The sequence below is a fragment of the Myxine glutinosa genome, chromosome 4 (assembly GCF_964187855.1).
Source record: "Myxine glutinosa chromosome 4, kmMyxGlut1.1, whole genome shotgun sequence".
Taxonomy (NCBI): domain Eukaryota; kingdom Metazoa; phylum Chordata; class Myxini; order Myxiniformes; family Myxinidae; genus Myxine; species Myxine glutinosa.
In genome coordinates this window covers 35,701,136-35,773,224 of record NC_136264.1, presented here as the reverse complement: position 1 = coordinate 35,773,224, position 72,089 = coordinate 35,701,136, and positions in this window count along the sequence as shown.

Here is a 72,089-nt window from a genome sequence, read left to right as displayed (position 1 = left end):
ACACTGAAAGGCTATTGTTGAGGTCAATCAATACATAAAATGAAGGCTCTCTCCCAAAACAGGATTTATTTCAACTAAATGCACTCGGTAAACATAGAGTAAATTCGGAGAAGAATACGTGAAATACCTGAAACCAGAAATTTCACACAGTTACAGCAGAAAGTTAATGTGCAAGTTAAAGAGCAAATGAGAAAATTAGAGGATTTACTTTAGGACCACTGTGGTAGTCGAAAATACCAAAATTAGACAAAAAACATATTGGACAAAAGCTTTTTTTGAATTTTGTGCCGCATGGTTTTGCAAAAAATAAATACAGAAAAAAGATCAATGGTCAGGGACAAATATTCATTCTGTCTGGCAATATTCATTCTCTGCGGGAACTGTCTTTACGTATCAGCGAAGAAAATGTGAAATCATTCTGATAATTAACAGCAGTAACACAAACTCTTTTGTTGATATTTTTCGTAAATTTACAATCCTCTTAAGGAAGTTCAGTCATACAAACTCCTGGGTCTCACTGCCAGCCATGATCTTCCTTGGGCAAAGCACATTTCAATGTTGGCCTCCAAAGTTGGACGAGAGTTACCGCAGCACATTCGTTCCCACTTGACAAGTATCATGAAATTATTTGGACCCATTATTAGCTCACCTGGAACGAAGTTCAGGGAGCTTATGCGATGGTGCGTTGTCCACCCGTCAGTCCGTCCGTCTGTCCGTCTGTCCGTCCGTACACACTTGAAACTTCTTCTCTGAAACCGCTGATGGGATTGCGACCAAATTTGGCACAAATGATATCTGTTGTCTTGTGACTAAAGTTTGTTCATATAATTTTTAAAAAATCAGGGTCTCAGGGTGTTTACCGGGTTCAAAGTGGATCCAGGTTTGACCCCCCCAAAATAGGAATTTGCTTTTTCCTCTGAAACTACACACACTATTTCGATGAGACTTGACCACAACCTTCACCACCCGTGATGTACCAATGTTTATTCACCGCATTAAAAAAAATCTGCCCCTTTGGGGTTCTAAGGGGGGTTGCCCGCCAAAATAGGTATTTGCTTTCTTCTCAGAAACTACACACGCAACTTCGATGAAACTTCACCACAACCTTAATCACCCATGATGTACCAATGTTTGTCCAAGGCATTAGAAAAATTGGGGTCTTAGGAGATATATGGGGTTGAGGAGATACCAATAAAAAAACCTGGATAAGGCCGAAAAACATATATTGCTGGTCTCTGGTCAGACCAAAGTTCGAGAATTGATGCGGCGATGCGGTTTTTTTAATTCTTTTTTTGTTTTTTTTGAAAAGCATGGATTGCACATATAGAGGTGTTTTTTGTGTCCTCATGCCTTGCGGTCCTCCTCATCTGCCGTGGCGCCGTCCAGAGAGAAATTAAAGACAGCCAATGGGACTTGTAGGCCTTTTTTGTAAATAATGAACACAAGCTTAAGTTATTTTAAAATGTATTTATTCTGAAAATCATTAAGTTCTTCAGGCATTTTCTAGACTGCTATTTCGTTCTTGAGATCGCCTCGCCGTACCGTTAAACATTCCAATGCGTCGATCGCCTTCAACACTGCGCATGCGCAAGTGGTCTAACAGGCCGATGGTCTTCCACGATCTCTTCTCCCAGTCCACCAGATTATCACAGACACAACTTCATGACAAACGAGATAGGATCCAGGCCTAACTAACGAGACCACCCGCAGCTCTCTCGGCCTTCTGGTTGCTTCACACGAACCCGACAAAGAACGTCTTCGTTTCAATAAATGACAATATCCAGCCGATTGGATTCATGACGTCACGGCACACAACACTACTCATATCTTTGGAACGGCTGGTTGGATTTGGACAAACTAAACGGAGTTGTGTAGGGGAGAACCGTGCGCGAATGTCGATACCAATGGCGACCCTCACAAATGGTGTATTTCCCGAGATAGCACGCCGGCCCAGCAACAACAGGCGCGCGCTGTTGTCGGTACCGTTGGAAAATTAAAAAAAAAAAATTGTTGATGCGCCGGGTCAAAATCGATGCGCGCGCTGACCAGAGACCGGAAATATATTTTTCTCGGCCTAAAATCCAACTTCCTGTACTGGAAATCTAAAAACAAAACTATCAAGAAAATGACTTGGCTAAAACCCAACTTCCTGTACTGAAAATCTAAAAACAAAACTGCACCAAGAAAAAAAACCTCGCTAAAATCCAACTTCCTGTACTAAAAATCGAAAAACCACAGTACCAAGAAAAAACCTCGCTAAAATCCAACTTCCTGTACTAAAAATCTTTTAAAAACACTACCAAGAAAAAACCTTGCTAAAATACAACTTCCTGTACTAAAAATCTTTTAAAAACACTACCAAGAAAAAACCTCGCTAAAATCCAACTTCCTGTACTAAAAATCTTTTTAAAATACTACCAAGAAAAAACCTTGCTAAAATCCAACTTCCTGTACTAAAAATCTTTTAAAAACACTACCAAGAAAAAAACCTCACTAAAATCCAACTTCCTGTACTAAAAATCTTTTAAAAACACTACCAAGAAAAAACCTTGCTAAAATCCAACTTCCTGTACTGAAAATCTAAAAACAAAACTGCACCAAGAAAAAAAACCTCGCTAAAATCCAACTTCCTGTACTAAAAATCGAAAAACCACAGCACCAAGAAAAAACCTCGCTAAAATCCAACTTCCTGTTCTAAAAATCTAAAAAAACACTACCAAGAAAAAACCTTGCTAAAATCCAACTTCCTGTTCTAAAAATCTAAAAAAACACTATACCAAGAAAAAAAACCTTGCTAAAATCTAACTTCCTGTACTAAATATCTAAAAAAAAACACTGTACCAAGAAAAATCCTCGCTAAAATTAAACTTCGTGTTCTAAAAATCTAAAAAAAACTGTACCGAGAAAAAAAACCTTGCTAAAATCTAACTTCCTGTTCTAAAAATCTTTTTAAAAACACTGTACCAAGAAAAAAACCTTGCTAAAATCTAACTTCCTGTTCTAAAAATCTAAAAAAAAACTGTACCAAGAAAAATCCTCGCTAAAATTAAAATTCCTGTTTTAAAAATCTAAAAAAAACTGTCCCAAGAAAAAACCTCGCTAAAATCCAACTTCCTGTACTAACAATCTAAAAAAACACTATACCAAGAAAAAACCTTGCTAAAATCCAACTTCCTGTTCTAAAAATCTAAAAAAAAACACTGTACCAAGAAAAAAACCTTGCTAAAATCCAACTTCCTGTTCTAAAAATCTAAAAAAAAACACTGTACCAAGAAAAAAACCTTGCTAAAATCCAACTTCCTGTTCTAAAAATCTAAAAAAACACTGTACCAAGAAAAAAACTTTGCTAAAATCTAACTTCCTGTACTAAATATCTAAAAAAAAACACTGTACCAAGAAAAATCCTCGCTAAAATTAAACTTCCTGTTCTAAAAATCTAAAAAAAACACTGTACCTAGAAAAAAACCTTGCTAAAATCTAACTTCCTGTTCTAAAAATCTAAAAAAAAACACTGTACCTAGAAAAAAACCTTGCTAAAATCCAACTTCCTGTACTAAAAATCTAAAAAAACACTGTACCAAGAAAAAAACCTTGCTAAAATCCAACTTCCTGTATTAAAATCTGAAAAAACACTGTACCAAGAAAAAACCTTGCTAAAATCCAACTTCCTGTACTAAAAATCTAAAAAAACACTGTACCAAGAAAAAACCTTGCTAAAATCCAACTTCCTGTATTAAAATCTAAAAAAACACTGTACCAAGAAAAAACCTCACTAAAATACAACTTCCTGTACTAAAAATCTAAAAAACACTACCATGAAAAAACCTCGCTAAAATCCAACTTCCTGTACTAAAAATCTTTTAAAAACACTACCAAGAAAAAACCTTGCTAAAATCCAACTTCCTGTACTAAAAATCTTTTTAAAACACTACCAAGAAAAAACCTCGCTAAAATCCAACTTCCTGTACTAAAAATCGAAAGACCACTGTACCAAGAAAAAACCTCACTAAAATCCAACTTCCTGTACTAAAAATCTTTTTAAAACACTACCAAGAAAAAACCTTGCTAAAATCCAACTTCCTGTACTAAAAATCTTTTTAAAATACTACCAAGAAAAAACCTTGCTAAAATCCAACTTCCTGACCTAAAAATCTTTTAAAAACACTACCAAGAAAAAAACCTCACTAAAATCCAACTTCCTGTACTAAAAATCTTTTTAAAACACTACCAAGAAAAAACCCTGCTAAAATCCAACTTCCTGTACTGAAAATCTAAAAACAAAACTGCACCAAGAAAAAAAACCTCGCTAAAATCCAACTTCCTGTACTAAAAATCGAAAAACCACAGCACCAAGAAAAAACCTCGCTAAAATCCAACTTCCTGTTCTAAAAATCTAAAAAAACACTATACCAAGAAAAAAAACCTTGCTAAAATCTAACTTCCTGTACTAAATATCTAAAAAAAAACACTGTACCAAGAAAAATCCTCGCTAAAATTAAACTTCGTGTTCTAAATATCTAAAAAAAACTGTACCGAGAAAAAAAACCTTGCTAAAATCTAACTTCCTGTTCTAAAAATCTTTTAAAAAACACTGTACCAAGAAAAAAACCTTGCTAAAATCTAACTTCCTGTTCTAAAAATCTAAAAAAAAACTGTACCAAGAAAAATCCTCGCTAAAATTAAAATTCCTGTTTTAAAAATCTAAAAAAAACTGTCCCAAGAAAAAACCTCGCTAAAATCCAACTTCCTGTACTAACAATCTAAAAAAACACTATACCAAGAAAAAACCTTGCTAAAATCCAACTTCCTGTTCTAAAAATCTAAAAAAAAACACTGTACCAAGAAAAAAACCTTGCTAAAATCCAACTTCCTGTTCTAAAAATCTAAAAAAAAACACTGTACCAAGAAAAAAACCTTGCTAAAATCCAACTTCCTGTTCTAAAAATCTAAAAAAACACTGTACCAAGAAAAAAACTTTGCTAAAATCTAACTTCCTGTACTAAATATCTAAAAAAAAACACTGTACCAAGAAAAATCCTCGCTAAAATTAAACTTCCTGTTCTAAAAATCTAAAAAAAACATTGTACCTAGAAAAAAACCTTGCTAAAATCTAACTTCCTGTTCTAAAAATCTAAAAAAAAACACTGTACCTAGAAAAAAACCTTGCTAAAATCCAACTTCCTGTACTAAAAATCTAAAAAAACACTGTACCAAGAAAAAAACCTTGCTAAAATCCAACTTCCTGTATTAAAATCTGAAAAAACACTGTACCAAGAAAAAACCTCACTAAAATCCAACTTCCTGTACTAAAAATCTAAAAAAACACTGTACCAAGAAAAAACCTTGCTAAAATCCAACTTCCTGTATTAAAATCTGAAAAAACACTGTACCAAGAAAAAACCTCACTAAAATACAACTTCCTGTACTAAAAATCTAAAAAACACTACCATGAAAAGACCTTGCTAAAATCTAACTTCCTGTACTAAATATATAAAAAAACACTGTACCAAGAAAAATCCTTGCTAAAATTAAACTTCCTGTTCTAAAAACCTAAAAAAACACTGTACCTAGAAAAAAACATTGCTAAAATCTAACTTCCTGTACTAAATATCTAAAAAAACACTGTACCAAGAAAAATCCTCGCTAAAATTAAACTTCCTGTTCTAAAAATCTAAAAAAACACTGTACCTAGAAAAAACCTTGCTAAAATCCAACTTCCTGTTCTAAAAATCTAAAAAAACACTGTTCCAAGAAAATACCTCGCTAAAATCCAACTTCCTGTACTAAAAATCTAAAAAAAACACTGTACCAAGAAAATAACCTCCCTAATATCTAACTTCCTATATTAAATATCGAAAAAAAACACTAACAGGAAAAAACCTTGCTAAAACCTAACTTCCTGTACTAAATATCAAAAAAAAACACTGTACCAAGAAAAATCCTTGCTAAAATCCAACTTCCTGTACTAAAAATCTAAAAAAAACACTGTACCAAGAAAAAAAACCAACCTAAAATATCTAACTTCCTGTATTAAATATCTAAAAAAAACACTACCAGGAAAAAACCTTGCTAAAATCCAACTTCCTGTACTAAAAATCTTTTAAAAACACTACCAAGAAAAAACCTTGCTAAAATCCAACTTCCTGTACTGAAAATCTAAAAACAAAACTGCACCAAGAAAAAAAACCTCGCTAAAATCCAACTTCCTGTACTAAAAATCGAAAAACCACAGCACCAAGAAAAAACCTCGCTAAAATCCAACTTCCTGTTCTAAAAATCTAAAAAAACACTATACCAAGAAAAAAAACCTTGCTAAAATCTAACTTCCTGTACTAAATATCTAAAAAAAAACACTGTACCAAGAAAAATCCTCGCTAAAATTAAACTTCGTGTTCTAAATATCTAAAAAAAACTGTACCGAGAAAAAAAACCTTGCTAAAATCTAACTTCCTGTTCTAAAAATCTTTTAAAAAACACTGTACCAAGAAAAAAACCTTGCTAAAATCTAACTTCCTGTTCTAAAAATCTAAAAAAAAACTGTACCAAGAAAAATCCTCGCTAAAATTAAAATTCCTGTTTTAAAAATCTAAAAAAAACTGTCCCAAGAAAAAACCTCGCTAAAATCCAACTTCCTGTACTAACAATCTAAAAAAACACTATACCAAGAAAAAACCTTGCTAAAATCCAACTTCCTGTTCTAAAAATCTAAAAAAAAACACTGTACCAAGAAAAAAACCTTGCTAAAATCCAACTTCCTATTCTAAAAATCTAAAAAAAAACACTGTACCAAGAAAAAAACCTTGCTAAAATCCAACTTCCTGTTCTAAAAATCTAAAAAAACACTGTACCAAGAAAAAAACTTTGCTAAAATCTAACTTCCTGTACTAAATATCTAAAAAAAAACACTGTACCAAGAAAAATCCTCGCTAAAATTAAACTTCCTGTTCTAAAAATCTAAAAAAAACACTGTACCTAGAAAAAAACCTTGCTAAAATCTAACTTCCTGTTCTAAAAATCTAAAAAAAAACACTGTACCTAGAAAAAAACCTTGCTAAAATCCAACTTCCTGTACTAAAAATCTAAAAAAACACTGTACCAAGAAAAAAACCTTGCTAAAATCCAACTTCCTGTATTAAAATCTGAAAAAACACTGTACCAAGAAAAAACCTCACTAAAATCCAACTTCCTGTACTAAAAATCTAAAAAAACACTGTACCAAGAAAAAACCTTGCTAAAATCCAACTTCCTGTATTAAAATCTGAAAAAACACTGTACCAAGAAAAAACCTCACTAAAATACAACTTCCTGTACTAAAAATCTAAAAAACACTACCATGAAAAGACCTTGCTAAAATCTAACTTCCTGTACTAAATATCTAAAAAAACACTGTACCAAGAAAAATCCTTGCTAAAATTAAACTTCCTGTTCTAAAAACCTAAAAAAACACTGTACCTAGAAAAAAACATTGCTAAAATCTAACTTCCTGTACTAAATATCTAAAAAAACACTGTACCAAGAAAAATCCTCGCTAAAATTAAACTTCCTGTACTAAAAATCTAAAAAAACACTGTACCAAGAAAAATCCTCGCTAAAATCTAACTTCCTGTACTAAATATCTAAAAAAACACTGTACCAAGAAAAATCCTTGCTAAAATTAAACTTCCTGTACTAAAAATCTAAAAAAACACTGTACCAAGAAAAATCCTCGCTAAAATCTAACTTCCTGTACTAAATATCTAAAAAAACACTGTACCAAGAAAAATCCTCGCTAAAATTAAACTTCCTGTTCTAAAAATCTAAAAAAACACTGTACCTAGAAAAAACCTTGCTAAAATCCAACTTCCTGTTCTAAAAATCTAAAAAAACACTGTTCCAAGAAAATACCTCGCTAAAATCCAACTTCCTGTACTAAAAATCTAAAAAAAACACTGTACCAAGAAAATAACCTCCCTAATATCTAACTTCCTATATTAAATATCGAAAAAAAACACTAACAGGAAAAAACCTTGCTAAAACCTAACTTCCTGTACTAAAAATCTAAAAAAAACACTGTACCAAGAAAAAAAACCAACCTAAAATATCTAACTTCCTGTATTAAATATCTAAAAAAAACACTACCAGGAAAAAACCTTGCTAAAATCCAACTTCCTGTACTAAAAATCTTTTTAAAACACTACCAAGAAAAAACCTTGCTAAAATCCAACTTCCTGTACTGAAAATCTAAAAACAAAACTGCACCATGAAAAAAACCAACCTAAAATATCTAACTTCCTGTATTAAATATCTAAAAAAAACACTACCAGGAAAAAACCTTGCTAAAATCCAACTTCCTGCACTAAAAATCTAAAAAACAACACTACCAAGAAAAAACCTCGCTAAAATCCAACTTCCTGTAATAAAGATCTAAAAAAAAACACTGTACCAAGAAAAAAAACCTCCCTAATATCGAACTTCCTGGATTAAATATCTAAAAAAAAACACTGTACCAAGAAAAAACCTTGCTAAAATCCAACTTCCTGTACTAAAAATCGAAAAAAACACTACCAAGAAAAAACCTTGCTAAAATCCAACTTCCTGTACTAAAAATCTTTTTAAAAACACTGCACCAAGAAAAAAACCTCCCTAAAATCTAACTTCCTGTATTAAATATCTTTTTAAAAAACACTGTACCAAGAAAAAAACCTCGCTAAAATCCAACTTCCTGTACTAAAAATCTAAAAAAACACTGTACCAAGAAAATACCTCGCTAAAATCCAACTTCCTGTACTAAAAATCGAAAAAAACACTACCAAGAAAAAACCTTGCTAAAATCCAACTTCCTGTACTAAAAATCTTTTTAAAAACACTGCACCAAGAAAAAAACCTCCCTAAAATCTAACTTCCTGTATTAAATATCTTTTTAAAAAACACTGTACCAAGAAAAAAACCTCGCTAAAATCCAACTTCCTGTACTAAAAATCTAAAAAAACACTGTACCAAGAAAAAAACCTTGCTAAAATCCAACTTCCTGTATTAAAATCTGAAAAAACACTGTACCAAGAAAAAACCTCACTAAAATCCAACTTCCTGTACTAAAAATCTAAAAAAACACTGTACCAAGAAAAAACCTTGCTAAAATCCAACTTCCTGTATTAAAATCTGAAAAAACACTGTACCAAGAAAAAACCTCACTAAAATACAACTTCCTGTACTAAAAATCTAAAAAACACTACCATGAAAAGACCTTGCTAAAATCTAACTTCCTGTACTAAATATCTAAAAAAACACTGTACCAAGAAAAATCCTTGCTAAAATTAAACTTCCTGTTCTAAAAACCTAAAAAAACACTGTACCTAGAAAAAAACATTGCTAAAATCTAACTTCCTGTACTAAATATCTAAAAAAACACTGTACCAAGAAAAATCCTCGCTAAAATTAAACTTCCTGTACTAAAAATCTAAAAAAACACTGTACCAAGAAAAATCCTCGCTAAAATCTAACTTCCTGTACTAAATATCTAAAAAAACACTGTACCAAGAAAAATCCTCGCTAAAATTAAACTTCCTGTACTAAAAATCTAAAAAAACACTGTACCAAGAAAAATCCTCGCTAAAATCTAACTTCCTGTACTAAATATCTAAAAAAACACTGTACCAAGAAAAATCCTCGCTAAAATTAAACTTCCTGTTCTAAAAATCTAAAAAAACACTGTACCTAGAAAAAACCTTGCTAAAATCCAACTTCCTGTTCTAAAAATCTAAAAAAACACTGTTCCAAGAAAATACCTCGCTAAAATCCAACTTCCTGTACTAAAAATCTAAAAAAAACACTGTACCAAGAAAATAACCTCCCTAATATCTAACTTCCTATATTAAATATCGAAAAAAAACACTAACAGGAAAAAACCTTGCTAAAACCTAACTTCCTGTACTAAAAATCTAAAAAAAACACTGTACCAAGAAAAATCCTCGCTAAAATTAAACTTCCTGTACTAAAAATCTAAAAAAACACTGTACCAAGAAAAATCCTCGCTAAAATCTAACTTCCTGTACTAAATATCTAAAAAAACACTGTACCAAGAAAAATCCTCGCTAAAATTAAACTTCCTGTTCTAAAAATCTAAAAAAACACTGTACCTAGAAAAAACCTTGCTAAAATCCAACTTCCTGTTCTAAAAATCTAAAAAAACACTGTTCCAAGAAAATACCTCGCTAAAATCCAACTTCCTGTACTAAAAATCTAAAAAAAACACTGTACCAAGAAAATAACCTCCCTAATATCTAACTTCCTATATTAAATATCGAAAAAAAACACTAACAGGAAAAAACCTTGCTAAAACCTAACTTCCTGTACTAAAAATCTAAAAAAAACACTGTACCAAGAAAAAAAACCAACCTAAAATATCTAACTTCCTGTATTAAATATCTAAAAAAAACACTACCAGGAAAAAACCTTGCTAAAATCCAACTTCCTGTACTAAAAATCTTTTTAAAACACTACCAAGAAAAAACCTTGCTAAAATCCAACTTCCTGTACTGAAAATCTAAAAACAAAACTGCACCATGAAAAAAACCAACCTAAAATATCTAACTTCCTGTATTAAATATCTAAAAAAAACACTACCAGGAAAAAACCTTGCTAAAATCCAACTTCCTGCACTAAAAATCTAAAAAACAACACTACCAAGAAAAAACCTCGCTAAAATCCAACTTCCTGTAATAAAGATCTAAAAAAAAACACTGTACCAAGAAAAAAAACCTCCCTAATATCGAACTTCCTGGATTAAATATCTAAAAAAAAACACTGTACCAAGAAAAAACCTTGCTAAAATCCAACTTCCTGTACTAAAAATCGAAAAAAACACTACCAAGAAAAAACCTTGCTAAAATCCAACTTCCTGTACTAAAAATCTTTTTAAAAACACTGCACCAAGAAAAAAACCTCCCTAAAATCTAACTTCCTGTATTAAATATCTTTTTAAAAAACACTGTACCAAGAAAAAAACCTCGCTAAAATCTAACTTCCTGTATTAAATATCTTTAAAAAAACACTGTACCAAGAAAAAAACCTCCCTAATATCTAACTTCCTGTATTAAATATCTTTAAAAAAACACTGTACCAAGAAAAAAACCTCCCTAATATCTAACTTCCTGTATTAAATATCTTTAAAAAGCACTGTACCAAGAAAAAAACCTCGCTAAAATCTAACTTCCTGTATTAAATATATTTTAAAAAACACTGTACCAAGAAAAAAACCTCCCTAATATCTAACTTCCTGTATTAAATATCTTTAAAAAACACTGTACCAAGAAAAAAAGCTCCCTAATATCTAACTTCCTGTATTAAATATCTTTAAAAAGCACTGTACCAAGAAAAAAACCTCGCTAAAATCTAACTTCCTGTATTAAATATCTTTTAAAAAACTGTACCAAGAAAAAAACCTCCCTAATATCTAACTTCCTGTATTAAATATCTTTTAAAAAACACTGTACCAAGAAAAAAAGCTCCCTAATATCTAACTTCCTGTATTAAATATCTTTAAAAAGCACTGTACCAAGAAAAAAACCTCGCTAAAGTCTAACTTCCTGTAATAAATATCTAAAAAAAACACTGTACCAAGAAAAAAACCTCGCTAAAATCCAACTTCCTGTACTAAAAATCGAAAAAAACACTACCAAGAAAAAAGACCTCCCTAATATCTAACTTCCTGTACTAAATATCTAAATAAAACACTGTACCAAGTAAAATCCTCACTAAAATCAAACTTTCTATCCCAAAAATCTAAAAAAACACTGTACCAAGAAAAAAAACCTCGCTAAAATCCAACTTCCTGTACTAAAAATCTACAAAAACTGTACCAAGAAAAAACCTTGCTAAAATTCAACTTCCTATCCTAAAAATCTAAAAAACACTGTACCAAGAAAAAACCCTCGCTAAAATCCAACTTCCTGCACTACAAATCTAAAAAAAACACTGTACCAAGAAAAAACCATGCTAAAATCCAACTTCAGTATCTTGCATCTGAGCAGCGACCCGTCCAATATTCTAACCCGAGCCAATAAACTGTCTTGACAGAACCGACACTCTGTACAGAGCATGGTGAACAGGAAGTTAAGCTTCTCAAACAAGTGGGTGCTCAATTATTACACGGTAAGATCTTTATGGAGGTAAGCATGTTCATATCCCAAAACGTAAAGACTTCGTATATGGGGAAATGTCACGCATCACAAACAAGCATGTGTGTGGTATAACATGCATGTACCTTAATGTAATTTGATACCAATGCAATTGTGATGTATTTGCAATGCCTCCAGCACAACACAAAATGGCGCACACCAATGCAATCAAAGGGAGGTGCAATGCACCCCTCCCTTTATATATGGGATCGTTTCTCTGTATGCAGCTTCAACATGGGGACTGAAAATGCGTTTCTCAGTTTCTACTGGCCTTGCAGATCTTTCAAAGTCATTGTTGGATTTACAGTGACATCCAAACCAGTTTCCTGCTTGCCCAGCTGATGAGTTTGGATGGTCTACCTGATCTATGTAGAGTCTGGGTGGTATGATACGTCTTCCTCTTCTTAATTATGGATTACACCGTACTCAAAGGGATAATGCGTGACTTTGAAATTTTATTATAACCCTCTCCTGAACGGAGCTTCTCCACCATTCTATGTTTGACTTCTTTGGAACGCTCATTGGTCTTCATGTTTGGCTTGTTAGTTGACCAGGTGAGTTGCACCTTAAAACTCCTTAGATAAGTGTACAGGTGAAACTTATTGCACTTATTTTGTAACCTTTCAAATAAATAATTTGCTCCTGAAGTGATTTAGGGTTAATTCGGCAAAGAAGTTGAATACTTGTGCAAATGAGAATTAGCTGATTTTCTCTGTTAATCAAACATTCACATTTTGTCTGCATTTTTAGCTTCATCACTTTGGAGTAGTTTGTGAAGACTCTATATATACTAGGACCCTACTGCAAAGCCGCAATGAGCCGGCGAAGCCAAAGCCTCTTGCCACTATTTTACCCATCACTATGGTATCAGTAGGTTAGGTAGTTGGTAGTAGGTAGGTGTAGTAGGTACCGTACCTAGTTCAAAATGACACCATTTGCATTCTGGATGAGATTAAAATTTATAAAATTTCCTTCTTGGTAAATTCGGTGAATTCCGCCTCAACTTCGGATATTTCCGGCCGTGAAAAACTATCCCCTACGGCCGCAAGATTTCTAAAAAATAATTCTTCGTCAATTTTAGAATATTTGACGCAGTTTTCAGCCTCCGAAACGCAGTAAAAAGCTTTTTAAAAATATTTTTTCAAATGCTCGAATCTCTGGTTCCGGTGTTTGGTGACGATTTTCGTTGAAGATAACCCGCGTACGAGGTTGGTCTTAAAGTATTTTAATTACAAATTAGAGGTGCATAAGATCGTGAATCAAAAAAAGACGGGTGAAACAAACTCCTATTGAGCTTTTTCGCAATTTTTATGCATACTTCCGCATCCGCAAGATGGCGGCCTCCATGGAGCGATTTGGTGCGTCAAAGCTTCGAAATTCTCAAAGGATTCAGCAAAATCTGGCTTTTCAACATAATACATACGCGTTCATTCACAACACTGGCTTCGCCGGCTACTAGTACCGACTGCAAAGCCGCAATGAGCCAGCGAAGCCAAAACCTCTTGCCACTATTTTACCCATCACCATGGCATCAGTAGGTTAGGTAGTTGGTAGTAGGTAGGTAGGTAGTTGGTAGTAGGTAGGTAGTTGGTAGTAGGTAGGTGTAGTAGGTACCGTACCTGGTAAGACTTGGTAAAAGAGAAGAGCAGACAGTCCTCCCCAATACCTGCATACCTCTTGCCACTATTTTACCCATCACCATGGCATCAGTAGGTTAGGTAGTTGGTAGTAGGTAGGTAGGTAGTTGGTAGTAGGTAGGTGTAGTAGGTACCGTACCTGGTAAGACTTGGTAAAAGAGAAGAGCAGACAGTCCTCCCCAATGGCAATACCTGCATACAATACAATAAATGTCACAAGAAGCTTAAGGAAGTAACTATATGATGTGCTAGCTTAAGGCCTATTTTTAACTGGGCTTAACATACGTTTTCACAGTAAGTGTGTAGTCTTCTAACTTCAGTCGCTGTCAGGCGCCAGGGCTGGTTCTCTGACTCTCCGGGCACGGCAGCTTCGTCCACCAGAAGACGTTAGCTTGCAGTGATTAATTAGGTGAATTCCATCTCAACTTCGGATATTTCCGGCCGTGAAAAACTATCCGTATTTCTAAACTAAATATGTAAACTGCTTATACCATATTTCTGGCCGTGAAAAACTATCCCGTACGGCCGCGAGATTTCTAAAAAATAATTCTTCGTCAATTTTAGAATATTTGACTGGTGTTTGATTTTTCAATTTTCACCGTCCGAAACGCGTAATAATAATTGGTTCTGGTGTTTGATGACGATTTTCGTTGAAGATAACGAGGTTGGTCTTAATGTATTTTAATTACTAATTAGAGGTTTCATGAGATTGTGAATCAAAGAATGACGGGTGAAACAAACTCCTATTGAACTTTTTCGCAATTGTTTTATGCAAACTTCCGCATCCGGTCGATGGCTGTCTCCAGCACTCCATCCAGTGAGTGATTTCATTTTAGAAATATTTTTGCAAATGCTCGACTCTTATTGGGTCCGGTGTTTGGTGACGCGTTTCGTTGGAGATAACCAGGCCCGTGCGGGCCGATGTTGGTCTTAAATTATTTTATTAATACATCGGAGGTGCATAAGATTGTGAATCAAACGACGACGGGTGAAAGAAACTCCTAATGAACGTTTTAAATTTGTTATGCATACTTCCGCCTCCGCAAGATGGCTGTGTCCACTGCGCTTCGGATTCTCGAGCCAAGGCATAATCAGGTTTTCAACATAATACGTACTCGTTTATTGACAACACCGGCTTCGCCGGCTACTAATGAGAGGTTTCATTAGATTATGAATCAAAGAACGACGGGTGAAACAAACTCCTATTGAACTTTTTCGCAATTGTTTTATGCAAACTTCCGCATCCTGTCGATGGCTATCTCCAGCACTCCATCCAGTGAGCACTTTCATTTTAGAAATATTTTTGCAAATGCTCGACTCTCATTGGGTCCGGTGTTTGGTGACGCGTTTTGTTGAAGATAACCAGGCCCGTGCGGGGCGATGTTGGTCTTAAATTATTTTATTAATACATCGGAGGTGCATAGGATTGTGAATCAAACGACGACGGGTGAAAGAAACTCCTAATGAACGTTTTAAATTTGTTATGCATACTTCCGCCTCCGCCAGATGGCTGCGCCCACTGCGCTTCGGATTCTCGAGCCAAGGCATAATCAGGTTTTCAACATAATACGTACTCGTTTATTGACAACACCGGCTTCGCCGGCTATTAAGATTGATTTGCAAGCATCTTAAAATAAACTCAGATGGCATCAAAATGTGAAAACTTTGGAGGGGGTGAATACTTTTGCAGGCCACTGTCGGAAGCAAAAAAGAGCATTTCAAGAAAAAGACAAAATAACAATAAAGTAAAATAAGAGTGGCAGGAACATCTAGAAAAGGTATTTTACTCCTTCTGGCAAGAACCTCAAAAGCATTGAGTTCACGTTGTTCTTGGGCAGTGCACATTTTCTTTGTACTTGATGAGTATTTGGCTCAACCTGGTATTTGATGTTTGGGAATGATTCCAAGTTGCTTTGTGATGGTGTTGTTGGCGTGTTTCTTCATTGGTCATTCTGAGCTTGTACTTTGAGTGTTGGAGTTGAATGTGCTCCAACGGAGGACCAGCCTATCTATGTCATATAACCTGGAGGGGCAACAGTAAATGCACTGTATTTTAAAAACATCTTCAGTTCAGTTCATTTAATACCATTTGTAGCTATACAGTGAATTATATGATAATTGGCAAGCATTCACATAAAAACTAAAATAACACTTCATACGAATAACACATGTTGATAATGGTGTGTGTTGTTGGGTGTTATCTCCATGTGCAGGTTTCAGAAGGTGGAACGAAGCCCTCCCAGGTCTCAAAGTATCCACCTTTGTGTGTGTGTGTCTATGTCTACATATATGTATGAGTGTGTGCATGTATGTGTGCATGCGTGTGTAAATTGCTGTTGTTGGCTGCTATCTCCACACGTGGGTGGGTTTCAGGAGATGGAAAGGAGACTCACTATGTCTCAAAGTATCCATCTCTGTTAGTGTGTGTGTGTGTGTGTCCGTGTTTGTGAGTGTGTGTGTGTGTGTGTGTGTTTTTGTGCACAATTGGGTTGGGAAGAGGGCAGGGGTCATCTCTTTGAATTCTTCAATATTATGCAAAAATATCCCCACCAACTACCTCTGTCAACACCTTTCATATTGGATATCTCATGGTGGCGGATGTTGTGTTGTGGAGTTATGTTTGAAAGAGTTTGAAAGTGGTTTAAGATCTGTGCAAAAGTGCCCCCCACAAAGGAATGACACCAAATGCCAACATATTGCCACATCGCATTCACAGGCCTGAGACACTCCAAAGGATTATTACACGTGTCTCTGCATCAAACGGTTTCGTGTTTAATTCACACAGACACACAACCCTCCTTTATAAGGGGAGTACAGATATCTACTGCTCTCTTTCCAGGCATTAAATCCAGCATTATTAAAGAGCAAATCTGTAAGTGTTTAACACTACACGTACATATTGTGGCTTCGTCTTCTTCTGCCTAATTCTTCTTCTCCCTGTTACCTTGAATTCCTCTTCCTGATACATCATCTTCATCTTCTTTCTCTGTGACGTTATAGTTTTGTAAAATAGAAAAGTCATTTAGTCAAATAGATAATTCAGCAGGTATGCCGTATCGAAATACAACAGGTATCGTTCAGCCAAAATTTCTGCTATTTTCCTTCTATAATCCTATTAAAACCTTTATATTGTTTTTGGCTCAAAATCCTCTTTTATGATGGTGCATAAAACAACAACTACAACAACAATCCATCCAATGGCATATAAAGCACCGCCCATGGAATGCTGTGATTTATCGCTATATTTCAGAAAGACGATCAGACTTTTGGTAACAACTGCATTGCACGTATTAATTAAGAATCCCCTTTTAAAATAAGAAGGTCCCATGTGTGGGTAGAGGTACCAAATAATAAACGTGCTAACTCAGAGTATAGGGTGATCCTCCACCTCCTCTTGATCTCATTATTCCCCTTGCAGATCTTTCTGCAACTGTCCCTCTGTTGTCTCATCTCCCCCTTTTCATTATTACCTCCACCATAAAAGTTGGATGGAGGTTATGATTTCACCCCTGTCTGTCTGTCTGTTTGTTTGCCTGTTTGTAAACAGGATATCTCAAAACGTTGTTGACGGATTCAGATGAAATCTGGTGGAGAGGTTGGGTATGTGACAAGGACGAAATGATTCGAATTTGGTCAAGATCCGGATTCGGATCTGGATCTGAGAATTTTGAGACTGATTCTTCTCCATTGAGAGATAGGACAAAAACAATATATAGCATGATGTCTCAAAAAGTTGTGGACAGTTTTGGACAAAACCTGGTGGACAAGTTAGGGGGTGTGACATGGAAGCTTTTATCAAATTTTGGTGAAGATTCAAATCCGGAACAGGATCAGAAAATGTCTGTCGGTCTGTCTGTTCATCCTGGCGGAGGTATGCTCTCTACCAAGTGCTGTTCTTGTGTTATTACCCTCGCCAGAGGAGAGGGTATTCCATTTGAGTTCGTTTGTTTGTCTGTCTGTCTGTTTGTCCGCACAGAATAAATATGATTTTCTCTGCAACCGTTGGTCCGATTGACAGGAAATTTTCAACATAGGTGCAACTCCTCCTGTAGAATTTTTTTAATGATAATTATGACGTCATAGGTCACGTGGTTCGGCCTCCATCTTGGAAAAACCGAAAACATTTGCACCTTTATATCTCCAAAAGCACTGAATAGAAAAAATTGAGACATTGCTCATTGTAAAGAACTCTCCATGGGGAATAAAATATGTTAATGATGATGTCATAGGTGCCTCCATTATGACGTCATAATTCGACAAGTACAAAACTTCATCCAATTAAGATGAAATTTCTTGAGCGCCATGTCGGCATAAACTGGTGGAGAAAAAAATAATAATGATGACGTCATCGGACACGTGGTTCGGCCGCCATCTTGGAAAAACCGAAAAACGTTGCACCTCTATATCTTCGAAAGGGCTGAATAGAAAAAATTGAGACATGGCTCATTGTAAAGAACTCTCCATGGGAAATAAAATATGTTAATGATGATGTCATATAGGTGCCTCCAGTATGACGTCATAATTCGACAAGTATAAAACTTCATCTGATCAAGATTAAATTTCTTCAGCATAATCTAGGAATAAATTAGTTTTGAAAAAAAAATGATGACGTCATCGGTCACGTGGTTCGGCCGCCATATTTTTTTAACACAAAAGCCTTTTAAAAAACCACTGAAAATACATCCTGGTTATGTTCTGTGCTGCAGCCTTCCATGAGCCTCGACCTTGTATCTTAAAAACTGGCTGTTCTCTCTGCAGTCATGGACACATAAACTAAGTCAAACCATCTTTTACAAGAGTGACTTTGTCAGGTACCATACCATTGATGTGGCATACGAGTAGTGGGATGGGGCAGGAGGTGTAAATCCCACCATTTTGTTCTTGCATAACAAATGAGATGCGAGATGAGATTGCCATACTCTTTACAAAGTGTTGGTGATGCCAAAGCAGTTTCTTGACAAGGGTTAATTATGCTCGGTGGTTTGCCATTGCCTTCCCAGCAGCTAGTCGTGGCAGGAGTTTGTAATTTATTTATTCCGGTGGCCAGCCATGGCTCGTCTACACTTCGTAAAAGACAACGTGGAATGTTTCGCATCCACCAGCTAATGTTGGCAGATGGGACGCTAGTTAAATGTCCATCGGAGGGACGGCACGCATATTGATAAATCTCCCTGCTTGTGAAACAACATAATGACTGTTTATAGCTGAGTCTCGATTCAAAAGCAGGTTAGACAGCTTGAAGCGAGTGTGCATACCTATAGGTCTCGGGCTCTAGGCTATCCTGAAAGCCAAAATAAGCTAGACAGCATCTGAATATGCAAAGCCCGTCCCCATCCATTTGTATTGAGACGTCTTCTTCTTCCGTATGCTAAGCATGACGAAGACGATATCAAAAAAAAATACAAAACGGAAATTGACAATTTTATGCAGCGTTGACCTTTGAGCTTTTGATCTAAAATAAAAACCAATCAGCTTCTAGCGTTTTCATTGGTAAACCAATTACGTGACCCAATATGCAAATATTTTTAATTGCAGGTAAATTGGGTGAAAATTGGCGATTTTATGCATCATTGACCTTTGACCTTTTGATCTTTAAAAAAAAACAATCAATCGGCTTCTACATTTTGATTGCTGAACGAATTCAGTGACCCGATATGCAAATTTTTTTAATTTCAGGTCAATCAGATGGAAATTGATGATTTAATGTGATGCTGACCTTTGACATTTTCATCTTTTGAACAAATCTTACTATAATTTACCAAATGTCTGTCCGTCTGTCTGTCCGTCTGTTCCCATGTACCGCAAAAACAGCTGAACCGATCGCAACGAAATTTTGGGTGTGTAATCCTGGGACCCCATGGAGTAAAATAGCCTATATTGTTTTTCCAATTTTTTTTTCCCAATTTTTCCAATTTCCAATATTTCCAAACACGATGGAATAATATTTACCGATACGAACAGTGATGTGGCTTTTAATGAAATTCTACAAATACTATTTAGATTTTGATGACTTGCGTGTGATGTAATTTAACGGACGTTTATATAAATCGTTTAAAATAAAAAAAGCCTTCAATTTCTGATATTTTGCCTTTTCATTTGGGCCTCCCATTTGAAGCCCCGCCCGTAGGGCGGGTACCATTGCTAGTAATTATAATTTCCCTTTTGCATACTCTCATATTAAGACTTTGTTGAAAATTTGATGACAAAACTCAAGGGGCAAATATAAATGTCAGGTCAATTGGAAGAAAATTGATGATTTTAGGTGACGCTGACCTTTGATCTTTTGACCTTTTGACAAAATTATTAATTTGTCTTCTCCGTATTATCATAATAACGCTTTGTTGAAAATTTGAAGACAAAACTCAAATTATATAAAAGTTTCGGCCCGGACACACACACACACACACACACACACACACACACACACACACACACACACACACACACACACACACACACAAGTGATTGCAAACCTCGTCTCCCGCTGAGCGGGGGACGTGCAAATAAATGACCTCTAAATGGGCGTTTGGGGCCTAATGTTTTTTTAAATCTTTTTTTTTTTTTTTTTTTTTTTTGTATGCTGAATCGAGGCTCGTGAAAGAGCTGACATTTACTTCACAAACAAATCAACCAGACAAACAAAATATATAAAAAGAGGGAGCGGAAGACAAGAGAATGGGAAGCACACAAACACTTGAGAGCACACAACATTTAAGAGCAGGGAGATGTGTGGGAGGGAGAGGGCTTGGGGGGAGGAGGCGTGGGAAGGGGGGGGGGGGGGTCAAGCCTTGAAGACAAGAATATTTAATTTGCATAATGCTAAATCTCCTCTTTCAGTGCTGGAGTCATACGAAGTCAAATATTAAACTAGTCCAAGTGCATCTTAAAACTAGAAGGAGCAATCCAACTTTTATTACACAGTAATCCATGAAAGTATTGAGTGTTCACTGGATAGTGTTAGAGATGGTTTCGATTAATTCAACAGAGTACCTGTTTCACCCCAATTAAACAAAACCAAGGAGCTGTTCTCAATACTTCAACACCACATTGAAAAAGCACACAAATCCCATCATGCTGGTCCAGTATCCCCCACTTGGTGAGAACCATGACAACCGGCAGAAATCCCAAAGGAAAAAAAGAGATTTCACCCCCACGAAAAAACAAACAAACCCATAACACTCCAGACAGCACAGAATTCCCACTGATTCTCACCCAGGTGACCGGAATCATCAATCATATGATGGCGAAGACCTATGTTCTGTCTTGTGATAAAAAAAAACCTGCTTGGATATCGAAAGCACCATCTTGGAAGGGAAATTCTCCAGTGGGAGGAAATAAAAACCACTCTACAGGAGACAGAAAATCTTTGTGTTTCCTCAGCTGTTGCAGCCAAATTTATACCATATGGATTGCCCCTGTGGTTATAATTCCACGTATAGTGCGCTTGTACCTGAACTCAGGTGGGCATTGTACAGATCAATGTCCAAGAAGCAGATGAGTCCAAAATGAGGGCCTTTCTCTCTTAGCCAATTAGGCCGTGTTGATGGCGTGTGAGTCATCGCTTTCGACAAGTCTCTTACATCATCATCATTAAAAAAAAACCTGCACAGATAGGCGATTAATGTGATAGAGGTGTGTGCTATCCTTCTCCCACTCTCTATTCCTTCGACCATCATTGGCTGCAGGTGCAGTAAATGCAACGTGAAGTCTGATGCACATAGGTGCAGAAGACTGGCCAGGTCGTCGGAATGATGACGGCTGCCCGTGATGTCCAAGGTGGACACAGCTGTCTGTAGATGCTGTTTGGTGATGCTTAAATATTGGTGCCACCACTGACTTTCATGGGCACATTTATCCACGATGTAGCGCTGCCCAGGCTGACCTACAGGTGTGGATTGATATGTGATTGTTCTTCTCATAGCCTTAGCCTAAAGAGGCTTCCCCCACAAGGCAGTGAGGATCCGTTACCCTGGACAAGGGGCCCATACCAGGTACTGTCAGCCAGAGCCAGCTGAGCTCGGGACTCGTACAGGGAAGGGTCATCTCTCCCTTGGGTTGCAGAAAACAGCTACCCTGCTACATGCCCCATATTATGCTACATGCTACATGCCCCCATACAATGGGCCATGTTACTTTATTTAGGGAATGATGAAGCTCAGTGATTTCTTCTTCATACCTCGATCAGAGCCTTTCAAGAAAGTCATCCCAATGGGCTCAACATGTAAGATTCAAGATAAAAAGACACATTTGACAATATGAAGGTGTTTTACATGATGCAGGCAACGACGCAAGTGCCAGAATTGCAAGGGAACGGTATCTGATAGAAAGTGGGATAACTGTCCGAAGTTTTTTTTTTCTTTTTCAAACGGCCAGGATGTGGCATGGAAAAGCGAAGACATGAATAGTCCAAACAGTAACGGCCTGGGACTAAAAATCGGCCCAGGCGTTTGAAAGCATTCCGCCTCAAATTTGAGCTGCAGACAAATTATTTGTTACCCTCGCCAGAGGAGAGGGTATTGCATTTGTCCGTTTGTCTGTTTGCATGCACAGAATAAATATGATTTTCTTCGCAACCGTTGGTCCTATTGACAGGAAATTTTCACCATAGGTGCAACTTCACGTGTAGAATTTTTTAAATGATAATTATGACGTCATAGGTCACGTGGTATGGGCGCCATCTTGGAAAAACTGAAAAAATTTGCACTCGAGTTTATGAGGGGAGGGGCAAGGGGGGAGTTTAGGAGGGGAGGGGCAAGTGGGGAGATTTGGAGGGGAGGGGCAATGGGGGAGTTTAGAAAGTGGATGATTAATGAAAGACGAACATTTATAACAAATTGGGTTTATTGTGATTTTCAAGTTAGCGATCCGTTTAAGAACGATGGAGGAGGGGTGGAATGAATGTGAATTTAGAGCATGTAGTGAGGAAGAATTATAAGAGATTGAATATTTTTTGGAAGTGGAATGAGTTGAAGAGGAAATTGAAAAGAGCCTTTTAAATAGGAAGAAAAACAGCGTGTTGTAATATACCACTGAATAAAACACTGCAGGGGAAAGTTTAAACATACAGACTTGGAATTTAATATGGAATATTATTTTTTTCTTGACTTGGGTTTACTTTATTAACTCAGTATATCAATCTGGTGAGTTTCTTTTACACTTTGGTGATTTATTTGTTAAAAGAACCATGTCACTGATTGTCTGTCGCAGCAAGAGGTCAACAACAGGATTATAGTCCAAGCCATTTAGCATTTGACGGGGAAAAAAACTGCAACACTACCGATCTCATTAGTATTGATTACCCTCAAGGTACCTTTATAACATACTAAAAGTATAAAGGTCTAAAAATATGGGGTGACTCTCAAATAATGCAATCAAGTTTTCTCCATTTAGCCCCATGTTAAAAGACGTACATATGCCGCATGCTATGATTATTGTCGCTCTCTGAACTTCTATTGCTTATTTTATACACTGGACCTAATCACTAGCACGATATAATAAATAAAGGATATCATACTGTACAATATTGTATATATAAGTGAAGTTTTTACTGTTTTAGTGTCTTATTTAACCACACCCCGTTTTACAAAGACTGCTCACTCCACAGCAAGCGACGGTACATCATTATTTGTTTGTGAACCATATATATCTTAGTTTTTAATCCCATCAATGACATGTATTTAGTATGTTTAGGTCTATTGGCAATAATATACAGTAATAGTATATTCAACTTTTCTATATTTGCAGGTAATCCAACCCTGAAGAATGGCGGCCAATTCGTGTGTGTTCTGCAATGAATCCACCAACAACGATAATCCAGTAGTGACACTTCGTGAAAAGGGAAGTCGGACTATTAATGTTGTTAGTGACCAGCGCAGTGACCCAATACAGACTGTTCCAGGTCAAGTTGTTCATCAAGAATGCCGACGTGTATACTGCAATCCAATAAAGGTAGCACAGAGTATCAGAGATACACACAGACCAGGCCCAAGTGTATCGCTCCGATCAGCAGAGGAAGCCTTCAACTTCAAAGCAGATTGCCTCTTCTGTGGTACAAAGGTGAACTTTGATAACAGGAAACAACAAGGAGATGTCCACTCTATCACATTTACAGAATGTAAAGATAGTCTTCTGCAAAAGTGCTCAACAAGGAACGATGCATGGGCCGATACTGTTCGGGCTCGACTGCTCATTGTGTGTGACCTTCCAGCAGCAGATGCCGTGTATCACCAGGTATGCAGTTCAAATTTCCGGACAGGGAAACTGATCCCTCTGAATTTTGTACATAATGATACAGTACAGAAGAAACAGAAATTGGGTAGACGATACAAATCACCACACGAAGGCGGTCGTATACCAGGGTATGGACATACCCAACCACAAGGGAGAATTTGTTCAATATGCAGCTGACAACGTCGACCACAACATTAGAACCTTAGACGGACACAACACCTTCCATGGCATGGGGATAATAGCCATGATTACCCCTGGAACAACACAAGGACATCCGATTCCTAGAGCTCAGGTCACTGCCAGCGACATAGAAACAACTGGAAGAATCCAGATACAGTACCATAGAGCTGACGACCAGGCACTTGCAACCTTGACTTATGGGAGCGTGCCTATCATGAGAGCCCATGATCCCACAGCCAACCTTGATGTACTGTGGAAGACGTCACTGCTGTTCAAGATACCAAGACCTGCATGGTCCGGGATGATGCAACTCTTACATCGTGGTGTCCAGCATTCAAAATCGTCTGTCCTGTTTCTCCCAATGATTGATTTGAGCTCGAGCGACACTACATGCATCTACTCCACTCTCAACTACATTGCGCAACATGCTAAACAACATGATGTACCTACCATCATCACCTTTGATCAGCCACTATGGTGGAAGGCATTGTCGATCATTCTCTCGGAGCCAGATGGAAGCCCCATGCGACGTATTGTGGTAAGGCTAGGTGCCTTTCATATGGAAATGAGCTTCCTTGGCAGCATAGGGCACCTCATGGGTGGTTCTGGGTTGAAGGAGCTGCTAGAACTCATATACGCACCAAATGCAGTGGATCACATCCTAACAGGAAAAGCAATTTCCAGGGCTGTACGGGCACACATCCTCCTGGATGCTGTCCTGAATGCACTCCTCCTGTCTGATCCTCTTGGAGGAACACAATACAGAACTGCAGAAGACTTGCCAGTTCGGGATGAAGATGCAATGAGTGGCTTGGCCGATGATGATGTGATTCATCCAGATGTGAGTAAAGCAAGGACCCTGTATGATGCGTTGATGAAAGGCACACGATCTTCCAACGATGTAGCAAGTGATCCAATCCTTGACAAGATCAGCAAAGTCTTTCAAACACAGACAGAATCATTGACCAAAGACCGAACAGCGAAACTGTGGTTACAGTATATGGATATGGTGAAGATCTTAAGAAAATTCATCAAAGCCGAGCGTATGGGAAACTGGTCCCTGCACCTCGAAGCTGTATCTGATATGTTACCATATGTAGCAGCCTCAGGTCATTCACTCTATGCTAAGTCTGCCAGGATTTACCTGCAAATAATGCACAGCTTAGAACAGGACTATCCAGATGTGCACCGTAAGTTTACTCAGGGCTTCCATGTCGCCCGAAGAAGTAGTAGAGCTTGGGCTGGAATTTCCTCAGACCTGATGATTGAGCAAGTACTCATGAGAAGTATGAAGACCAGCGGGGGGTTAACAAGAGGAAGAGGAATGACAGAGCAACAACGGTTAACGTGGCTTTTGTCCATGCCGGCTTGTTCGGAGACGAACAGATCGATGCAAGAGCTCACTGGAGTGAAGTACAGCACAGGTGAACAGAACAAAGAGATGGACAAAACCAGGCAGCATCGCGACATGCAAGATACAAGTACACTACAGGTCGCTCTAGTTGACAGAAATCCTTTCAAGTGTCATCCATCCCTCAGGAACATAATGACTGGTGTCAACGCTGGCAGTAAGGTTGATGTCGACAATGCCAAGCTCATTGGAGACAAGATCATGCACTCCATGACAAATCAGTCAGTTGTCCACTACACGTTCAAGCGCAAAGACCAAGCCACCACATTTCTGAAGGCCAGATCATCTGTGCGAGTTGGTAAAGACCAGGTACAGATAGACCCAGAACTGCTATTCCAGCGTCTCATCATCATCTCAAAATCTGCTGAAGATAAGGAAGAGATGTTTCGCTTTGAGTTATGCCCTCATCCACCTGCGCTGTTTGATGAAAAGCTGATGCTACGTGAAGCCCAGAAGTCCGTACTCGGAGATGCTATCTGGTCTAAACTTGAACCAGGTACCATAGAGTCAATCAGCGAAATCCAGTATGTCTTGGATGGTGGAAGTCTGCTGCACCGTATACCATGGCCACGTGGTTCACCAACATATCGAGAGATCTGCATGCTCCACTGTGACTATGTTACAAGAAAGTACGGAAAGGCCATCGTAATATTTGATGGATATCTTGGTCAATCAACCAAGCACATGACCCACCAGAGGCGAGCAGCAGGTAGAGGTGGACCAGAAGTGACTTTCACTGATGACATGAAGTTGACCATGAAGAAAGACATCTTCCTGGGAAACCTCAACAACAAACAGAACTTCATCAACATGTTGAGCAGATACCTCCGGCTTTCTGGATGCCAGACCCATCATTCCCAGGAAGATGCTGACCTGCTAATCGTCCAGACCGCAGTCAGTTCGGCGAACATGAGGAACACAGCCCTTATAGGAGAAGACACAGATCTGATCGTCCTACTCTGCTTCTACGCAAACCTAGAAGCACACGACTTATTTATGTATAGTCAGGCAAAATCCACTACAAAACCAAACCACATCTGGAATGTGAAGTCCATGAAACGTCAGCTAGGTGCAGCTGTGTGTGAAAGCATCCTATTCATACACGCAGTATTGGGATGTGACACGATGTCTCGACTGTACGGCCTTGGCAAAGGAGCGTCACTGAAGAAATTCATGATGAGCACACTCTTCCAAACTCAATCCCAACAGTTCTTGGCTGAGGATGCATCACCAGATGTGGTCGAGGCTGCAGGAGAGATAGCATTCGTGTGTCTCTACAAGGGTAAACCTGATGAAAGTTTGGATTCCCTCAGGTACAAGCGGTTTTGTGAACAGGTCGCAGTCAAGACTTCGAAGATACTCCCACAGACCTTACCGCCCACATCTGCTGCAGCGAGATATCACAGCAGACGGGTGTATCTGCAAATACAGCAGTGGAAAGGAAACAACAGCCTACAACCAGTGGATTGGGGCTGGAGAATGAGCGACGGCAATCTTGTTCCTGTTATGAACCGACCTCCCTCCAGCACCTCAGGATTTGTTGAATGTTATCCGGTGCAACTGTTCGACCGATTGTGGTTCCGCACGGTGTACATGCCGCAAGCATAACTTGGAGTGTTCTCCTGCTTGTGGTCAGTGCCGTGGATCTGGCTGCACCAACTCCGTCCTGGACAGTTTCAGCGACGACGATGACGAGGAAAATGATGATTAGGTAGTGGACTGTTGTTATAGACTGTTACATGCAAATGAATTAGTTAATTGTGGACATTTTTTTACTTTTAAGCGAATCCTTGACTTCCGACAGTATTTTATGAGTCAGTATTATTAGTTTCTCTATATGTGATTTTATTATGAGTTTGTGATTTTAATCAACAAAATGTGCCATAATTCTGAAACAGTCATGACAAGTGATTCATGTATTTGCATATCAGTGATCAGTATTTAGCTATTGGGAATTTTGTTTACGTGCTTATTTTTTTGTTCCGTACGGGCCGTACTGGGGCTGTAACATGCTGTAATTCCTGATATTAAAAGTATAATTATATACCATGTGCTCGGAATGTATCGCAAAATGTGAACAAATCGTACCGCAAAAGGATGAAAAGGGGGGTCCATGTACCAGTGATTTTGACAGACACCCCATATTTTTAGAGCTTTAGACTTTTGATATGTTATCTGGTATATATTACTGCATACAATTTCGCACTGATATGTAGTGTTGCAGTTTTTTCCTATCTGGCCCCATATTTGGGCTAAATGGCTTGGACTATTATATCACAGGTGGCGTGGCAAAATGTACGGACAGGTGCATTTGATGATTGGCTTCACAGTAGGGTATACAAGGGTTGTTGCGTTCTGTATTAGTGGAAAACAACTGCTGCACGTCTCCAAAAGTTATTGCCGCTTCCTCTGGAGATGGTCCGTCAACTCGACAATGCTGTTTGTCATGGAGTGGTGGCTTTACGAAATTACGGCATGAAACAGCGTGCTATTGCTCGGCAGTATGGCATCAGTCAAGGTCAGGTGTCAAAGATCCTGAAACGAAATGCTCAGAGGGGTGTCCCTACTCCAATACCGAGGCCAGGACGTTCCCGCAGAACCACAAGGATGATCGCCAGCTGCACCGGTTAGTCCGCAATGGCCGCACCAAGTCAGCTAATCGGCTTGGGGCTGAGTGGCAGCAACTGACAAATGTGCCTGTATCCAGAAGGCTATTCAACCAACGACTGGTTCAAGCAGGCTATCGTGCCAGGCGTCCCCTGAGAAAGCCAGATCTGACCAGACAACACCGCCAGCGCCGATTGCAGTGGGCCAGAGAGCACCGGCAATGGTAGCCAGGACACTGGAATCACGTGATCTTCAGTGACGAGTCTAGATTTCTGGTCTATCGTCAAGATGGCCGCGTCCGAGTGCACAGATAAGTGCATGAAGCCTACAACAAAGATTGTATAGTGCCAAGAGTCCAAGCTGGAGGCGGTGGGGTGACCGTTTGGGCTGCTTTTCATGCAGGGGGGCAAAACTGACCTGGTTGTTCTGAATGGAAACCTGAACCAGTTCAAGTACAAGGCCATTCTGGAAGAAACATTGCTTCCATTTGCTCGTGCAACCTTTCGAGGAAACTTTGTCTTCCAAGATGACAATGCACGGCCTCATCATGCTCGCATGATCCAACACTTTCTTGCTGACCGTGGTGTAGAGCATATGGAGTGGCCTGCCATGTCCCCGGATATGAATCCGATAGAGAACTTGTGGGCAGAATTAACGTATCAAATCGACCACTTGGACCAGCAGCCGACCCCTGTGCGTGAATTGCAGCAGGCTATTGTCACTGCATGGCAAGCGATTCCTGTCCAAACCTTGGCAAATCTCGTGAACAGCATGCCTCAACGTGTACGTGCTCTCCTGAATGCTCGTGGGGGTTACACGAAGTACTGAACTGTAATTTTACTGTCTGTAATCCCAGTCGTAATTTAACTTTTGTTTTTGTTTAAAAAAAAAAAGGCTAATGTGCAAAATAAAGAGATACTTCTGGAAAACGTACAGAAGTTTAACACAGTACTGTCCATGAATTGAGTTCGATATCAGTTTACATCACTTTCAAGGATCTCTTTATTTGTTTCGAAATGTCAAATGTAGTTTTTGTTTCTTTTAAAGGTCACATTAACAAAATCTAGAATAATTTCAACATAATTCCAATGAACTTTTGGTTCTAAGACATCTTGAAAAGTAAGTTCACCCCCAGAAAAAAAATATTCCATATTAAATGCCAAGTCTGTATTTAAACAGAACCATGAAGAACAATCTTATATTCACAAAAATACCAATGGGGAGAGGGCCTAAAGGGACAACCACGAGTCACTTGAACAGGGCAAAAGGTGGAAGGCAAAGAGATAATGGGGGCGGGGCGAGACAGCGCACATGGACAGAAGCACACGATTAGACAACAGCACACATGGAGAAAGGGAAATAAATGTTTGTTTGTTTTTGTTTGTTTGTTTTTGGGGTGGGTTGATAACGTTAGACAAAGAGTAGATGTTCGGGGAAGTTCGGGGGAGAAGGGAAAAATCTAAGAACCAAGCAAAAACAGCAAAGGAAGGAACTTAAGTGAACAAACTTCAACAGGTAGATTAGAATAGAATTTCTACACGATATTCACCACAGTCAACAAGCCTCAGGCTACAGTACAAGGCCGCACACGCGGGGCAAACAGAAACGATTAATTTATGAAAGATTTATGAAAGATGTCAATACCTTGTCTTTTTGTATACAATGTCGAGGCTCATGGAGGAGCTAGAATACAGAATGCATCACAACATAGCAGAACAGTAGAAAGGGAGCAGGGATGCACCAAGAGTAGGGTTGAAATCGAACACTGAGGGAGACTTGGAGCAGAAGGGATGATGGGAGTATGAGGGTAAGGGTGAAAAAACAAAGGGGGTGGAAAAATGGATACAGCCACAAACTTTAAATCATAGAAGCAGAAGGAAGAACTGGAAACTTGGATGAGGTAGGTTTGTGGAGGGTTAGTGGGGGTATAAAAGTTCATGGTTGTGTGTGGGACCTGAAATGATGTTGCTGTTCACACAGCTGCCTTGAATCCATGGGGGAAGAATAAGATTGATACAACTGAGGAAGTTGGTTTCAGAGGTGTGAAAAAAGAGGAATGAGAGGAATGAATGAGTGGAGGTGAACAGAGATTTCTGTATTTTGGGAGTTTCACCAGAAATGGAATGATGGTGGACCACGTGAAGGTACACTGTAGAAACATAGGGGTGGGGAGGACAAACAACAAACAACATGCATTTTAAGGCCATTTTCCCTGCAAGAGCGGGGGTTAGCCTTGCCGTCCCCATGACAATCTTCTCCATTTTGCCCTATTTTCTGCATCTCCCCTTGTTAACCCACTTGCCCGCATTTCTTCTTCGACCATCTTCAGCCAAGTCTTTCTCGGTCTTCCCTGTCCTCTACTTCCTTCTACATTCATTTCCATCACTCTTCTCAACCAGTCACTTTCATCCTTCCTCAACACATGAACAAACCATCTCAAACTGTTTCTCTTCACAGGATCAATCACAGACTCTATTCCCATCATCTTTCGCAATACATCATTTGTCTTCCTCTCTCTCAACGATACTCCGCACATCCACCAAACCATTCGCATTTCCACCCTTTCCAGCCTTCGTTGCTGCTCTACATTCATTACCCATGTCTCGCTCCCATAAATCATAACACTTCTCACACATACAGCATACACCATTCCCTTCAGCTTCAATGACACTCCCCTCCTCGTCAGCATGCCACTCAGTTCCCAAAACTTCTTCCATGCACATCTCACTCTAGCAACCGTTGCCGAGTCTGATCCACCTTCTCCATTCAGCATGTCTCCTAGGCAACAAAATGTTTTCACACCTTCCAGCTTCACGCCATCTCCAAGATCCAACTCAACATTTCCTCCATCTGCAGCTCACTCTGTGCACAGTCCACACCTTACACTTGAATGTGGCTGCCACACTGGTTAATGACCCTCTAAACCCAATACATTTTTGATGAACCGACTCAGCGCACATTGTACATTGAATAGAATTCACTCCGACACCCTTCCTGCACACAGCACACGGCCACTTCCCAGCTCTTTCCACCTCACCACATGCTTTACCACTTGCCATCACCTTCGTTTTTCCGATATTCACCTTCAGACCTTTTGTCTCCATACATTCCTTCCACTTGTTCATCTTCTCCTTCAGTCCATCCATACTTTCTGCAATCAACACCAGATCATCTGCATACAACAACTCCCACGGTAAACCCTCCTTTACGTTCCGAGCCAGCACCTCCATCACAGCTACAAATAGTAGTGGACTTAGTACCAACCCCTGATGCACTCCAACCTTCACCTCAAACTCACCACTGTTCCCGTCCTTCATCCTTACAGCTGTGCGCGCTCTTTTGTACATTGCCATCACTACTCTGATCAACCATTCCTCCACTCCTAACTTCCTCAATGCCGATGTCACTACTTCACGTGGAACCCTATCGAATGCTTTCTCCAGATGAACAAACCCAAGAAACAACTTCTTCCTCTTCTCCATGTACTTCTCCTGCAACTGCCTCACAATAAAAAGCGCGTCTGTCGTTCCTCTTCCTGGCTTAAATCCAAACTGCATTTCGTCAATCTTCACTCTCTTCATTATCCTCCTCTCCATCACCCTTTCCAATACCTTCATTCCATGCTCCAATAACTTTATCGCTCGATACGAGCCACAGTCCAGAGGGTCACCTTTCCCCTTGTGTAGAGGGACGAGGGTACTCAGTTCCCAATCCACTGGAATGCGGCCTTCTTTCACAACCAGACTGCAGATCTCGGTCATTCTCTTCACACCCCAACTTCCTGCTGCCTTCAACATATCTCCCATAACTCCCGTCGGCCCTCCAGCTTTTCTATTCTTCATTGCTTTTATCGCTTCCTCAACTTCCTTCTTGGTTATCTTCTCTGCCGGTCCTAAAACTGGGTTACTCTCTATGTTGCCATCCCTTTCATTCTCTGCATTCAACAGTATTTCCATATATCTCTTCCATCTTCCTTTAATTCCATCTGGGTCCACAACGATTTGTCCCACTTCATCCTTCAAGCAACTCACCCCCATCACATCACACCTCTCTTTCGCTATCTGCTTTGCAATCCTGAATACCGCTCTCTGACCCTCTTCCAAATCCAAGCGTTCTCCGAACATTTTCCTACATGCCTCCTGCGCCCTTGCTACCTCCTTCTTTGCAGCCTTCTTGGCTGCCTTATAACTTTCATGCTCTGCCTTTTCTGCCCCCATACCCTTCGCCTTCTGCCACTCCTTGAACTTCTTCCTCTTCTCGTCAATCTTCTTTCCAACTTCATCATCCCACCACCATGTTTCCGAGTGCCTCGGTGGTCCTTTTGTCCATCCACATAGCTCACCAACAGCTCCCATCAGACTATCTTTCATTGATATCCAACCACTTTCAAGCTCAACCACATCATCCTCTACCATACTCAGCCTCTCTTTTAATGCCTCCCTCACTGTCACCTCTTTCAACCACCACACCTTCATTCTCGGTTGGTACTTCACCCGCCGAGCTTTCCTCGCACCTTTCACCCTTATGTTGCAGACACGTGGGGAGGATAAAGCACAGAAAGAGCAAAGGGTGGAAGACCAGAAAGGAGGAGGTGGAAGACAGAGAGAGACCACCGACTAGAGATTCAGCCTCATTGCGAGGGATGTTCAAATAGGAGTTTTTATCAACTGAAATTTGACAAAGCCTTTGAGTTGATAAAAAAACTCTCATTCGAAATGTCTGCCGATGCAGACCGAGACAAGCCTAGACTAGTATTTATCTGATACTGCTGAGAGCCTATTTTAGCAGGCCCACAGTAAAATTGCTTCTCCCTGCATTTGCATTGTCAATGACTTTCTGTGAGTTAATAACGATGGTTAAATCCACACCGGTTAGTTACCTCCACCACCGTAGGTGGGTGGAGGTTTGTTTTCACCCCTGCCTGTCTGTTTGTCTATCTGTTTATCTGTCTGCCTGATTGTGAACAGGATATCTCAAAAAGTTGTAGACGGATTCGGAAGAAATTTGGTGGATAGGTTGGGTGTGTGACAAGGTCAAAATTATTAGATTTTGGTGAAGATCCGGATTCTGATCCGGCTAGTAGAATTTTTTAAAGTGATTCTTCAGCATTGAGTGATATTGCCAAAAACGATACATAGCAGAATATCTCAAAAGTTGTGGACAGATTATGACAAAACTTGGTGGATGAGTTGGTTAGGTGACAATAAGAAGCCGATTAGATTTTGGTTCAGGTCCGAATCCAGATCCGGTCTATCAGTGGGATACAAAACGTAAACTGTTCCACCTGGAGGAGTTATGCTCTCTACCGAGTGTCATTCTAGTTTACTCTGTTAATATACAGACTGATGTAACATGACGTCGTTATTTAGAGCACCTCCCCCCCCCCCCCCCCCCACCCTCCCACAGATACATTTGGAGGTCTCTTCTGTTATCTCCAAGGAAATCCAAACTCTTTCTGAGATGAATCAAAAGAAATGGACAAAATCGAAAATGTGTTGATAATCAGAAGCATTTCCTCGATTTTGATCTAGCAATGCACGCAATGTTCTTGGCCAAAGCCACGAACCCACTTTAGTAAATCTTCAATTGATTCCACATTTTTCCTTGTGTACTTTCAATTATTTTTAAAATCATATTCCATAAGCTATAGGCCTAATATAAAGCAGCCTTATTGTTTTCTGAGAAAAAGCCAGCAGATAATACACACTCTTCCCACTGCTCATAATCAGAGTGAGTCACATTCAAATTCCAAGCACACTTTGACATTATCAAAGATATAACACGACAAGAAGAAGCCCACTGCAAATTATTGGAAGAAATTAAATGATACCACATCAAATTATTATACTGGTGGGGATTTCAAGGGAATCAGTATTGGGCTCTGGGTACTTTTGAAGACCCAATGCTCGGGTCCGCTTTGCTGTGGCTCCTTTGAAGAAAGTTTTTTTTTTCCAATTTAAATGGTGACTTTCATTTTCACCTTGAACTCGCCTTTTTTCACCTCAGTCCAACTGCCACCTGCATGTTAAGATTTATATTTAAAAAAATTCCAGTAGGCCTGAATTTGCTCCTTTTATTGGCTTAGCGAATGGTATTGCAAGTTTGTCGGTTTATTGTGCAATATAAACTGACAAAAAACATAAACAATAAATATGTCGTGCATAGCATTATACTTGCGAAATCCTTAAAAAAAACTTGTTAGCCTATGTTGACCTCAAAAATACTTGGTGGTTAAATTCAGTGTCCAGATATGCAAATCCTCTTTAAATTTCAAGTCAATCGGATGGAAAATGAGGATTTTAGAAATCTGGCCTATGTTGACCTTTTGGCCGATGTTGACCTCAAAAATACTTGGTGGAAGAATTCAGTGTCCAGATATGCAAATCCTCTTTAAATTTCAAGTCATTCGGATGGAAATTGAGGATTTTTAGAAATCTGGCCTATGTTGACCTCAAAATACTTGGTGGTTGAATTCATAGTCCAGATATGCAAATCTTCTGAAAAATTCAAGTCAATCGGATGAAAATTTAGGATTTTAGAAATTTGACAAAGTTGGTGACCTTTGGCCTATGTTGACCTATTGACCTTTTGACCCCCAAAAATAGGCTCCTTCCTTATGACCAAATCTACCATTTGGTGCAATTTCGTGAAGATCGGTTGAAAATTGTGACCTGTAGGCGACTGACATACAGACATACAGCCAAACAGGATAACGCACAAGGCCAACCAATATATTTGAAAAATCTTCCTTTTTCACAATCAATAATGTCTGTTATTTGAAAGCTTTGGAAAACTGTATTGCTTTTTGAGCAATTTTTGCATGTGTTATATTAATGTTACAAGCAACTTGGACACAAGGAGGCCATTTCAACCATCATGCCAGTGCTTTACAGACACCATGTCAATTCAATCTATTGTATCAATTTAATAAACAACTTTACCACTGGGGATGGGAGCGGTGGAGCAGAGAAACAAATGAATAGTGGGACAGACACAGAGACATCACCTGGATGTTGAAATATATATATATAAATATATAAATATATATATAATTATATATAAATAATTTTCTTAAATTATATATATTGTTGCGGATCTCCTGAAGCCCGTTCCACGTTATAAAGATGGGATTAAACCCCTTTTTCCCCTTGGGTCTTCGTGTCCACGAGGCCGAATCGCCACTTCCGCAGCAAGCGTGAAAAAGGCTTTCGGGTCGACGCCGCACGTACCTTTAACCCACGCTGCCACGAAAGCGAGCACCGGACCTCGCACGAGCCACGCTTAATCGAGTACACCCGAGCGGTGTGCATATCATGTGACTCGTGCCGTTACTTTTATGGAACCCGATTCGAGCGGTTCTTTTCGTACCATGCAAGGTCAATTAATGGAAGGGACGGGAACGGTCAAATAAGAGGAATAACACAATTTATTTACACAATGTACAGGATTTGGATAAAGGAAAGGGGACACAGAGCAGAAGCTTAACAGTTTAACTTATCCCCAGACAAAGGGCCCACTCACGCACATGGGGAGAAGAAGAGAAGCTCGCGCGCCAAACGCGCTTTGCCGTCAGTCGCTCCGGGGAAGCTCGCCCGGCGTGGCCCTCTGTCGGTCACAACACGTATGCAGGAGAAGGCAGGCAGGATGAGATCGCGCATCTGTGGCCGGGAACGGGTTGTCTTCACGAACGCGTGATTAATACAGTGCAGAGCACAGGGCACCGGGCAAGTTCGTGTACAATGACGATAACCGGCAATTGTCCAGGGGCTGGGCGATTCTCTCTCTCTCTCGCACTCCAGCTCAACCCAACTCAACTCAGAACTCCAACTGAACTCAACTGACTCACGATACTCCCCGGCTCTGACTCGACTCCGATCCCGACTCGCGTTCTCGTGCGTTCTGAGGTGGGGGTACCCGGGGCAGGGTTTTATGGCTCCGCCCCGGCCTTACTCTAATGTTCCAAGCCCCACCTCTCGTCGCCATGGTAAGGCACTCCCCTCGAGCCCTGATTGGCGGCTCGTTGCTTACCGGCCACTCCCACTGGAGCTCCTCCCTTAGGCCTTTCCAAACTTGTTCAGGCCGAGCACGTGGCATTCCAGCGCCAAAAGACCGCCCTACCCACGGGCCTGCTCAACGCAAAACTAACACAGGAAAGGACTACGCTTACATTCACTGAGAAATCACTGAACTATCGCGAGGCTACATCTTGTGGTGCGTCTATCTACGAGGGGGATTATCCTTTATTCCAAAACCACAACAATATTGTTGCGGTTTTGAGAACCCTCAGTTGTGTAAATAAATTCAACATCATTAAAGGTTAAAGGTAGCACCCCTAGATAGGCCACAGCAACACGTCGGTCACCATAGGATTCCAGTTATTTCATTAGTATGTGTTTTAGATAAGGCCGTGTTTCCAATAGTTGAATCTGCATTGTGTCAATCAAATAAGAAGTAGGCCCCATTCCGTTCAGTTTGCAACCTCCCTCTCCAAGCGACGCCATTACGACGCCCTCCAGTCTGCCCTATGGCTCTCCCAATTTGTTACGCGCCTTTGTGAGCAGCGTTCGCTGCCTTGAGCTGGAGCTCGCTCAAACGCCGCCATAAGCCACGCGGTGAGGCCCGGAAAAGGGGGCGGAACGCCAAGAATAAGGTGTGGCCACGTCATCCAGCCGTCAAAGGCGGAGCCGGTAAGCCCTCACCAGCCAACCAGGGCTGAAGGGACATCGCTGGCAGGCGTGGCTTTTGGGCTCGCGGAGCGATCGTTGCTTGTGTTATAAAAGCGCGAACGCAAAGCCCTTTCACAGGACTTACACGGAGAAGGATTGGTGCACATGAAAGAGGACTTACGCAGAGAAGGATTGGTGCGCATTAAAGAGGACTGCGCGGGGGACTTGCCAGCGAGCACATTTAACAGAAGACTCATGCGCCGGCGTTTGTTAAAGAGGACGTGTTGGAAGGGTGGCTTGGAGAAGGACTGAGAAGAAGAAGGGCGCACTTGTTAAAGAGGACATTGGGGAGAGAGAGGGCGTTTGGCACAAGTGTGCACATATTACATATGCAGGACACCAGCTTCCCCCCGCGATATAATTGTCCGGTCGCGTTCAAGCTTTTGAGATTAACATTTTAACACCCAAGTAAAACTTGATTGAATTCAATTCGAGAAGAGTCTTTTCAACGAAGGCTTTCATTGATGGTTCAATAATCTATACAGCTTCAAGTATTGACTTTGGACCAGGAGGATTAAAGTTAAAGATTCGAAACCTGATATGTCTTTTGAAAGCACCATCAGTATTTTTAATAGTAAACAATTTGGACAAGTGTTTGTTTGTTTTAAGATGGGGTTTGAACCCCTTCTTTAGGATATCTCTATTACAGAGACTACAATGTTTTTTGTTCTTAGGAAGTGGTGATAATTGATTTAGAATGTTGTAAGTGTGTTTGTTTAACTGTGAGTATGTGTTTTCTATAATGTTTTACTTCCTTTTCGCAAGTATCACAATAGACCGTATTTATAGGGTAAGAAAACAGTGTTTTATATATATCACTGTGCCTAAACTAAAACACCTTTTCGAGCTTTTTAGGCTCGTTTTATATATATAACTTTACTTAAACTAAAACACCTTTACATCTCCCAATCCATATCAAAACCAGGGTCATATTCAGAATCAATCTCACAATCAGAGACATCTGAGTCATCAATAAAACTACTATTATAACTATCATCTGAGTTCAATGAAATACTATCATCACTATCGTCCGAGTTCAATGAAATAGTAAAATCTTCACTGCTGTAATGACTCATATTTAATTAGCAGAAAAAACCTTTCCATCTATACCAATATACTTTCTTTCATAAACGAATTCAATCTCTACATTTTTAATATCAAAAGTTATCTTTAAATAATCTCTAACTACCATAGAACGAAATGACATTTCACCAGAAATATTAACATCATTCATTTTACTTAGATCTACACCCTTTGGATTATTAAAGTAAATACAAATTTCTCCACGAGTATTGTTGATGGTCTTATCATTCATTTTCAAAGTATCGCGATCGATAACTTTTTCAAGCTTTGAATAAATTGCCAGGAGTAGAGGAGAAACTTTTATTAGATTTACTTTAATGGATGTCTTTCCAGGTATAGTTAGAGCTCTTCCTTTAAATGAAATAGAGGGACTCATGTTATTTTCCATAACTGGTTTTACCCAAAAATTTCCATATTTATCTTTGTTCAATTTAACATCTTTGACATATTTTTCTATATCTTCCCCCGAAGTAGAGATTTCTTGAAATTTGTCTTTTGTGCTTTGAAACATTGTATTTATTAACTAATAAACTTGCGTTTAGTTTAAGTAAAAATTTACTGTTTAAATATGATAGAAGGAGATTTAGAATTTCCAGACTCTCCATATGATAATTTAGAAATCTGCCGCCGTTGTGATAGAATAGGGATTAATAATGAGGGTTCATATAAACAATGTATTTTCTGTGATTTAATTTTAATTAATGATAATAAAAAATATAAATATATATATAACTCTTTTAAATTAGAACCAAAAATGAATTACTTTACAAGATTAATAAGAGAGATGAATGTTAAGCATTATGATGATAATACACCATTTCTTTCAAGGGAAGAGACTATTTGTATTGGGGAAATGTATAAGGGTTTAATGATATTTATTATTCAAAATAATTTTTATGGAAATGTTAACACAAGATACTATATAAATAAAATAATGAATTATTTTGAAATTAAACCTGAACTCAGGATAAGATATAGAGTTTCTAAAATAACTCAAAAAAAGTTAGATGACTTGTTTTCCAAATATATAAATGAATGATTTTTTACCCGTTTGGGAAAATAAGATAAAATTTAATAACCATATAAATATTCCAAATTCATTGAGATGTCTAATAGTTGGTTCAAGCGGATGTGGAAAAACCTGTTTACTTTTAAAGATGCTCCTCAGCCCTAATTTTTTAGATTATGATAATTTAATAATTTTTACGAAGTCAAGTTTTCAACCCGAGTATCAACTACTCTCACAGGGTTTTAATGCGGGTCTTAAAAAGGAAGACATTATTGGTTTATTTAAACTTCAAAACAAACTAAATGATTATAATATTGAAGATATAATACAATTATTTTGTGATACACAGAAATCAAAATCGAAACCAAAACCCATAACTTGTATTCTCAGTGATAATACGGATGATATACCTTCACCTCAAGATTTAGATAAATCAAAAAAGAACCTCGTTATCTTTGATGATTGTGTTAATGAGAGAAACCAAACAGTAATGGATAGCTACTATACAAGAGGGAGACATTCTTCTTGTAATTGTATTTATCTTAGTCAGTCATATTTTCAACTCCCCCGGCACTCAATAAGAAACAATGCTAATACTTTTATTTTATTTAAGTTGAATTCAATAGATGAAAATAATTTTTGGAGAGATAATTGCTCTACGTTATGTAGTAAAAAAGAATTTGAAAATTATATGAAACACACGATTGGAAAATATAAATATATTGTTGTGAAACAAGATGAGATACTAACTGATATTTTACACACATAAATGACAACTATTATTATTAATCTTGGGGGTAAATCTGCTTCAGGAAAGAACTTTCATAAATCTAAACTCTTGAATGGTAAAAATGAAAAGATTGTATGTTTTTTTTTTAAACACCCTATGATTCGTTTTGTAGGTACTACAACCAGAGCAATGCGACCAGGAGAAGTAGAAGGGAAAGATTATTACTACATTTCAATGGAGGAACATATGCGATTGAGGAACGAAGGTCAAATATTTGAGGAGGTCTCTCTTGGTTCTACAAAATATTCACATTGTAAGAGTGAGTTAAATAAAGTAAAATCTAACAGTCTTGGGATTTTAGAAACTAATCCTGAAGGAATGAGACAAATTATTAAACATTTGTGTGGTGATGGAGTTAAGATTTTATCATTTGAGGTTGATTTGATATCGATTTGATTTGAAGTTGATATCGATGAGGAGACTCAACGCAAACGCATGAAAAGCAGAGATACAAGTATTAGTGAAGAAGAAATAACAACTCGTATTAATACCAATAAAGAATTTGATGAAATATTTAAAGAAAAGGATTTATTTCAACACATTTACTATAATGACGAAGAAAAGGAAAATTTTCCCATTGACCTTTACAATTCATTAAATGATATTTTTCAATAAATAAATACAGAAAATGAATACCGAAGAAAGAGCAAGAAAGTTTAAAGAACATCAAGAGTTGGTTTCAAAAGTTGTAAAGCAACAGGAAGACATAAAGAAGAAAAGGAGACAGAAACTGACGGGTGAAGAAGCCTTTGAAAGGAAACAAGATAAAAAATTTTAACCACTTTTAAAAACTCAACAAACGATTTCACCTACAGTTCCCACGGTAGAATTTACTCCAAAAAAACTTCAAATGCTCAAAGATTTTAGTCAAATGACAGAGCAAGAACTTGGAGAATTCGAATATGATGATGAAGGATTATTTCGGAAACTTGAGGAGGTAAATCAACCCCCCAATTATGTTGTGGAAACTCTTCAAAACAATGAATATTCGGCGGGTTCAAAAACCAGAGCAGGTCTCATTCCAACAGAAGAACCAGCACAGTTCCATCTTGTGAAAGAAAAGTTATTGATATTTAATGATAAATTGGTGTTCTTAAGTTCTGCTCAACCAAAAGTTGAATTAACTCCAAGATTAATGTTTCTTCTAACAAACTCCGGATTTAGCGGTTCAAAATATTTTGAGGAACCACTTGATATGGAAAGAGAGGAAGATAGAGAGTATATTGAGTTGCTAAACGCACTTGATTATGGAGTTTCTGTTGCTGGTAAAAGGAAGAAGAATGAGAAGGAGAAACATATTATTGATGCTTTAAGTAAGCTTGGTTCGGGTGTTAGCTTTCTTCCAAATGACCCATCACAATTAGTTAATAGGCTATTATTGTTGTTAGGTAGTAAGAAGGCTGGAAACAACAATTGTTTTAATGAAGCATCCGCCATTTTAGATCAGTTGATGAATATGAAAATAATTAATAAATGTCAATACAAAGATATTTTATTAGATATTAAGTAAGACGAGAAGCACAATTCTTAGTTTTAATTTCACAACGAGTTATTACACAGCTTCATTCCCTTACCCACTACAACTTGACCCCACAAAAGAATATGAGGCATCTTTATTGTCGATGGAAACTTATAATACCTTGTTTAATATCACAGAGAAAAACAACAAGTTTAGTTATAATCCAGGAAGTGGATATAAAACTATAACCATTTCACCCGGAGCTTACGAGATTTCTCAAATATCTTCTGAAGTCTCTCGCCTTATGAAAGAACAAGGTGATGAACCCAAAAATATGGTAATAGATATTCAAAAACACACTTCAAAATCAACTATTAAACTTAAAAATAATTATAAAGTTGATTTCACGATTGAAAAATCGTTTAGAGAGCTATTGGGTTTCTCTTCAAAAAAGATTGAAACTAACGGGACGTTTTACAGTGATAATGTTATTCAAATATCCTCCGGTATAAATTCAGTATTAATTCATTGTGATTTGATTGATGGTGCTTATAACGATGGAATAAGAACAAATACAATATTTTCATTCAGCGCATACTCAACCCCGATTGGTTATAAATTTAATATGGAACCAAAAAATCTTGTTTATTTACCTGTGTCAGGACAAACCATATACAGAGTAAATTTTAGGATAACGGACCAAGATAATCGTATGATATCCTTTAATGATGAAATTATATCCATCAGAATTCACCTACGTGAAGTTTTTCAATAAATAAATAATGGTTATTGTGAGAAAACACGAGTTGGGCAAATATAAAATAATTACAGGGGATGGGATGTTCCTTTCACCATACTATAAGGGTGAAGGTATGTTTCTTGGTAGAGGATACTATAAACCAAAGAGACAACGGGGTGTGGGTCATCAATTTAGAAATAAAGGAGATGGGATAATTGATACTCTAATGGGTATTGGTTCAACCATCCTTAAACATAAAGACCTAATTGGTTCAACTGCTTCTGCCGTGGGCTCAGTTGCGGGTGCTATAAAGAGTATAAAAGATGCTCAAAAGGAGTCTCATAAATTACAAGCAATCAAAGAAATAAAAAAAGGTAAAACTCAACTATCTTCACAAGAACGACAAAAAATCACTAAAATACTTGGGTCAGGGTTTCAACGATTTTAATACTATATAAATACAAGTATGGAAGCGATTGATAGTATCTATGATTTGGATGATACGATTATCATTTCAAACTCCACTAAAAAGGAAGACTATTTTAAGGTAAATGCTATAACAGGAACAGACTGGAATTCAAACGGAACAAAAAGTTTTGAAATAAATAATCAACAAACTTACTTGAATATAGCTGATAGTTTCTTGCTGTGTAAATTTAAATTCACTAAGGCTGCGAATAATACTAATGCTAACACTCGTAAATGATTTCTTCTGGAAAATGTTTGATAGGGTTTGCCTGTATATTGGAACACAAGAGGTTGAAGCGGTTGATTATGTCTCTGCTACATCTGAAATGATTAAATTTACACTATATTCATTTAGTAATAGAATGGGTAAGGGAGCTGTTGAAGGTTTTATTCCTGATATGTCAACGGGTACAAACGCAGACCCTGGTTATAGTCAAAGGAAGGCAATGTATAATGATGATACAAAAACAGAGAATAGTTTTACCGTAGCAGTACCTCTGAAAGGTATATTTGGATTTTGTGATTATGACAAAGTTTTGTATGGGCTTAAAATTAGATTTCAACTCCAAAGGAATGATAATGTAAATAGGTTGCTTTTTGGGGCTGAAAATGCTTTTGGAGACGATAATAAATTTGTTATTAATGATTTGTGTTGGTATATCAGTGAATATACTCCTAATCTTAAAACAGAAGAGATGTTGAATAGAAGACTTAACTCAAAGACCCCGCGAAATGTATCATACCTTAAAAGAAGATGTCAACACGTTAAACTGGAAAACATTATCTACACTTGGAATTTAGGTGTTCTTCAAGGAAAGCCACGATACCTATGGCTCATTTTTGAAAAACCAGATGGAGAGGAGGGTGGTGATAAGAATAATGCACTGAGTGATAATGCTAAGGTGAAACAACTTCGGGTTTCTCTTGATGGCACATTTTATCCGCGAGATAGATTGGAAAGTGATTGGGAAAAAAATGATTATGCGGAAGCCTACAAGTCTTATCAAAAGGTCTGTGAAAGCAACGGTAATAATTATCCTATTTTGGATATGGTTGCGTTTCAAAAACTTTATACAATCTATGCAATTGACCTGAGTTCACAAAAGGAAACTATAAGGTCTAATAGAGTGGATACTTCTCTATACATTGAAAGAGGAGAGAATGAAGAAGTTGATGCTTATTGTTTGCTTTTGGAGGAAACAGAATTACAGATTAATACAGATAATGGTGTTATGATTAATATCACATAGGTTTTTTCTCATAAATAAATGAGGAGGAAAGAACCGGTATATGTTAATCAAATCAATCTTAATAAATTAACATCTTGTATTCAAAATCAAAAGCCTTGTATTATTAATATTAATACAATTCAAAGAAAAGGAACAGTAAGAATTGATGTTTTACTCACAAGAGAGCAGGTAAAAATACTAAATGATGCTGGATCACTTAAAATTAAAATGACAAAACCTATGTTAAAGAAATATTCAATACAAGAGGGAGGATTTCTCCCGTTTCTAATTCCTTTATTTACTGGTTTAAGTGCGGCGGGAGCATTGACTGGTGGTATTTCAGCAGCAGTAAAAACTGCTAACGAAAGGAAGGCACAACTAAAAGCTCAAAAAGAATTGGAAAGACATAACAAGGAGTTGGAGAAACAAATTAGTGGAAGTGGTGTAATTGTAGATTTTGCTCAAAAACTTGAAAGTCTACCTGATGAAGCTGGATTGTTGGTTGGAGATATGCTTTCCTCTATCGCTCAAGCGGGTGTTAAACTAACTAAACGGGGTAATGGATTGTATCTTTCTCATAAATAAATGGATAAATGGTTTAAACAATTTGGAAAGAATACAACGTCAAATATAGAACTAGCTAAGTATTGTAAAAAACTAAAAATTGATAACGTGGTAATCTGTATGAGAGATGAATTATCAAAGTTGTCCAAGAATACAAAAAATATTATTTTGAATTTAGACACACAGAATGGTTCACATTGGGTTTGTATTCATAATAGTCAGGATAAATATTATTTTGATAGTTATGGTATGCCACCACCTGTTGAAGTAATACAATTCTTACAGAATGGTGTTTATCAAACATTTCAAGTTCAAGAAATTAATTCTAAATGTAGTGGCCAATTATGTTTATATGTATTATTTCAACTCAACAATAATGAAAATTTTTATAATGTAATTTTTCATCTAATAAAAATGACATGTCGGAAAAGATGGTTCTATCTTTGGAAAATCCTCTCAGGATATTGATTTATCAAATTATTATACAAAGGCACAGGCTGAATGACAAAAATATAGTATAAGTAAAAATATTAATATGAAGAATACTTATAAATTAATCAATTTTTCAAACCCTACAGATGCGAATGACTTAATTAGATTCAGTGATTTATCACAATATATATCTTTAAATAAAACAGCACGTTTTGTTAAACAAGTAAAATTTACACCACAACACCTGGTTATACAGACCATACACCTTTCCTCATTCAATTTAACTATCTGCTTACAATTGAATTTTATAAAGAAGGACATATAGTTAATATGCGATTTAATAAATGGGGTTATGATATGCCTGATTTAGGGTATAATTGGTCTTTTTCAATAAACTTAGAAGACCTACATGATTTTAATCAGTCTCGTAAAGAAGAATATTATCCGCTTGGTGAGGATAAGGATTTATGTGGAAGTACAATTAGTAAACAACAAATACATGATTTTAAGAAAAGAAAAATATATGATAGTATCGCGATGGTTCGCATGACAAAGAAGGAAGGTAATGAGATAAGGATAGAAAGCCGAGGAATACAAACCGATTTGGTAGTGGGAAGATGGGGTGGTATTACCTGTCATAATATTAATCTCACATATATTTCTGATACATAAATGGCAGGAAGAAGACTACAAGAGAATTATAATTTTTGTATTCAAGGATACCGACAAGAAAAGGGTGCTCGGTATTACATACCTTATGATTTGGAGCATATATATGGGAATTTTGTCATAAAAAACTGGCCTTATACTGATATTGCTAAACCCACAAATAGAGACTTGTTTAAAATATTAAATAAAAATGAACTTCTCAAAGTTATGAAATATAAAACTCTTTTAGAAATCATCAACAAATCATATTGGTATCCTATTATGAGAAAAATAATTATAGATACAAGAATATCTCAAAATCCAGATGAGTATATGTATAATATTCTTTGGGGCTCAAACTCAAGGGTAGCAAGGGATGAGGAAGGAGTTGAAGAAAAGAAGGAGGAAAGAGAGAAAAAGGAGAAGGAGGAAAGGGAGAAAAAGGAGAAGGAGGAAAGGGAGAAAAAGGAGGAGGAGAGGGAGAAAAAGGAGAAGGAGGAGAGGGAGGAAAGGGAGAAAAAGGAGAAGGAGGAGAGGGAGCAAAGAGAGAGGGAGGAAAAATATAAAAAGATGGAAATCAGTGAGATTAATAAAAGATTGAAGGTATTACAGCAAATAAATCAAACTCAATGCACTGAGGAGGAAAATAAAGAAATGAAAAGTCTAATGGAAATATTATTTTCAAGATTAACGACGTCAATGTCTTCACTTTCAGGGAGGAGATTTAAACGAGAAAGTAGGGATAAAGAAGAAGAAGAAGGAAAAGATTATGTGGTTGATGATGTTGGTGTTATTGACTTTAGTTAGTTTTATTTGTAAATAAATGGAGGAGAGAGTGAAGGCATTCCTTAGGATTCTTTATGTTTTAAAAATAAAGATTGAAATGTATATGTTAAAAACCAAAAAGGTTTCGATACTCTGTCGGAATTTTTCTGATAAATAAATATGAGTTAATGTCTCAAATGTAAAAAGTAAACTAAATCTAAAAATATCTCTTATGTTAAAGCTAAAAATAATAGAGTTTATCAAAAAGGAATATGTCAAGTGTGTGCCTCTAAAAAGTGCCAATTCATCTCTCCTAAAAGTGGAGGAGACATACAAAAGTTTCTGTCAGGAAGTAAATTTACAACAACTGGAATTCCAGGGGAATTACACCTTCCATGGTATTCTTTCTGTGGTCCAGGAACAAACTTGGATAAAAGATTAGATGAGGCTGACAATCCTAAACCTTGGTCTAAACCTATAAATAGGGTTTATGAAGTGTGTATGAAGCATGATATTGCTTATGGGAATACCACTACATTGGATGAAAAACATGAAACAGACAGAGAAATGTTGTATAATTTGTCTTTGATACGAAATCCTACGTTGAGAGAGAAAGTTGATAGGTTTATTGTGAAAAAAATGATAAGTGCTAAATTGAAACTTGGTCTTGGTTATTCCCCAAAAAACTATTAAACTCCAATGATGTTATCAAGACTGAGGAGCTTTTGGCTAATGAATTACATAAACCTATAATCACAAAGTTTAAAAGAAGGAAAGTTTATTCTAAATACACCGACCACATATGGTCCGATGATTTAATCGAACTAAATAATGATAAGGGATACAGGTATGCTTTAACCGTTATTGATTTGAGGAGTAGATTTGCCTGGGTTGTTCCTTTGAAAAACAAAAGGGGTAATACTCTTATGTTAGCTTTCAGTGGAATATTTAGTAAAAGTAAAAGAAAACCAAAGAAGTTATGGACTGACGAGGGAACAGAGTTCTATAACAAAATATTTATGAAATTTCTTAAGGGGGAGGGAATTAAATTATACAGCACCTTTAATGAAGGAAAGGCAGTTGTTATTGAGCGTTTTAATCGCACTTTGAAAGAGAAACTATATAAAAAATTCACACAACTCGGTTCTCAACAATGGGTATATTTAATCCAGAATATTGTAGATAATTACAATAATACAGTTCATTCATCAACAAAATCAAAACCATCGGAAACATTTACAAAATTAGAATATGAAAAGGAGATTAATTTGAGAAAGCCCAAGTTCAAAGTTGGTGATATTGTAAGAATATACAGATGGAAAAGCCATTTTGAGAAAGGTTATACAAAGAAATGGACTAATGAATTATTTAAAATTGTGGATGTAATGGATACAGTACCTTGGACTTACAAATTATATGATATGAATGGGGAAGAAATCTTGGGTTCATTTTACTCACAAGAATTACAAAAAACACAAGTAAGCAGATAATACCCTTGAAAATAATAAATAAATAAAATATAATGGGGATACGTTCTTGAGATCTGTGAGCCCGAAACACAGAATCCCTCAACTTTTCAGTTGGGGCTTAACTTTTGTGTGTACAATGGGGATACGTTCTTGAGATCTGTGAACCCCAAACACAGAATCCCTCAACTTTTCAGTTGGGGCTTAACTTTTGTGTGTGTGTGTATGTGTGAGTGAGTCATAATAATATACAAACCCTAACCCAACCCCATCCCTAACCCAACCCCATCCCTAACCCAACCCCATCCCTAACCCAAACCCATCCCTAACCCAACCCCATCCCTAACCCAACCAATCCCTATCCCAACCCCATCCCTAACCCAACCAATCCCTATCCCAACCCTAACCCAACCCCATCCCTAACCCAAACCCATCCCTAACCCAACCCCATCCCTAACCCAACCCCATCCCTAACCCAACCTCATCCCTAACCCAACCCCATCCCTAACCCAACCCCATCCCTAACCCAACCCCATCCCTAACCCAACCCCATCCCTAACCCAACCCATCCCTAACCCTCACATTCAAAATCCCAACCCTAACCCAACCCCATCCCTAACCCAACCCTCACATTCAAAATCCCACCCTAACCCAACCCCATCCCTAACCCAACCCCATCCCTAACCCTCACATTCAAAATCCCACCCTAACACTAACATAATTTTTTTCCCTTCTTTTTTTAAAAATACGTATTTCTTTTTTCTTTCTTTTTTCCTCTACCTCCAATTCTGTCTTTCAAGGCTTTCAAGTTTGAAGAAGTAAAAATGGGAAGAAAGAATTTTCCAGCATTTTCTTCCTCGAACTTTCTTGATATTGCTTAAATCAAGCGTCATTAAACAAAGAACATTGTTCATTGCTTTAGAATCCAAAGAGTCTCCAAGATGGACCCCACAGGTAGAGTCTCCAAAATAAAACCAACTTTCCAAGTTCCCAAGGAATAACCACATTCCTGTTGAGCCTCCAAGATAGGTATCACATTCCGAGTTATGAAAACAAAACCCCCATTCCGAGTCTCCAAAAATATAACCATCTTTCCAAGTCTCCAATGTAGAACCACAATTTTCAGAAATATTGGGGGTTTCCGTGATAAGTCTCACATAGTATAACTGCGGACCATCAGGGAGAATTCCCGTTTCCCAATTTTTTAGGGTTTCTATGATGTGTCTCACATAGTATAACTGCGGACCATCAGGGAGAACTCTCCTTTCCCAATTTTCAGAAATTTGTGGGTCTCCAATGTATGACTTGTATTCTGGCTCATCAAGGTAGAACTTGTTCAGTGGGTTTTGTTTTGATAACTCACATGATAACCCTGGTGTTGGGCTAGCGGTCAGGGTGCCGGCTTAGGATCCTAGGATCCTGGGTTCGAATCCCGGTCGATCGCTGAATTAACGCCAGGGGGGTTGACTCAGCCTGTTCATCCTTCTGAGGTCGGCTAATTGAGTACCAGTTCACTGGTAATTCCCTGTTTGTCGTAAAAGGCGACAAAAAGGGTTGGCGGCAGGAAGGGCATCCGGCCGTAAAACATTGCTTCAAAAAGGGGACCGAAAAACAACAACAACCACGGTCCCCGAAAAAGGCCAACCCCCGCTTGCGGGGAAAAATAGCCTCTAAAGGTGGTTATTTATTTATTATTAACTCACAATAAGTATCATCATGGTAAAACTCTTTTTCAGGATTTTGTGGATCTCCAAGGTACAACTCTTTGGCTGGGTCATCAAGGTAGAACTCGTTCTGTGGGTCTTGGTTGTTCAAAAGATCTTCAAACAAAAAAATAACTTTATCCCAAGTTGTGTTAAAAGTAGAATTTTCATTTCGTATCTCAGATACAATTTTCTGTGGGAGAAAATAACAATGTATTAATTTAATACAATATTTTTATTTGTATAAATCAAGCTCTATGAATATAAAAGAAACTTTGTTAACTCTTACACGAGTCTCACCTAAAAAAAAAAAAAAACAATTAAATAAATAAATAAATAAATAAATAAATAAACAAACAAACAAACTTACCTCCATTGATAAGAGGTTCGAGTCCAGTTCATCAATCTGAAGGTTGAGCGCTACACAGGTAGTAGGACTCCAATGGATACCAAAATTATCCCATTCCATGTCAGCACTGTAGTCCAGTCTCAAGTGAAGTAGAAAGCGTGTTTGAAAAAGCCTGTGTGGTCAGTGCCTTTTATAAGAAGGACTGGGTGTGTCATTTCCTGTGGAAATTCCCTGGGCATGTCTTAACTGGAAATGATGTGATGGAAATTCCCTGAAAATGCTGTAATGTCTTAACTGAAACTGATACAATGGCAGAGTTTATAAAGTGGGTGGGACTTAACAAAGTGGGTGGAGCTTAGCAAAAAGTGGGCGGGGCTTAACAAAAGTGTGAGGTTTAGCAAAAAGTGGGCGGGGCTTAGTAAAAAGTAGGCGTGGTTTAACACAAAGTGGGTGGGGCTTACCAAAAAGTGGGCGGAGTTTAACAAAAAGTGTGTGGCACAGGAGGCGCTCAGACAAGAACATTGAGGGAGGTTTACCATTTTATCTTAGCTCAGTTAAAATATCTTGATAAAGAACCAAACTCAAACATCTTTTTTGTTAATATATTAGATGGTGATGGAAGTGGTAAGAGAATTAAATTATTTCCGACACATAAACAAATATTTGTAGGATCATTGTTTGAGTGGTCTACTCGGGATCATTTATATTAAGAGAGTGAGAGGGAGCAAATATTCGTAGGATCATTGTTTGAGTGGTCTAATGAACAACATTGAGGATAGGTGCTCTAGCTCATATGTCAAAAGGCCAAAAGGTTCGTAAAGAACAGGGTGGGAGAAATAGAGGTGGTTTGGGGAAATGAGGGTGAGAGAAAAATTAACATGTAAGTCAATGGGAAAATGAGGGTGGTCCAGGAACAACATTATTACCCTACTGAGGTGTTTTTAATTTCGTGGCTGTGAGGTGTTTTTAATTTAGTGGCTGTGAGGTGTTTTTAATTTTGTGGCTGTGAGGTGTTTTTAATTTAGTGGCTGAGAGGTGTTTTTGTTTTTGTCGCTGTGAGGTGTTTTTAATTTCGTGGCTGAGAGATGTTTTTAATTTCATGGCTGTGAGGTGTTTTTAATTTCGTTGCTGTGAGGTGCTTTTAATTTTGTGGCTGTGAGGTGTTTTTAATTTCGTTGCTGTGAGGTGTTTTTAATTTCGTTGCTGTGAGGTGTTTTTAATTTCGTGGCTGTGAGGTGTTTTTAATGTTGTGGCTGTGAGGTGTTTTTAATGTTGGGGCTGTGAGGTGTTTTTAATTTCGTTGCTGTGAGGTGTTTTTAATTTCATGGCTGTGACGTGTTTTTAATTTCGTGGCTGTGAGGTGTTTTTAATTTCGTGGCTGTGAGGTGTTTTAAATTTCATTGCTGTGAGGTGTTTTTAATTCCGTTGCTGTGAGGTGTTTGAATTTCGTGGCTGTGAGGTGTTTTTATTTCGTGTTTTATGGCTGTGAGGTGTTTTCAATTTTGTGGTGGTGAGGTGTTTTTTATTTCGTGGCTGTGAGGTGTTTTTAATTTCGTGGCTGTGAGGTGTTTTTAATTTCGTGGCTGTGAGGTGTTTTTAATTTTGTCACTGTGAGGTGTTTGTTATGGTTTTTAGAACCTTCACTAGTAAATTTTAGTAAATGTTTCCCTTATAAATGACCCGCTGTAAATATCCCCATCAATTGGCTTTGTTAAAGATCGCACCCTAGTTAGTCCATGTACAACATGTAGCGAACCATAGGACCTCTCTGTAGTTATTTCATTATTGTGTGTTTCAGTTAAGGATCTGTTCCCAATAGTTGAATCTGCGTTGCATTAATCAAATAAGATAGGCCCCATTCCGTCCATTTTGCTCTCCCTCTCTAAATTGTGGTACTTCGTTTGCCAGCAGCGTCAGCCGCCGTTGCATTGGGCGGTTTACTGGCACCACGCCGCCATAAACCATGCGGTCAAGCCGAGGAAGAAGGGGGCGGGGCCACAAGAACAAGGTGTGGCACGTCGATGCATCATCAGAGGTGGCGTCAGCAAGCCCTTTGCCGGCCAACCAGCACCGAAGTGAGCCAACCGGTAGGCGTGTCATCGGAGCCGGCGGCTTGATTCCAGCACAAACAATAAAAGTGGCTGTGAGGGACTGCTTGGACAGAGGAGTGAGGGAGATGAGTGAGGGAGTTGAGAAAGAAGACGTGATCCGGCAGATGAGTGAGTTACCCGACGAGGATACGGAGCATTGAAAGGAGGAGAGTGGCTCCGTTTGACGGCGACAATCCCACGCTTCATTCGCATTGTCCGACCGTGTGAGATACGAGACCAGAAGCTGCCGCTGGCTGTTCACTTCCAGCCCGGAGCATGGACCTGGAGCGGACCTCAATGCTGTACCACTGCCAGAACCTTCCAGCCCTGCTGCCCCACCTGGACCTTCTCCCTCTTCCAGTCATTCCTGCCTGCTATTCCCCTTTCGTGTAAGTCTGTGTGTTTGTCCTGGGGTATAATATAAGACTGTTTAAGGCTGCCCTGTGTCCTGCTTCTTCTTCTTCTTCGTCCTGTATATTACTTTCGTTTCCTCTTCCTTTGGTTTTGGTGTACATAATTAATAAATGTCTGTTATTTCTTACCTTTGGTTTCTTCTTTCCCCCGATCGCTTTTGTCCTGTCTCCAACTGAGTACCTGTGGCACGATTGGGCCAACGCGCAGAATCGGGTTAGTCAATAATTGCTAACGGCTCGAATCGCGGATTGCTAAACCACTCGGCAAATACCATCGTGTCTGTGGTTCGAGCGGTACTTGTCTCCCTGCTTTGCGGAGGGATTGGTAAATGTATTCGGGAGAACACCTTGACCAATAACCCTGACCAATTTCACCCCGCAAAGGAGCGTTATAAGTACCAGGACTAGAGACGGCCAGCTTAACAGGCCAAGGGGGTTAACCCCCCCTTGCTAAGGGGAGTGCCGTCTCTGAGATCCGTAACAATATATATATATATATATATATATATATATATATATATATATATATATATATATATATCAGAATCTATAATTTCAGATCTCCAACCTAATGAGCGCACGCCGTGATGTCAAAGCCACCAATTTATGCTTTGCCTGCCAAGCTCTGGAGAAGCCATCTGGCAGTGCGTCATCATGTAGATCTTCTTTCAGATACTATCACAAGTGCATACAAAACTCACAGTTACCGACCTGGTGTGGCCCTTGTTGGGGCTTCATCAGAGCAACGCAGTGAGCCTTCCATACACTTGTGACTGAAAACCTTTCAGTTATATATCAGTCATTATGCGACTTCATACCATCAGTGGAGAACCGCCAGTAAGGTGTCCCATACAGCTGCTGCTGCACCTTGCTGGGAGCGATAAGCACCGCCTGCCACATGGTGACATTATCTCTGGTATCCACTCACTATATGATGGTATGAAGTCGCATGGTCTTATAACTAACTTCTGAGCTTATAATGCACGTGGCACTTTAGCTGCAGGCCATTTTAAATGCTCTTATACGCACCTTATAATGTATACTATGACCACTGAATGTTTGGATGTTTACCATGAGTGGCGATTATCACACTTTATGTCTATAATCCTCAGAGGTCACGAGCCTTGTCTTGGTTTCAAAAAGCGTGTCTTTAATTCACGTAACAACTGAAAAAGAAAAATACAGCCATTCCGTACATGCCGTTAATTATGGCGGTATAACGAACTTGCTATACGATTTACACAAAACCTACTACGATACATTTGCATCCACACAATACAATAATTTGCCTAAAGTTACTTCAAGAGGTTCAACAATAAATTGAGATTCAGCTTACCTCTATCCAAGGGTCGGGTATTAAAGAGAAAACATAAAAAATGGAGCCGATCAATTCTTTCGTTCGTCGCGTTCAAAACGGTATGGCAGGAAGAAGGCGGAAGTGCCATAATGCTAACACAGCGCCCAGCCACCACAGGAAGTCATAATGATAATATGTGCTTAACTCCTCAGTCACATTTGCTCTACGGCTAGGATACGGCGGCCGTACCCCCCCTAAATTGACAGAAACGTGCGGCGGCCGCAGAGTTTCTGAGGTGGCCTCAGGGTGGCCCTAGGGCGTATGGCTATCTTTTACAGGCCGTAGGGGTCGCCGTGGAATTATAGCGCGGAGTTATAACTTTTTTCATTTCTAGGGTGGCCGTAGCAATTCGACAAGCCGTAGCCTTGACAACTGTAAGTGCTGTTATACATATGAAAAAGAACTGGTATATATACCCACTCGTTACCGTCCGTCTGGCCGCACGTTCGCCTTAGGGCTCCCCTGCGGTCGCCTTGCGGGCACCTTGAGGCTACCTTGCGTCTGCCTTGAAAATTCTATGGCCGCCGCAGAGACGCCCTAAGGTCACCGTGCGACATCAAATCAAAGACCGTACGGCACCCCCACGTTTTCGGTCTCCACAATTTCTAAATACCCCGTGCGGCTACCCGAAAAATAAAAACATATGTGACTGCTACACTGTGTGACCGTGGAAATACTGCGGCCGCCCTATAATTGCTAGTGGCCATAGATTTTTTAGACCCTACGGCCGCCGAGCCAAATGTGACTGAAGCATAAACAACAGTTACAACCATGTCTTATTAATGTATGGTTTTTTTTGTTGCACTTTATAATGTATACAACGACCACTGAATGTTTGGAGGTTTTCCATGCCCCATTAATGTATGTTTGTTTGTTTTTGTCTTTAAGAGCATACGACCTCAAATTCCAACAACTGTTAAGTTGATGTGGCAACAAAGTATTGAATCTTGAATCTTAAAATCAAAATAGACTCTGTAATATCAAAAGAGACTCGATAATATCCAAACAGACTCGATAATATCCAAACAGACTTGATAATATAAAAACAGACTCGGTGATATCAAAACAGACTTGGTACTCGATAATATCCAAACAGACTCGATAATATAAAAACAGACTCGGTAATATCAAAACAGACTTGGTAATACCAAAACAGACTCGGTAGTACCAAAACAGACTCGATAATATTCAAATAGACTCTGTAATATCCAAACAGACTCGATAATATCCAGACTGACTCGATAATATCAAAACTGACTTGATAATATAAAAACAGACTCAATAATATCCAAACAGACTCGATAATATCCAAACAAACTCGATAATATCTAAACAGACTCGATAATATCAAAACAGACTCGATAATATAAAAACAGACTCAATAATATCCAAATAGACTCAATAATATAAAAACAGACTCGATAATAACAAAAAAGACTCGATAATATTGTTATGAATTTGGGTCGAGGAATATCTAGAGCCAGGTAGATCTGTATAGGTAGGTAACTCGACTGTCGTGATAGGGAATCAATATGTAATAAGTTATGTGTGTAGCCCGAATGTCGGTGAAGTGCGTATCTGTGTTCCCCGCCACGAGGGGGCGGGGCGTGCTAAATAGTGCAGGGATGATGGATAACATTCCCTCATTTGTCGGTTCCCTCTGTTGCCAATCCAGTGTCCCTTATGGCAACACACTCACAGAGACACTTAGATAGGTCCTTAGTGCACAACATTAATTAAATCCCCTCCCTTACAAAAAGACTTACAGGAAAGACAAGCAGGAGGCGGCTGCGCAATACGCCACCATGGGCGATGAACATCGTGTGAGGCAAGCTATCGCCATGCCCAGGGAATGTGTGATTGGTTGAGGGGAAGGCGCGAACCTTCAGCCAATCAGGGCAGAAGGCGCCAAATGACCATTTAGAACCAGATTGCCAGTTGGAGGAAGAGCGCTGGTGATGTCGGAAGGCGAGAAGGACCACGAAGAATCGAGTCTCTGGTTGGTGGCGCACCAGAGCTGACGTCACACCGCGCGTGACAAAACGGCTCGTTCGCGGGCATTTCGTGCTTCGCTCTTCATGTTGGACCCTGGGCCCCTTCGTATTGGAGATCACCCCTTCGTGCTTGTGCGCTCTGCGCTGGACTCTTGGCTGGTTTCTTCCCTGGTTTTCCTTCGCGCTCACTTCCCTGGGGTCTTCTTGGTGCTCGGTGCTTTTGGTGCTCGGTGCTTTTGGTGCTGTGAGTGAACGGGACCTCATGTGCGACCGACAAGGAGCTTGGAGCGAGGTGTGCGGCTGAGCGGGTCGCACGGGGGGCCTGGTGGAGCACGAGCTGGGGCGGAATGAGGCCTACTTCCCGCTGACCGGAGTCGCGGTCGGACGACTACGCTCGGAGCCGGACCCTCCTTGACTGCAGACTACAGGCAAAGATAAGACGCACCACATTTAACAAGTACACGACGGGACATTAATTTTATTCATTCTCCCTTTGTCTCATATATGAAGTCTGTGTGGGGACGTCCCAACGTAGGATTTAGTTTCTTCCATCGCGTTTCCTTGTATCAGGTTCCGTTCAATAATACGTTTATTTTTGTACATTGAATTCGTGTTTCGTTTTGAGTTACTTTCCTTCAGGATCAGGGCTGCCGTCGTGGCTACAGGTACGCGTCTGCTGCTTCTTCCTCTTCATTCTTCTGCCCACGCTTTTATAGTGGAATCCAAATTGATCATCGCCTCCATTAAAGCCCATTCGGTCATCCGCGACCCTACGGTGTTAACCGGAGGGATTCACGTGACAATATAAAAACAGACTCAATAATATCCAAACAGACTCGATAATATCGAAACAGACTCGGTAATACCAAAATAGACTCGGTAATACCAAAACAGACTCGATAATATCCAAACAGACTCTGTATTAGCCAAACAGACTCGATAATATAAAAACAGACTCGGTAATACCAAAACAGACTCGGTAATACCAAACCAGACTCTGTAATATCAAAACAGACTCTGAAATATCAAAACAGACTTGATAATATCAAACCAGACTCAGTAATATCAAAACAGACTCAGTAATATCAAAACAGACGCGATAATATCCAAACAGACTCGATAATATCAAAACAGACTCGGTAATATCAAAACAGACTCGATAATATCCAAACAGACTTGATAATATCCAAACAGACTCGATAATATAAAAACAGACTCGGTAATATCCAAACAGAATCGATAATATCCAAACAGACTCGAAAATATCCAAACAGACTCGATAATATCAAAATGATATCTTTAATATCAAAACAGACTCTAATATCAAAACAGACTCGATAATATCCAAACAGACTCACTAATATCAAAACAGACTCGATAATTTCAAAACAGACTCTAATATGAAAACAGACTCGATAATATCAAAACATACTCGAAAATATCAAAACGGACTCTGTAATATCAAAACAGACTCTGTAATGTCAAAACAGACTCGATTATATCCTCAGACTCGATAATATCCAAACAGACTCAATAATATCAAAACAGACTCGATAATTTCAAATCAGACTCGGTAATATCAAAATAGACTCGATAATTTCAAAACAGACTCGATAATATCAACACAAACTCGGTAATATCAAAATGGACTCGATAATTTCAAAACAGACTCGATAATATGAAAACAGACTCAATAATGGTTAGAGTGTCCATTCCGAGTCTGAGAGGTCAGCAGTTCTAACCCTTGCCGAGTCATACCAAAGACATTTAAAATGTTACATATGCTGCTTGCTTGCTTGATGGTTCAGCATTTAAAAGGATAAGAGCATGGCAATCCCCATAGGTTGGCATCAATGGGGAAGAGAAAACTCCTCAGGAAATGCTCTGCTGAGTGCGGTGAGAAAGCCTGTGCAATTGTGTTGGTGTCGCTAGTACCCAGAATTCCCCGGGAAGTGAGGACAGTACCCTCAAGCTCAGTGGTTGTTTGTCTCATCTATCGGTACTGTGTTGTGTTTCATGTATTTGTCTGTATGTATATATGCGTGAGATGTGTGTGTGTGTGTGTGTGTGTGTGTGTGTGTGTGTGTGTGTGTGTGTGTGTGTGTGTGTGTGTGTGTGTGTGTGTGTGTGTGTGTCAGCTCCACTACGAGCCTTAGATCCTGTAAAAATAAATAAATAAATAAACATTACGCATTCTAAAAAGTACAATTTCTTCGCATCGTCTATTTAAAGACAGTGAATTCAAACTTGTGAATGATGTCAATAAGAGACATTGGTAAAGTGCAATTAATTTGGCAGAAAATGCAGCAGATGGCCCTTTCTGCAAAATTGTATTCAGAATTATCAATAAGTATCAAACCCATCTGCGCTTTTAAGGTTGCCACATCGATCTTGCAATTATCTATCAAATGATATGGTGGTGATGAAACATTCGATATCACCTTCATGGGACTCTTCTTTTGAGCTAAAATTACACATGCCAGATTTGTCAGGCCAACGAAGCTTTCATCTTTGCCATTATTTCTCACGTTCTTAATTGTTACTGTCTCAAATAAAATTGAACATCCCTCTAAAAGTAACGACTATAAAGGACATTTAATTTCCCATTTGATGTATAGGAAGTGTTCGGAAAATAGGAATGTGTCACAGTCCCACACCAAGGTCAAAAATCGTCTTAGGGAGAGAATTGGAAATTTAGTCCCATGGGGCAATTTCAAAGGAAGGTGCTTGATAATAGTGAGACATTTTTCAGGCATTTAACACCACATTTTACCAAAGCATGCTCTGCGCCCAAGTGATAAGTCACTGGAATTTCCATAGAAAACCCTCTGGGAAGAGAGCAGGCCTTTGAGCTCGGGTTTTTATTGCTTGGAACCGAAATCAAACGTGTGTGTGTGTGTGTGTGTGTGTGTGTGTGTTAACTTCCTTCTCGGTTCATAATTTCCGGTTGACATAACACTATTAGGAGTTGCTGCGCGGCATGCACCTGATGAAATGATTGCTGTTTTCTCTGGCCAGAAAATTGCAAAGCCATGGTGTTGTATAAAAAAGAAACTCCCCCAAGCATTGTTGATGGCATTTGTCAGTGACATTATGACGTCACTCTTCTCTCCACATATTGGAGCGTTTAAGGATTTCTCTCCTCCCCATGGATGCCAACCTACTTAGTTTGTCGACACTTTTTCCTTTTTTATGCTGAATATCAAGTGAGGAAGTGGACGCTCAAACCATGATGCCACCAAGTTTGATAAAAGCCATATTGCCATCTCTATTTATCCGCAAAGACAAACCAGTCTTCTCTGATTCACCTGTATCATTGAATAAAAATAAAATTACCGTACTGCAAAGCAATGTTAATGCTTTGCTGTAATTTCATTGTGACTTGGTCTGAAAATTTTTGGTTGCAGACTAAGTCACTCCACCTGTGACATGTTGATTCTACTCTCCCAACAATGCACCGAGGAGCTCAGTCAGACATGAGATCAGGGCCGTCTCACTGGACATGTCAGGAGCTTTTGATACAGTCTGGCATCCTGTCTTGCTCTCCAAACTCTGCCGATGGTATCCAAGGCCAACTCCTCTGATGTCGTAACAACGTGTGGCTCTCAACGGAATCCCTTAATCTTCTCTCCCTGTCAAGGCTTGAGTACGCCCAAGGTCGTGTTCCTGGCCCAGTACTATTCATGATCTTCATCAATGATCTTTCTGACTCCCTTGAAAAACCTCTATCTATTTGCTGATGACTTCACGCTCTGCCATGACATAGGAAGGCTGTGGCATCTTCAGACCATGAAAATAATCACAAGCTGGTCAAACACTTGGAATATGTCTTGCAATCCCATCAAATCTCACAATCTTTTTCTGATAAAACCGTCTGGCAAACCCTCCCATTTACTTTCTTAACAATCCTCTTGAAGAAGTTCAATCACTCAAACTCCTCGGTCTCACGATCAAACATGATCTTTCTTGAACAAACCACATTTCAAAGTTGGCCTCCAAAGCCAGCCTTGTTATGGGCATCTTGTAAAGTTAAAGCCAGCCTTGTTATGTTACTGGGCATCCTCCGTCGATCAAAGTCCTTCCTTGTCACACCTGAACTCCTATCCACTTACAAGGCCTTCATCCGCAGCTTGAGGGAGTACTGCACTTCTCTCTGGGCTGGTGCCCCTGCCTCAGTCCTTTCTCAGCCTGACGCCATGAAAACGAATGCCTTTTTGTATACAGAGTGAAGAATCACGGAAGAGCTAATACACTGAGCAGATCAGGATGCAACAGAACAAAATAAACATTAGGGGTGGGGGACAGGACACATGGGATGGATGGATACAGAAGCAAACTCTCAAGAGTGAATAACTGGAAATTTGCAATGAGGAGCGCATGGGACGCGATGGGAGGAGGGGACTTAATGAGAGTGTGATGAGGGATTTTCTGAGATGGTGGTAAACAGCTGTCTTGAAGATATGGAGGGAACGATGAGATTGTAGAGAATGTGGAAGTTGGTTCCACAGGTGAGAAAAAAGAGGAATGAATGAGTGGAGGTGAGCAGTGATCCTGGATTTTGGGAGTTTCATCAGAAGGAAGAGCCCTGCGGAGACCTGGTGGGGGACAAAGCACGGAAAGAGTAGAGTGTGCAAGACTAGAAAGGAGGCGGTTGAAGGTTGTCTGGCACCAATCAACATGCATACTTGCCTTACATATAGCTTTTAAAAACACATTCAACACAATATTGAAAAGTAAACACATACATAAAACAATGCGAGTCACATCTCTGATCAAAATTGTCTTTGCATTTACCCTGCGCTTTATTTACCGCCAATTTACCCCATTTATTTATTTACCCCAATTGTCAAAAGCATTCAAAACCCACAGTCGGTAACTAATTAAAGGTAACAATTGACACATGAGCAGGCCATACAGAAAAAGAACACAATCAATAACGCAAAATGTGCAGATTGCACAAAACTTTCCTTTCCCTCTTTATCAACCATTTCCCTTACACACAAAGCACTAAAGATGACAAAAAAAACCCAACAGTGCATTCGCAGATGTTCATGCAACCTGACACTTCACTTAAATCAGCAGCAGGGAATTGAATGTGTTTATATGTGGAATGATGCTTGTTGAATGAAGAATTTCCAGCTAAAAGGTGTGAGGGAACAATCACTTACAGTTATTGACCATTTGTGCTGTTCCTCCCAATAGAAGTCTCGTGCGAAAATTGGTGCTGTGGTGAGAGCAGGCCCAACGTGAATGGCCCAACGCGTTTACACTGCATGGGACAAATGAATGGAGCAAAGCCCGTTATGTGGGCAGGAGAGCACTCGCTGAGTAGGTAGCACTGGCACTCTCACTATTTATAGACTTTCAGCACAAGAATTGAAAGGAACTAGCAATCACAGCAGCATGGCTTTCCTTGGTCATCATTAACAGGCCCCAAAGGTGGGTAAAGTGCATCAAGGCTGCTGTTCCTGGGTAATTTGGGGTGTCTGTTACAGTCAGGGATCAAAGTCTGTAGCAACACCCTCTGCTCTCTTAACTCTGTATTAAAAGACAATATTTGAATCGTTACAAGTGACATGCACTTGCGAATGTATCAACTTGCCCATCTTTCATCTGAGTAACCATGAAAGAGCATGGAATTGAGGAGCAAATGGAGGGGGTCTGTAAACTTTAGCCTCTGTAAGCTTGGCATGGTGCTGCCATACATGCCAACTCTGGAGAAAATAGGAGAAATATTGGTTTGGCGTATTCTCCAAGATGGATACCGCCGTATTCTCCAAGATCCAAGTTAGAAGTGCCACCTGTCCCCAATGCATGGTTCACATTCCTGGAGCATAAGGAGTCCCTCTTGTGTTTTTTTAATTGAAATCGCTACAAACAAGGCATGAAGCTACTCGAAGAAAGGGGTTACAGGAAAGTTAGATAAAATTTAAGCAAAACATATAGAACCAGAAAGCATCTGAAAATGCAAAATCTGTCTGCGTCCGCTTTGTATTCAGAATTATTATTCTTCCGCATGCTAAACATGAAAAAAGCAGCTAAAAATACAAAATAAAAAACTTGGAAGCGTTAATAAACCAGTGGCCACACATCTCACGCTCTACGTGCAAACCGAATATGCCAATTGTCATGGAAACCAATGAAATGTTAAAACGGTAAAATCAATCATTCTGATTTCTGGTTAACCATCCAAATGATGCAAATTTTGTTCAAATTAATCGGATGAAAACTGACGATTTTCTGCAACCTTTGAATAATCTTTAAAAAAAAAAACTACCGACTTCTCGCTTTTGATTGGTAAACCAATTCAGTGACCCAATATGCAAATTCTTAAACTTTCAGGTCAATTGTATGAAAATTGATGATTTTATGCAACCTTGACCTTTGACCTTTTGGTCTAAAAACAAACAAACAATCGGCTCCTAGCTTTTGATTTGATTTTGATTGGTGAAAATTGATGATTTTATGCAACCTTTGAACGATCTACAAAAAAAAACAATTGACTTCTAGCTTTTGATTGGTGAACCAATTCAGTGACCCCCATGTGACATTGCAAATTCTGAAAATTACAGATCAATTTCCTGAAAATTAATGATTTTATTTGACGCTGACCTTTGACCATTTGACCAAATTATTAATTTGTTTTTTCCCCATATTCTCATAACAAAGCTTTGTTGAAAATTTGATCACATTAGTTCAAATGGTAAAATCAGTTATGGCCTGACCAGACACAGACACACACAGACGGAAGTGATTGCAAAACCCTGTCTCCCGCTGTGTGGTGACAGATGGGATGCCCGCTTAACCTCGTTTTTGTCAACAACCACATGTCCGATTGAGACGAAACTTTCAGGGTAGGAGCAACACCAACGTAGAATGCCTTTCTGATAATTGTGACGTCATAGGTCACATAGTATGGCAACCATCTTGGATTAAATGCAAATAATAATAAAAAAAGCTCCCTTGGAAACTGCTGAATGGAAAAATTTGAAACTTGGCTCATTGTCAAGTACTCCCAATGGGGAAACAAAAGCATGATAATGATGACATCATTGGTGATGTGGTATACCAGCCATAAATGTTTTAATTGCATGCACATGATCTGTGGCCAATTTGTATTTAAATATAAAATTTATGACATCATAGGTCACATGGTTTGGCAGCCATATTGGATTTAACCTAAAACCTTTAAAAAATATCTCCCAAACCACTGAAATGATTGACTCAAAACATTATGTTTGTCATTGATTAGGCATGGCAATTAAAAGTTGATCACAAAAACCTCATCGGCCACATAGTGTGGCAGCCATTTTGGATTGAAGGAAAGTACTAAATAATTATATCTCAGAAACCGCTTACCCTATCGATGCTAAACTGTAGAAATGCCATCTGACACCATTGCTGCATATAGTTTGAAAATTGCATTGCTGCATATGTCATGTGGTTTGGCAGCCATCCTGGATAGAAAAACGAACCTTATCTGATCAACACAAAACTTCACAAACATGATCCCCTACCCATACATATGCAGAGTTCACGTGGTTTGGCATCCACATTAGCTTGAAAGCCGATACTTTAAAAAACCCTTCTCCGAAACCACTTCACTAATCAATGTGAAACCTGTCATGTCTGATAAAAATGTGATACTTGAGAACAGCTTGAGAACAGAACAGGGATTTAAATCAAACTTGTTTATTTTTCGGACAGTAAACAAGGGCGAGCAGGGACTACGTGGAGGCATATTGGTGATGCAGTTGCATTGCTCAAGTTCAACATATTGTTGCGGAAATGGAGTACGGTGCTCCCCTTAGCGGGGGGGGGGGGGGGGTCGGGGGGGGGGGGTCAATCCCCCTTCTATTTGCACTGGCCGTCTCCGATCCTGAAGCTACCCCGCTCCACAAGGCAGGGGGGTAACTCCGCTCGAACCCCGGACAAGATGTTATTTGCCGAGCGGTTTTTAGCAGCCCGCGGTTCAAGCCATTTAACAAGGACTAAACCGGATTCATATGCGTCGGCCAAATCGTGCCACAGGTACTCAATGGGGGAAATCACAAAGACGAACGGATGTGAAGGAAAGAAGGCAAAGGTAGGAAGAACAGGAATTTATTACTAATTATGTACACAATCAAAGAAACCAAGGGAGAAGGAAAGATACGAAAATAACTTGAGAAGAAGAAGACACAGTGCAATTCTAGCTTATCTATACAGGCTTAACTTATTCCCCAGACAGAACAAACAGACAGATGACAGTCAGACTTACACGAATGGGAATGAAGCAGGAATGAATGGCTGGAAGGGGAGGAAGGTTCAGCTGGACGCTGGCTGGAGCTTGATCCCGCACGGGACATCGGGCTGGAAATCGACGGCCACCGACGCCACCGCAATCTGGTTCCCATGGCGGCGTTGCTTCGCAGCAGCGGATCGAAACTGCGCGTCAAAGCTCAACACCTCAACTCTCAGCTCCTCCTCAACGCTCAGCTCCTCCTCGAATGAACTGCTCAGTGCGTCCTCCTCACTCATCTGCCTAAGCAGTCCCTCCCAACCTCCTTTTATGAGGCGCGTGGCGATCAAGCCGCCGGCCTTTTGGAAACGCCCATTGGTGAGCTCGCCTCGGCCTTGATTGGTCGCGAGGGCTCACCGATCCCGCCCCTTGATGAGGCGTTGGCAAAGCCCCGCCTTGTTCCTGGCGCTTGGCTGACTCCTCCCACCTTCTGCTCCGAGATGACCTCGTGTTCAATGGAGTTTGGGGGCGATGATGATGCCAATAACCCCACCCAATGCAACGGTGGCGAAACGCCGCTTTGGAGGCCACGGCGATATTGTAGGGGATCTATCTTATTTCATTTGGTGCAATGCAATGTCAACTAGTGGAAAACAGAGCCTTAACTGATACACATAATAAATAAATAACTATAGAGAGGTTCTATGATTGGCTACGTGCTTGTACATGGACTAGCTAAGGGGACGACCTTTGACCTTTACCACAAATGGAGGTATTTACAAGAACTATTTACTAGAGGGTCATATTTACAAACACGGGATTCTCAAATCCGCAGCAATATGATTACATTTTTCTTTATGTTTACAGGCAGTGTATAATAACTGCAAAAGATCTGGGCAGTGTATAATCAGAAGAGGTCAACAGGCCGAATGTGTTAGGCCCACCAGAACACCAAGATGGCCATATCATTTTGTCTTGGTGCTATGGTGGGTGGTGTCAAGGGACAAATGTGGGTGTGGTCCTGCAGCTGACCAATCAACGTGTGCACATTTCAAAAATCGATCCCCCCACCAATAACCTCAACAACAGCAATGCGCAGCTCTTGTAGACCTGCGACAAAAAAAATGAAACTTCATGCTATGATCATAAAATTGAATACCCAAACACTGTAAGCTCTCCTGAACATAAGGCCTATTTTTCAGCTTTGTAAAAAGTCAGAAGGCTGCAAATATGATTCCATGAAATATATTCATGTGAATGCAGGTAATCTCTGCTATCTGTTAAAATGACTCATTGTGTGCGTGGCAATATAATTAGCAGGTCACTTCAATTGCTAACATTGGCTAGCTCAGACACTATATCCATGTTACACAAGCAAGGGCTTGATCCCTGACGTCATCGAAATTAACTGCATGCTGCATGCCCGAGTGTACCACCCTTTGGATACATTGAATCAGCTGTCCTATGAGTCAGTCACTTGGTGGTAGATGTTAAACATTATAAGGTATTTCATGCCAATTATCTGATCACATGCTAATTATCTGGCCACATGCTAATTATCTGGCCACATGCTAATTATCTGGTCACATGCTAATTATCTGGCCACATGCTAATTATCTGATCACATGCTAATTATCTGGCCAAATTCCCTGTTTTCAGGAGGGTTAACTGTATAATTAGTAGATTAGAGCGCTTACACGTGGATGTGGCACAAACATGATGAGTCAAAGCGTGTCTTAATTATTTCGTATAAATAAAAAGAAAAGCAATTAAATTTGGAAAGCACCACAAAGCAACATTTGGCCATCATCGTCGTACATCCAAGCATGCAGGAAAGGATTTAAATTTGGCTTCATTACCTCCGCCACCGAAGGTGGATGGAGGTTATGTTTTCATCTCTGTCTATCTCTTTGTTTGACTGTTTGTGAACAAGATATATCGAAAAGGTGTGGACGGATTCAGACAAAATTTCGCAAAGAGCTAGTGTATGCGACAAGGACGACATGATTAGATTTTGGTGAAGATCCGGATTCGGATCCGGCTAGTAGAATTTTCTAAGTGATTCTTCACCATTGGGTGATAGGGCCAAAAAGGATACATAGCAGGATATCTCAAAACGTTGTGGACGGATTTGGACGAAACTTGGTGGGCCGGTTGGGTGTCTGACAAGGACGAATTTATTCGATTTTGGTGAAGATCTGAATATGGATTCGGATATGAGAATTATTTCATTTTTAAGTGATTCTTCACCATTGAGAGATTGGGCCAAAAGTGATAGATATATAACATTGAAGGAACTGCGCTCCAACGCGAGTCGAAAGAATTGACGCGACCAAAGACGGAATTCGTCCGAGTTGCTTTATTGAAACAAAACAGCTCAGGTATTCTGACAAGCCCGTTTATCGGGCAACAATATATATACACATTTATGTCGGGAAGTTTGCCCGGCAAAAGCTATACCGGGCATGCCCGGGTATCAAGGGCGAGCCTTGGAAAGGCGAGTCTGGACCTGCCCGGGCGTGTTTGGCTGCGGCCTGGCAAGTCGAGGCTGGGCGTGCCCGGGCGCTCTGGGCGAGCACTTGAAAGGCGATAGCGGGCATGCCCGGACGCTCTGGGCGAGCCCTGAAAAGGCGATAGCGGGCATGCCCGGACGCTCTGGGCGAGCCCTGGAAAGGCGATAGCGGGCATGCCCGGACGCTCTGGGCGAGCCCTGGAAAGGCGATAGCGGGCATGCCCGGACGCTCTGGGCGAGCCCTGGAAAGGCGAGAGCGGGCATGCCCGGGAGGTTCGGGCGTGCCCGGGAACAGTGAGTCCGGGCATGCCCGGGAGAGGCGCGTCTGGCCGTGTTCTGGCAGGTGCAAGGCGATTATGTACATCCAGCGGTAACCGCTACACACGCCCCTCCAGAATCGACCTGCACCGGCAGGGTCAATTTAAGGGGGGTCCGGATGACCCGGCCGAAGCGACCCCTGGAGGGTCGTGGGGAGGGGTCTGACGTGGTGGTGGGTGGTCGAGCGGGGGGAACTGTGGACGGGGGGCGGCCTCGCCGCGGAGGAAGGGCCAACCGTGGTGGTCGGTCGACGTCCATGTGCGCCGGTTTGAGGCGGTCCACAGAAATCCGGTCCGGCCGGCCGCCGAAGTCGACGATGAAAGACTTGTCGCCCCGTCGCAGGACCCGGAAGGGCCCGTCGTACGGCGGCCGGAGTGGCCCCCGGTGCGCGTCATGACGCACAAAGACGTACTCCGCTGTGCGAAGCGCCGGGGGGACGTAGGACTGGGGGCCACCGTGGCGGGACGTCGGCATGGGGGCAAATCGTCGGGCGGCCTCCTGGAGGTCCGAGCGCTGGCGAGCGGCGGACCAGGGACTGGTAGCGTCAGGCACGAATTCGCCCGGGACGCGGAGTGGTTGGCCGTAGACGAGCTCGGCGGCGGACGCCTGGAGGTCTTCCTTGGGGGCCGTGCGAAGGCCCAAAAGGACCCACGGCAGCCGGTCGGCCCAACCGTCGTCCTGAAGGCCGGCCATGAGTGCGGCCTTCATGGAGCGGTGAAACCGCTCGCACAACCGATTGGCTTGGGGGTGGTAGGCCGTGGTGCGGTGCAGCGTGACCCCCAACGAACGGGCGACCGTGCCCCAAAGCTCAGACGTGAACTGTGGGCCGCGGTCGGACGAGATGTCCGCTGGTGCGCCGAAGCGCGCGACCCAGGTGGCGATGAACGCCTGCGCCACGTCGGCGGTGGTGGTGGAGGTGAGGGGCACGGCCTCCGGCCACCTGGTAGTCCTGTCCACCATGGTGAGCAGGTGGGTGAACCCCCGTGAGGGGGGGCAGGGGACCCACCAGGTCCACGTGGACGTGGTCGAAACGCCGTTCAGGCACGGCGAAAGGTGCCAGCGGGGCCTGGGTGTGGCAGTGGACCTTGGCTCGCTGGCAGGCCGTGCAGGCGTTGGCCCAGTCGCGGATGTTTAGTCGAAGGCCGTGCCAGACGAAACGCGCCGACACCAGCTTCTGAGAAGCTTTCCGGCCCGGGTGAGAAAGGCCGTGGATGGAGGCGAAGATGCGGCGCTGCCAGGAAACGGGCACGATGGGGCGAGGCTGGCCCTGGGAGACGTCGCAGAGCAGGACGGTGCCCGCGAAGGGGATGTCGGCCAGGCGGAGGCCCGTGTCCGCCACGCGGAGTGCCTGCACCGAGGCGTCGGTGGTCTGGTCGGCCGCCATGAGCGTGAAGTCCACGCCGAGGTGGACCGCGTTCGCGCTGGCCCGCGAAAGGCAGTCGGCCACGGCGTTGTCTTTGCCGGCGACGTGCTGGATGTCCGTGGTGAACTCCGACACGGCGGAGAGGTGGCGCTGCTGGCGGGCCGACCACGGCTCCGTGACCTTAGCCATTGCGTAGACCAACGGCTTGTGGTCGACGAAAGCCGTGAACGGGCGGCCCTCCAGGAGGTGTCGGAAATGGCGAACGGCCAGGAATAGCCCGAGCAGCTCACGGTCGAACGTGCTGTAGTTTAACTCGTTCGGCCGGAGTTGCCGGCTGAAAAAAGCGAGTGGCTGCCAAACCCCGTCCACCCATTGCTCATGGACGGCGCCCACCGCGTAATTGGAGGCGTCCGTAGTGAGGGCGATGGGCGCGTTGAGCACCGGGTGAGCCAGCAGCGTTGCGTCGGCGAGGGCCCGTTTGGCACTGGGGAAGGCCGCGTCCATGGCCGCGGACCAAACAATGTCATGCTTGGCCGGCTTGCCCCGGAGGGCCTCGTAAAGGGGCCGCATGAGCTGAGCAGCGCGGGGCACGAATCGGTGATAAAAATTCACCATGCCAAGGAACTCTTGGAGGGCCTTGATGGAACGGGGACGCGGGAACGTGGTGATGGCCTCGACCTTGGTCGGCAGCGGCACGGCCCCGGTCTTGGTGATGCGGTGGCCCAAAAAGTCAACGGTCGTCGCGCCGAAGTGGCATTTGACCGGGTTGACAATTAAGCCGTGCTCGCTGAGGCGACCGAACAGTGTTCGGAGGTGGAGGAGGTGCTCGGCGCGGGACGTGCTGGCGACGAGGATGTCGTCCAGATAGACGAAAAGAAACGGCAGGTCGCGCAGCACGCCGTCCATCAAGCGCTGGAACGCCTGGGCCGCGTTCTTGAGGCCAAACGGCATCCGCAAAAATTCGAACAGGCCGAACGGCGTGATGACGGCCATCTTCGGGACGTCGGCCGCTCGGACAGGTACCTGGTGGTAGCCCCGTATCAGGTCAATTTTCGAAAAGATGACCCGTCCCGCCAAACGGGCAGAAAAGTCCTGAATATGCGGGATCGGGTACCTGTCGGGGGTGGTAGCGTCATTGAGACGGCGGTAGTCGCCACACGGGTGCCATCCACCCCCCGGCTTTGGCACGATGTGCAGTGGCGAGGCCCACGCGCTATCGGAGCGCCGCACGATGCCGAGGTGCTCCAACGCGTCGAATTCGGCCTTTGCCACGGCGAGCTTGGCTGGGTCGAGGCGGCGGGCCCTGGCGTAGACCGGCGGGCCCGTAGTGGGTATGTGGTGCTCGATCCCGTGCCGCACCGCGACGGCCGAAAACGTCGGCCGCGTGAGGGCCGGGAATTCCACGAGCAGGCGAGCGAACTCGTTCGTTGCCGGGAGGGCGCACGCCAGTTCGGTCGGCGCGGAGCTGCTCATTGTGCACGCCAGGGAGCTGAAGGTCTCGGCGTGGACAAGGCGATGTCGTTTGACGTCGACCAGCAGCCCGTGCGCGCAGAGGAAGTCGGCGCCCAGCAAAGCCACGGGGACGCTGGCGGTAACAAAAGTCCATTGAAAGCGCTGGCTGCCGAAGCAGAGGGTGACGACGCGTGGGCCGAAAGTGCGTATGGCCGAGCCATTAGCAGCGACCAAAGAGGGGCCGCAAACTGCGTCCAGCCTGTCCTGCTCGGAGGCAGGTATGACGCTCAGTTGGGCGCCGGTGTCGCACAGGAAACGCCATCCAGACGCTTTGTCCCGAATAAACAGCAAGTTGCCCGAGTGGCCGGCGCTCATGGCTGGGAATGAACGCCGGCCCGGCCGTTTCCCGACCTGCCGAAAGTGCACGGGGGCCGGCACGTCCGAGCCTTGTGTCCGAACCTGGCGTGGTAATAACACCACGCCCGGTCAGGTGGATGCCCCGGCCGTCGTGTCGGAAGCGGGCGGTGCGGCGTGGCGGCCGCCAGTTGCACCGGCAGTTCGGCCTCCAACCGCGCAGGGCGCTCGGGCGTCGTGGGCGTCGCCTCGGACGGCGGCGGGCTCCAGGTAACCGCGCCGATGTGCTGGCCCGCCGAGGAGATCTTATCGGCTTCCCTGGCGAGGGCGCGGGAATCCGTGATCAACGTGCCAGCCAGGGCGAGGCGTACCGGGTTAGGCAGCTGACGGAGGAACAGCTCCCGGAACAGGAATGCCGGAGAGTGCTCGCCGAGCAACGAGAGCATATAGTCCATGCGCTCGGACGGGCGCGTGTCGCCGAGCTCGGGCAGGTCAAGCAGGCGCCGTGCGCGTGCTGCCGGTGAGAGGGCGAAAGCGCCGAGGAGGAGCGTCTTCAGCGCGTCGTATTTGTCAGCAGCCGGCGGGTGCTGGAGGAGGCTCAAGGCGCGGGCCGCGGTGGCGGAACCGAGCGCCGCCACAACATGGTGGAAGCGGGTGTCGTCCGCGGTGATGCCTCGCAGGGCGAACTGGGAGTCCGCCTGGGCGAACCAAACAGCCGCGTGAGCCTCCCAGAAGGTAGGCAGTTTAAGCGTCACTGCCGTATCCATGTCGGTAGGTCACCAATGAAGGAACTGCGCTCCAACGCGAGTCGAAAGAATTGACGCGACCAAAGACGGAATTCGTCCGAGTTGCTTTATTGAAACAAAACAGCTCAGGTATTCTGACAAGCCCGTTTATCGGGCAACAATATATATACACATTTATGTCGGGAAGTTTGCCCGGCAAAAGCTATACCGGGCATGCCCGGGTATCAAGGGCGAGCCTTGGAAAGGCGAGTCTGGACCTGCCCGGGCGTGTTTGGCTGCGGCCTGGCAAGTCGAGGCTGGGCGTGCCCGGGCGCTCTGGGCGAGCACTTGAAAGGCGATAGCGGGCATGCCCGGGAAAGGCGAGTCTGGACCTGCCCGGACGCTCTGGGCGAGCCCTGAAAAGGCGATAGCGGGCATGCCCGGACGCTCTGGGCGAGCCCTGGAAAGGCGATAGCGGGCATGCCCGGACGCTCTGGGCGAGCCCTGGAAAGGCGAGAGCGGGCATGCCCGGGAAAGACGAGACCGGGCGTGCCCGGGAGGTTCGGGCGTGCCCGGGAACAGTGAGTCCGGGCATGCCCGGGAGAGGCGCGTCTGGCCGTGTTCTGGCCGGTGCAAGGCGATTATGTACATCCAGCGGTAACCGCTACAACATAATATTTTAAAAACGTTATGGAGGAGTTATGACTAAACTTGGTGGATGAGTTGGTTTGGTGACAAGATTAAGCCGATTGGATTTTGGTCCAGGTCCGAATCCAGATCTGGCTTATCAGTGGGACCGCAAACTGTCCACTCTGGCAGAGGTATGCTCTCCACCGAGTGCTGTTCTAATTACTCCCGCCAGGGAGTAATGCATTCGGTCGTGTGTGTGTGTGTGTGTGTGTGTGTGTGTGTGTGTGTTCGTGTGTTTGTGAACAAGATATCTGGAAAAGTTCTAAACGGATTTGGATGAAAGTTGGTGGGATGATTGCCCTTGGGATGAGGAAGAATTGATTAGTTTTTGGTGAAGCTCAGGATATTATTCCGGATCCAGGAATTTTTTGAAGGATTTTTTTACCATTGGAAGATAGGGCTCATTTTTTTTTAACATTATCTTCTATATATTCTATATTTAACATTGTGATATGAAAATAGTTTTCATATTTGTTGTAAATGTAGTTTAAACTCGTGGTTATGCATTGGAGCGGTGTATTTTTTTTTAGCAGCGTCGTCTTCAATGTGCATTTTTGTTTTTTTCTAATAGACATATTCAGTCATTTTCAAACCAGCAAAGTGTGTATTAGGTTTCCCCGTTTCATAAAATGTATCGTTTGATACGTATAATGCTTTAAAACTGTTTTTTTTTTTGTTTTTTTTTTAACCTCAGAAGAGACATCAACATTTACCTCAGCGAATGTCAATCGCGGTGTCAATATTTGATGAACGTATAAAGACTTAGGTGACTTATAAGAGTGACCAGCATGTGCACGGGATTCTTCCCAGAAGAATGAGTGGTCGCATTAGCTTGTACGACTTAAAATGAGCGAGTTTTGTTTTGACGTTTGGGCCAGTTTTACATGTTGTATCCCTTTTACATGTTGTATCCCTTTTACATGTTGTATCCCTAAGGAATGAAACGAAGG